The following is a 72,089-nucleotide window of genomic DNA, read 5'->3' as shown; positions in this document are numbered from 1 at the left end:
ATTATGCTGGGGATATGATTTGATCTAATAGAAGGGAGAGGCACATAGCAAGTAGTTTGGCAAGTATTTTATTATTGAAGTTGAGCAGGGGTCGATAAGCATTGCATTGGATCTTTGCCAGGTTTAGGTAGAAGTGCTATAACTGCCTCTCGAAGCATTGAGGGGAGTAATCCGGTCTTGGTAGCCTCCGTGTACATAGACAAATGTGCAGTGCCAGTAGCTGCTTGTATTTCTTGTAAAATACCGCCATGAACCCATCCATTCTGGGGGCCCGTGACCCCTGTAGGTTGTCTATGGCCCACACTTTTTCCTCCGTGGTGAAGGGCTCACTGAGGAATTGCTGTTGGGCAGTGGTCAACCAGACCATTGCCACTTCTGCAAGGTATTGTTGTAAAGCCAAAAAGGACCAGGTAGATTGCGCCATGTAGAGATGGGAGTAGTAGTTGAAAAATTCAGATTGTATTGCTGAGGAGACTGTAACTCGTGTACCGTCTTCCCTCTGCAGCTATAATATGTACGCAACCGAGTATGGTGGGTATAATATTCTGGCCAGTGTGTGCCCTGGTCACTCCCCCTCTCCATGTTTGCAGACATTAGTGTATTTCCCCAGATAGTTTGCCTCACATTCTGCAAGCATGTGAAAGTTGTCTAAGAGTGTTTTGCGCTTGTATGATTGAGTGTCAGGGCCATGGGCTCAGTGTACTATCTAGCGCTGTCCATTGTTCCTCAACCCACACCAAACTATGGGGGTCATTCTGACCTCGGCGGTAAAAGGCCCTTACCGCCGGTCAGAAGTCTGCCATTCTACCGCCGCGGCCGCGGTAAACCGCCACGGTCATTCTGACCACCAACTGTGAAACCGCCAAAAACCCGACATCCAAGGAAGGCCGCCTCATCAGCGGGCCGCGGAAAACTGGAGATGACCAAACCTCCACCGTCACACCAACACAAACACGCCCATGCCATTCTGACCCACGAATCCACGCGGCGGTCTTTCAACCGCGTTATTCCATTGGCGGTACACACCGCCGCGGTCAAAATACACACACAGCTCCAAAACACTGCCACATTGGACAATTCGAATTACACACACCTGATACACATACACACAACACTCCCACACATCCAATCAACTATAAAACACACACCCACATCACCCACAAACCCCCACTAGTTGGAAATTGGAGAGAAGGCGATAGAGAGAGAGATAGAGAGAGCGAGCACAGCAATCGAATACCCCAACACACACAGGAACCCAACTTCATCACCCACACCACATTTACGCACACATCACCACATATCACCACGCACATCACCACAAACACCACCCCACACCTCATCCACACCACCCCATGGCACCCCAAAGACACCCCAGGTTCTCGGACCAAGAACTCAGGGTCATGGTGGAGGAAATTATAAGGGTTGAGCCCCAGCTCTTCGGCACACAGGTGCAGCACACCACTATAGCAAGGAAGGCTGAGCTATGGCAAAGGATCGTAGACAGGGTCAACGCTGTGGGACAGCATCCCAGAAACCGGGAAGACATCAGAAAGCGATGGAACGACCTACGGGGGAAGGTGCGCTCGATGGTGTCGCGACACAAAATCGCTGTGCAGAAGACTGGCGGTGGACCCCCACCCACTCCACCCCAATTCACATCCTGGGAGCAAGAGGTAGTAAACATCATGTATCCTGATGGCCTCGCTGGAGTACACGGAGGAATGGACTCTGGTAAGTCGAATCTCAACTACTTCACCCCCCCAACCACCAGCATGCCAACCCACACCCCCCCCTCACCCCCAATCTCAACCCCCCAGCACACAACTTCCCTGCCAATGTCTCACCAGCACAACCCACCCTAAACCACACCAACCCCTGAATGCCAACACAAACCATAGACAGCCACCACCAAAGCATGACCATTGCACATACCCATACACCCCCCCACCACCCTCACAACACCTCCCACAAGGGAATGCCAGCACTGGGGGACAAGGGCACTCAAAATGCACGCCATGGCACACACAGAAGCAATAACCATACTCCTTTACCCCTGCAGGGCCCGAACGCCAACACACCGCCACGGAGGGTCCAGATTTGTCCATCCCACCCTCAGAACAGGCCCCCAGCGAGGACAGCAGCTCTGTCGACCTAGAACCTGATGACCAGCCCGGACCATCGGGGACCTCTGGACAGTCGGTTCCACACACACAGACACAGGCCACAGCAGACCCAACCCCCTCTGGGAACACCAGCACAGCTCCCACCCAGCGGGCCCATGCCTCTGTCTCCAGGACGCTTCAATCAGCGGTGTGTCCGCCACTACAGTGCACCCAGGCTGACCCAACACCCCAACAACAACAGGGACCTGGGGGCAGTGGTAGTGGGCACACCGTCCAGGGGACAGAGGCCCGGGGAAACAGGGCAACTGGGAGGGCTGCTGTGCGACAGGGGGGGGAGGACAGGCCCAGGGAACCGACTCTCCAAGAGGCCCTCACCACCATCATGGGAGCATATCACCACTCCCAGGAGACGATGGCGACGGTACTGGCCAGGTTCACCGAGATCCAGGCACAGCAGGAGGAACGCTACATGGGGTTCAGCAATGAACTCAGGAACATCGCTACCGCCATGGGGACCATAGTCCAGGCCCTCAACCGGATAGAAAACACATTGCGGGACACTGTGGCACCACAAAGGGCCCCTGTCACTAGCCAGGAACAGCCTACCACCTCCGCCGGCGCTAGTGGTCAGGAGGCCCCCACAGAACGACAGGCCACCAGAACCCCACCTCCTGCCGAAGAACAACCACCCCGCAAGAGGAACCTGAGATCTCACAGGAAGACAGAGTAGGATGCCAACACCCCTGCCAGCATAAGATACCCCCTGATGTCATCCCACGGTCCCACAGTGTCACCCTGTCCAACCTTGAACTGCCCCTGCTCCATCCTTCCACAGGCATATTGAAAATGCCCCTGTGAAACTGAGAACTGGGCTCTGCCATGGACATAACTCCACCCTCACCCATCACCGTTTTAATATCATGTACCAATATCTAGCACTAAAAATAAAACCCTCATTGCACTGAAATCATTCAGGAGTCAGCCTGTATTATTTACAAATGTATAACACATTACTGATCAATAATGTTCTGTTATTTTTGTGATGACAACATACCAATGTCAATAAGCATTAGTCCATGGGCTAACCAAGCAGAAGTCACGCAGTGGGTCATACAGCACTGAAAAGGGAAGGGAAAATCAAACATTAGTATAAAAGAACTGGGGGGAAATACACAAAGTAAAGATGCAGGGGGCTTTCAGGAAATGTTAAATGGCGTGGGTGATTCTTACCTGTGTGCTACTGAAAATACTGTTGGATAACTCTGTCCCGGTTGTCTGTGTCGTCCTCTTCGTCTTCCTCCTCTTCACTCTCCGCAGGCTCCACAGCTGCTTCAACACCACCATCTGGACCATCGTCCTGCAGGAAAGGCACCTGACGTCGCAATGCCAGATTGTGAAGCATACAGCAGGCCACGATGATCTGGCACACCTTCTTTGGTGAGTACATCAGGGATCCCCCTGTCATATGCAGGCACCTAAACCTGGCCTTCAGGAGCCCAAAGGTTCTTTCTATGACCCTCCTAGTTCGCCCATGGGCCTCATTGTACCGTTCCTCTGCCCTGGTCCGGGGATTCCTCACTGGGGTCAATAGCCAAGGCAGGTTGGGGTAACCAGAGTCACCAATTAGCCACACACGGTGTCTCTGTAGCTGTTCCATCACATAAGGGATGCTGCTATTACGCATCACATACGCGTCATGCACTGACCCAGGGAACTTGGCATTCACATGGGAGATGTACTGGTCAGCCAAACAGACCACCTGGACGTTCATAGAATGGTAACTTTTCCTGTTTCTGTACACCTGCTCATCGTCTTTTGGGGGGACTAAAGCCACATGGGTCCCATCAATGGCACCAATGATGTTGGGGATATGTCTAAGGGCATAGAAATCACCCTTCACAGTGGCCAAATCAACCTCCTCAGGGAAAATAATGTAGCTCCGCATGTGTTTCGTCAGGGCAGACAACACTCTAGACAAAATTTTTGAAAACATAGGCTGAGACATTCCAGATGACATGGCCACTGTTGTCTGGAATGAGCCACTTGCCAAGAAATGGAGGACTGACAGAACCTGCACTAGAGGGGGAATTCCTGTGGGTTGGCGGATGGGGGACATCAGGGCTGGCTCCAGCTGGGCACACAGATCATGTATAGTGGCTCGGTCAAGTCGGTATCGTAGTATGATATGGCGTTCTTCCATTGTCGACAGGTCCACCAGCGGTCGGTACACGCGAGGATTCATCCTTCTCCTCGCAAGTCCCAGCGGACGGTGCCTAGGAAGGACAACATGGAGCACAGAGCCAAGCAAATCACAGGTACGTAACCACAGCATGCCTAGCACACGATTATCTATGTATTGAAAGGCGTGTATGTGTGGCAATGCAAGGCCTAGGCCTGTGTGACGCAGTACAAATTATGCCATGTGGGCCCTTGAAATGGCGGCTGCCTGACCTTTGAAGTGGGACAATGGGATGTGAGGTCAATGCGCTGGCGTGGCACACCGTGGCGGTAGGCGGTCGAAGACCGCTATACGAAGCCGCATTGGTTAACATTGAAGCCTATGGGTTTCAGGAGCCAATGACGAGGTGCGCCGGCGGTCGCGGTACGCACCGCGGCAGTACGCACCGCCGCGGGCGTGACCGCCATTTTCTATCTGCTTAATCACTCAAGACCTGATCATCCACAGGAGAGGACCTATACTGCAAGTGCTGCTGTGACCTCGGTCTGGAAGTGACAATGGCTGCTGCGACTGGGGAAAGGGCCCCTGCCTTCACGTCTGAGGAGTTGGAGAAACTTGTGGATGGGGTCCTCCCCCAGTATGCGTTACTCTACAGTCCTCCAGACCAACAGGTAAGTACACTGGGTGCACATTGAATGGGCTATGCCTGTGTGGAGTGGGGTGGATGTAAGTTGGTGGGGTGGGGGGCGAATGAGGAGTGCAACGCACGACAGATGAGAGCATGTGCCATATGGCAAGGTTGGGGAGGGGGGGCCAATCACATCTAACATGCAGAAAATTAATGAATTTTTCCTTCCCACCCTGTACATGTCAAATAGGTCAGCGCCCATCAGAAAGTGGACATTTGGCGTGCCATCGCCAAGGAAGACCGGGCCCTGGGGGTCCACGTCAGACGGGGCACCCACTGCCGCAAGAGGTGGGAGGACATCCGCCGCGGAACCAGGAAGACCGCCGAGTCACTGCTGGGGATGGCCTCCCAACCTAGGACGGGTGCCAGTCGTACCCTGACCCCCCTGATGTCCCGGATCCTGGCGGTGGCCTACCCTGATTTGGATGGGCGCTTGAGGACATCACAGCAGACACAAGGGGGTGAGTATCAGCACATTCTGCTATCTTTATGCGCAGTGGAGGCGTCTGGGTGGGGGAGGAGGGTTGTGGGTGACATTAGGCCAGGGCGCTTTCTGTAGTGTAGTCCCCTCCTTTAGGCATGGCCCTGTGCTCCCGGCCCCCACCTCTTTTGGGATGACAAGTCCAGCTATCAATGGTCCAGCATCACACATGTGCGCTTTTGTCGTCTCTAGACCTGTTGTCCTAGTCAGAAGTAGTGAGTACTGTACCCCGAATGCGCGGCTTAGTGCATGAGGCTCCTGTGTCTGTCCTCTGCGCCAACGGTGTTGACATTGCATGCACTCAACCTGGTCTTCGTTTTTCTCCCCCCACCCTTCTTCTTCATCTTCTTGTGCATGTGTGCATTAGCATCATCAGGCGGAGGAGAATTGGCATCGGAGCACGAGGGAGCTGCAAGTCACAAGGCCCCGGTGGGCCCAGGAACAGACACCGAGGGCACCAGTGATCCGGAGGGCGAGGGGAGCACCACAACGGGGACCGGTGGTGACACCAGCGACACCGACACGTCCTCGGATGGGAGCTCCCTAGCGGTGGCGGCAACATCCGGGCCCCCCGCCTCTACAGGTACAGCTGCCACCCCGCGCACCAGCTCCGCCCTCCCAGCAGCCCCTCAGCCTTCGCTCCGTGCCCGCTCGCCCAGGAAGGCGGGCGTCTCCTTCGCCCCAGGCACCTCAGCCCCTGCCCCTGTTACCCCTGCTGCCCTCAGTGAGGAGGTCATTGACCTCCTGAGGACCATCATTGTTGGGCAGACTACCCTTTTGAATGCCATCCAGGGGGTAGAAAGGGAGGTGCATCGGAGCAATGCCTACCTGGAGGGCATTCATTCGGGTCAGGCTGCCCATCAACGATCGTTCAATGCTCTGGCCTCAGCACTGACGGCAGCCATTGTCCCAGTTTCAAGCCTCCCTCTTCTGACTGCCTCCACCCTGTCTCTGTCTCCTGTTCCTCAGCCTATCCCATCCACACCATCAGACCAGCCTGCACACACCTCAACACCCAAGGGCAGCTCATCCAGACACAAGCACCACAGAACCCACAAGCATTCACGCAAGCAACACCCAAATGCAGACATTCCAACAGTCACTACCACCTCTGTGTCCCCCTCCTCCTCGTCTCCCTCCTCCCTCCCTGTGACGTCTACACTCACACCTGCATGCACACCACCATCAGCCAGTGCTTCCATCACCAGCACACCCTCCAGTACAGTCCGCACACGTGCAGTCACCACCCCCACTACCATTTACACTTCCCCTGGGTCCTCTCCCACTGTGTCTGTCACCCCCTCTTCCAAGACACACATAGCAGGCAGACACCCACCCAACAGCCATCCACCTCAAGACAGCCTCCAGCACAAGCACCTGCATCCAAAGACAGCACACCTGACTCTCCTACAACCACATCCTCTTCCTCCACTCCCATCACCACTTCTCCTACCCTTTACCTTGGTCCTAAAAAACTTTTCCTCGCTAATCTTAACCTCTTTCCCTCCACTGACCCACCCCCTCCATCTGCAAAGAGTCCCAAGAGCACCTCAGCCACCACCAGCCCAGCTTCGAGTGTCACTGTGGTGCATGGGTTCTGGAGTCCACCCTTTGCCAGCAGTGACACTTCAATCAGCAGCAAGGGGACAGCCAGCCCCCCCTCAGGCAAGAGGACCAGGAAACTAAAGGGCCGCCGTGAGAGGACTGACACGGCTGCCCCCAAGGAGCAAGGTTCACCCACTTCACCAGCCACAACATCTAGGGGAGGCAAGGGCCCGAGAGCCCCATCTAAGGAGCGAAAGGGCAGCAGGGCGGAGAAGTTAGCCAGCAGGAGCGCGGAGCAGGAGGGGCCCACAAGCCCCATCCCGGGTGTTAGGGAGGACACCAAAGGGCCCAGGACTGCGTCACCGAAGGGTCCAGCAACAGCACGGTCGGAGGGCGACTGAGCAGGGAGTCAAGGCCAGGTCTGGCTCCCTTGACTTACTGGACGAGCACCGCTGAAGAGGGCCCCGCCGTGCAGAAGAGCACCGCTGAACTGGGCCCCGCCGTGCAGAAGAGCACCGCTGAACTGGGCCCCGCCGTGCAGAACAGCACCGCTGAACTGGGCCCCGCCGTGAAGATAGGCACCGCTGAACTGGGCCCCGCCGTGCAGAAGAGCACCGCTGAACTGGGCCCCGCCGTGCAGAAGAGCACCGCTGAAGAGGGCCCCGCCGTCTCAAGCACCGCTCTGCTGGGCCCTTCCTGTCAAGCACCGCTCCGCTGGGCCCCGCCGTCTCAAGCACTGCTCCGCTGGGCCCTTCCTGTCAAGAACCGCTCTGCTGGGCCCTGCCGTCTCAAGCACCGCTCCGCTGGGCCCCGCCGTCTCAAGCACCGCTCCGCTGGGCCCTTCCTGTCAAGCACCGCTCCGCTGGGCCCCGCCGTCTCAAGCACCGCTCCGCTGGGCCCCGCCGTCTCAAGCACCGCTCCGCTGGGCCCTTCCTGTCAAGCACCGCTCCGCTGGGCCCCGCCGTCTCAAGCACTGCTCCGCTGGGCCCTGCCGTCTCAAGCACCGCTCCGCTGGGCCCTTCCTGTCAATCACCGCTCTGCTGGGCCCTGCCGTCTCAAGCACCGCTCCACTGGGCCCGCCATCTCAAGCACCGCTCCGCTGGACCCAGCCGTCTCAAGCACCGCTCCGCTGGGCCCTTCCTGTCAAGCACCGCTCCGCTGGGCCCTTCCTGCATGCACTGTTAACGGTTCACTGTGCCCACCATGCCTCCTCCTTGACCAGTGGAGACTGTAATCCACCTGATGGACTGTGGCTTTGCACTCCCCAGGATGGGACAGTGGGCAACCCACCCACTGTATAGACTTGAGAGACTGTGGCTTTGCACTCCCCAGGATGGGACAGTGGGCAACCCACCCACTGTATAGACTTGAGAGACTGTGGCTTTGCACTCCCCAGGATGGGACAGTGGGCAACCCACCCACTGTATAGACTTGAGAGACTGTGGCTTTGCACTCCCCAGGATTGAACAGTGGCCATGGAGGCCCCTCATGGATCTGGCGTCGTGGACTCATCTGGCTGAGGTGCCCCCCTTCCCTTCCCCCTGAGGTGCCTGTAGTTTTTTCATCAGATGCCCCTGCAGTGTTCTCTCCAAAGGACTCAGGTCTCCTGTGTGGGCTTTGCCCTTGTGTTGTTACACTTTGGCCCACGGACACTTCGATTTTATTTTGGTGTGCAGGACTAATTGCCTCGGTTATCCATTGCACTGTATATAGAATTATTTTGATATTGATTTTTTTGGCAAGTTGACCAATACTTTTCAGAGGCTATTTTGTACATAAATTTTTATTCACAATTTAATTATGTCTTTGCATTTTTCAGGGGGGTTTGGGTGGTGTCACTGTGACTTGTTGCTCTGCATTGGTGTGTACATATTGTGGGGGTGGGAGTGTATCGCGTATGTGTGTGCCCGTAAGCTTTCCTCCTCCCCCCTCCCGTGTGTCGTAGGTGCAGTGCTCACCGTTGTCGTCTGCGCCGGAGTTCGTACTCGTGGTAGATGAGCAGGTAGACGAGAGCAGGTAGGATGTTTAATTCGGGTTCCATGCTGTCCTCCTTCCTCGTGGAGTGTGTAGAGGTGCGCGTTTTCCCGTTCGTAGTCTGTTTCCGCCGTGTTTTTATCGGCGGTGCTCCCGCCCCGGAAAAGGTGGCGGATTGGTGAGTTATGATACTGTGGGCGGTACATTGTCTGCCGCCTGCCTGTTGGCGGTGACCCCCGCGCTGTTTGTCTGTACCGCCGTGGCGGGCGGAGTGTTAATGTGGCGGTCTGTTTTGGCGGTTCCCGCCAGGGTCAGAATTCCATTTTGTGGACCGCCAGCCTGTTGGCGGGTTGGCCGCCGCTTTATCACCGACCGCCAGGGTTAGAATCACCCCCTATGTCTGATGTCACGCAGCACCCCAGAATGTTTTACTATAAAAATGCCCCTGATACATACTTTAAAGGCCTCCTACAAGGTCGCCTGGGTAATCACGGAGCCCTCATTTAATGTGAAGTATTTAAAAATTGCTTCAACAAGCTCAGTCTGGAATAATTCATCTTGCAGTGCCATGCCCGGAAATTCCATGGTCTCATAGTGTCATCTCGTGTGGGAATACTGAGTGTAAACTGCCCTGGCCAATGATCAGACAATGTACAAGGGATGTATCTATTAGAGGTGAGCCATTGGGTGACTGTGCTGGCTATCAGCCAGTAGTCAACGCACGTCCAAGTACCATGGGGCATGGAATGGAAGGTGTAGGGCAGTGCACCAGTGTTATGAAGTCGCCATGGGTCAAGTAACAAGTATGCTTCACAGATGACCAGTAGGACCCAGAGAGACTGGAGTTTAATGGTTGGTATGGCAGTTATGGTGTCTAGTGAGGGATCTAACATATTAACGTTGCACACAAGCAGAACATGACCTGCCTCAAAAAGATCCATATGAGCTTGCTTGGTTTGGTTTGGGCACTACCTTTTGGCCCGCAAGCAGCCCTGCAACCGTATATTTCTGCTCTCTCCATCTGCCTAGGAAGAGTCAAATTGGAATGGAAAGCTCTTGTGTAGGAGGATGCAGATACCTGAGACTATGTGCTGAAGCTTGCAGAACATTGATGTGACCCCCATGCGGATGTGAAGGTGTGTGCGATACCGGAAGGGAGGTGGGTTTTCTGTGGGAAGAGTACTTGTATATGGTGCCTGGTCAAGTACTGGAGTACCTGTTTGCTTTTGCGTGGGTTGTTCAGACCGCGTGTGTTCCACAACATGATGGTTATGTCTCCTGTCTGTTTCCTATAGTGAGCAGTGCTTGTCACATGTGGGAAGTTCTGCACCATTGCATATGGGTAGGCACGTGGGTTAACCAGAATTGTGTCGAGGTGAATATTTTAAAGAATGCAACCCGATCAAAAATATTCACCCTACCCACACCTGGTGGGGAACTGCCAGGTGAATCCTGAAAACCCCAATACAAGAACACCTGAGAGTCAAGAATATATAACTTGGCATCAACCATGCAGGTGTGACAATGCAGTGGTGAAGTACTCCCATGAAGTTAGAAGTTGGCGTATAGTGTATGGGAATGATAATGGGCAAAATCAGCAGCTTAAAACAGCAACCAGTTCAGGCAGAACAGCAGTTTCAGCTGGTGCTGCCGTATCATGATATAGCAGTGCTGGTGTTCATTAGAGTGCTCAGTCATAAGCAGTAGAAGTGCTTTTAGTCTGGAAGAAAAAGGCCCATACTGGTGAAGGCATCCGTGTCAGGGGTATTGCGTTCTGGGATTACTCTCCCAAGGGCAGATCCATTTTTGATGTACTGTCTACAAAAGAACACTGCATCAGTGAGGTTGTCAAAATAGTGAGCATTGCAATTCAAATCGACGCACAGCCTAGCCAGATATAACATACCATAGCGAAGGCCAAGCTTTCTAAGACTGTTTTTTGCATCTGTGGATTTCCTTCTGGCTTCCTGAACTGCGGATGTAAAACCCGGGAATAGGGAAACAACTGTGCCTTGATAATGCAGTGTTTTTTTTCTCTTTCAAGGTGGAGCATGGTGCCACGGTGCCTGTATTTGAGTAATCGTGTAATGATGAGGAATGCCGGGGCCCCTGGGGAGGTGCGGTCCCATTGTACCATGTGCCCTCTCCACCAGAAAGGTAGAAGTAAAGTTCTGATGTCTCAGTAGATCCATTAGCAGCGCCTTCACAAACAGGTCAACGTGGCCAGTTTTCCAGCACTCTACAATCCCAGAGATGCCCGGCGACCTCCCGCTTCTAGGTCTTCCTTCTTAATAACCACTGTACTGAGTCCGGCTTCCAGTTTCTCTAGTGTTTTCACCATTTCAGCAGTTACCTCTTCTAACCCTGCGATGCGCTCCTCCATGCCCTACAGATGAGTCTGCTGTCTGTCGAGGCATTTCCCCCATACTGTCCATTCTGGTGGTCAAGATGTCAAAGTGGGCATCAATGGCATGGAAGCCTGCCTGCAGTCCTGTCGTGAAATCCTCCGTACCCATGTGAGCAAGTGCCAGGCCCCAGCTTCACCCACCTCCAAAACAGGTGTCAACACAATTGTATCCATTGGTACTCTCTTTTCTAAGGGGAGGTTATGTTGCTTTGGGTCCCAGTATACAATTTTTGTAGCGGTGTATTGAGAACTGCCCCATCCCAGGTCTATCTGTGAGAGCAACTCTATAGGAGCTCTGTTTTTGGTTCAGCAGATCCACCCCACTGGAGGTGGAGATGTGCAGCGCTGCAATGGTGCTGTGTGTTCCATGAGGTGGCAACAACATCTTCCAAGGTGGTGTGGGGCCAAGTGTGTAGCTCAAGGGGGGCCTGCGGTTCCAAAGACTAAGGAAATAAAAGGTAAGGCAGAGTGCACACTTTTTATGCAGGCAGGATCTCCCCTCTGGTGGGATCGTGTCATGCTGCACCAAGGGAGATAAGGCTGTGGGTCTTCGTGTGTCACAGATTGATGTGGCAGTCCATTCCAAGGTAATGACATTATAGGGGGGAAGCATGCTAATAGTGAGTTTATCCGAGGAGTAGTAGTGCTTAGTTATTTAACCATTATAGGGGTCAACAGGGGTGCAAAGGAACGAAGCAGGGTTCCATACCTCAATGGCTCTCATTTAGTAGCTTGGTTCATCGCAGCAGGCAGCGGCAGCAGGTGGGTGGTTTTGGGCCGATTACAGTCCTCCAGCGTTGCAGCGCAGCCCGATAGACTTAGTCGGGCTGCGCTGTTGTGACGTGTAAATGCCACCTGCCATAGGGTCCCTGTGGCTGACAATTATTGGGCAGGTGTGCTGGGGGAGGCAAAAGAGCTGTGGCAAAGTCCCATGGGCAGCACCACACTGCCCAACCAGCCGTGAGCCTCAGGCTCACCTGAGGCCCCTGTTGCCTCGGGGTCTTCAAGACAAGTTGGCTGAGTGCTGGCAGACCACTGAGAGGTTGCGGTGCCCACACAAAGGTTGAGAGATCTCTTGTGGCCCCCAAGCTCCCTACCCAAAGGCACTTCAGGCCCATATGCTCCACTGGTGTTATTCACGGGAGCGGCCCATTGAGGCAGTTATTACGGGAGTTGCTGTTGGAACTTCAGTGCCGAGCGGCCATCATGGTCTTCGGCGTGGCCACGTCACACATTCGTGATATTTAAAAGCAACAAATCCCTCTCTTTCCTTTAGGTTTGTAGCTGCATTAACATCATTTATTGGTGAGCACTCAATAAATATACATCCTCAAAGGTGTTTGTTGTACTAAACTCTATTTGTGTGACCACATATATTAATGCCGTCTTCTTTCTTTTAACTTCCAGACCACAGCTATAATTCACATTGTAAGCATCGGTCAAGCCCAATCACTTAATTTATGGGTGTGTAGAAACGTCATGCAAATTTTGAAAGAAAGCATCAAGCTATGGTTTCTCAAGCTCGAAAAATAAATTTGATTTTCATAAGGTCTTAATTCACTGTCCCTCCATCTTAGTGACCAGAAAATACAATGACATTTCAACCTGATGATGACCTCCTTTAAAAATATTGGCCCATATTTGTGAGCTTAGTGGCGCAGGGCAAGGCAGAAATTCACCTTGCTGCGCTGCCCTGTGTCATAGGGAAAGAGTGGTAATGTAGTGTATTTATCCAAAACAGCTCTTTCCCGTCCTTTCCCCCTGTGCTGGCACCCTTTTGGCAGGCTAGTGCCAATGCAGGCACCCATTCACGCAAGGGCCCCTGCATTACTTACAGGATTGTTTTTGTTCAGGACGGGACACCTTCCTGCACAAAAACAATCCTAAGAGGTTTGAGAATATTTCTTCTCCTTACACCTATCCTGGGGAGGTGTATCTTTTTGGTGCATTCCCAAATTTACAAGTTCTTGTAAATCTGGGAATGTGTCATGACCCAATGATGTTGCATGGAAAGACCGATGGAACATCTATGGAAATGCATCTCTGGCGTCATTGGTGGACGAGCAGGGCTTTTCTTTTGAATTGTTTTTTGTAAACAGGCTCCTCATTGGCATCATCAAAATGCTATTTATTGACGTACGGATTTTATGAATTTACTTAATAATTGTAATATGTTAATCTCGTAATTGACTCTTTTTTTATGTACTTTTATGGTTGCTAAATACAACTGAATAAAGTGATTCTACTACTACTTACTTGAAGGGGTGTTAGGCTACCTCTTTTCATCTGTTTTTCTGCTGATGTGTCATTCACATTGTGCTTCCATCCACAACAGTGTACATCATGGAGCAAAGGATCAGCCTACTTCAGTCACTGGTTAACTTGAGTTAATCTTTGAGGGCCTGCATTCCTCCCTTTCACAAGGAGCACATCCACACACAAGGAAGCTTCCTTCAGTGTGAGTATTTATTTATTTATTTTATTATGACTTTAGTATTGCCTTTGTTTGTGGAGATTGGTGTTATAGTAGGGTGCTTTCTACCAGAAATGAGCACAGGGACCTATCCAGTTTTATCAGTTCCTGTCTCTTGCCAATGCTGTTGTACATTACTCTTGAAGTGGTCATCATTTTATGACTGCTGCTTTTTCACCATACCAGCAGCAAGCTCACATAAACCTTTAAATATAACCTGAAGACAGTGACATATCTTTGCAATCCTATCTGTTGACCATCACTTTTTCTTTCTTTCTTTCTCAAAAAAAGTTACTGGCAGCCTATTCTAGACCGATTGGCTTTCTTAAGTATATGTAAGCCAAAACCTAATGATTTTACTAATATTTTGTGTATAATGTAGTTATTTAGAGGGGTGTTCAGCCAGACTTAATCCACTAGTCTGTGGTTGTGTCATTCTCATATTTTGCATGTACTCCTTCATGCATCAAGGGGGACTGTGCCAGTCCAATTCTGCCTTTGGCTAACTTCACTATGAGTTGCGGGTTGCTGCCATTTCACAAGGAGCACATCCACACACAAAGAAGTTCCTGGAGAGCACTATGGCAATGTGTGCCTTTTTGAGACCAAAACAGCATTTTTGCCTTTAGCCATTGTCTTTAGACTAATGAGGGCCCTACAGCTTCCCAAACAATGATTATGTGAAAATACCATGACAAAACAAAATAAGAACTTATTTTTCATTGAAATTGGGTACAGAATCTCATTTTTGTCTTTTGATGTTCATTCTCGGAAACGTTTTAAATATTGCTTTTAATCATCAAGCCTTGGCTTACACATTCTCAGATAAATTCATAACAGAGGATCATGTTTGCAGAATGGCAAAATTTATTTTAGCAGATTATTTTCAGTTTGTGTGCCATCATGGACTTGTAGTATTGTGTGTGAGCAATGCATTTCCAGATATAAAGTGCATATTTGAATTACACAAAAAAGGGACAATAACTTTTAAGTGTTAAGACTCCTTTGTTGCCACCATTGTTTCTGATTTGATAGCTGCAGTTTGAGCTTTGGATTCAAGGACCATCAATAAATCCTATGTTCATTGTTCTAGAGCTTGACAAGTCTGAAACAACTAAAGCATCTGTATTTGCAGTGGCTAACATATTAATTGGCATACTGTCACTTCGGTGGAGGATGATAGTGCGTGGTACATTGAAAACATGCTCATACACTATACCGGTGACAGAATGTGATATATATTTGGCTCTCAGCCTACTGAGTATGAGTGACTACTCTATAGCACGGGACAACATAACAATGGTGCTCAGCCGCAGTAAATCATACCTTATCATTATTGTTTTTCTGTACCGTTTGTGAGTTTGACATTGTTACTTAGTTAGAAAAGCATTCCCAATTATAATTCTCGTCTCTCCAGGAAGCATAGAATAAAGGTTGAGAATTTTTCATCTCTGAAATGAAGAAAGGATCCGCTTGACTTTGTGCTGGTGTCTTTGATGTTGACTGTTTGGCCACATAATGATTGCTGTTGATGCCAATAGTGTGCTGGTGGTGACTTTAATGGAAAGACTGTCTTGTGAGACAATTGAAAAAGAAGACCCTACTCCAATTACTTACCATTTAACTTGCATTTGTATCATGATTATGTCCAGGATCCACCTTTCTTGCTTTCCAACACCTCCCTCTGAGTAGTACACAACAGAAAGTAGAATGTGGATTTAAGTGACATAAATACAAGTTAGTGGCACTGACATGCTCCCTGGAGGTCATATGGCTTATGTGATGCTGGGATTTGAGTCAGACAGTGCAGATGTTTCTATGCCAGAGGCTTTCAAATTTGACTTTCTCTGAGTTCTCTCCCCATTGTCAGCAAATGGTACAAGAATCAGAGAGTGACAATGCTCATGGTAATAGTTAGAATCTGCCTGCACATTATTCTAGAAAAGGAATCATCCTTGCTGAGGAGCCAGAGACATAGATGACGTTTGTCCTACATCTCATAGTCATTAATAGGTTTGTACAGAAATTAATAGGTTTGTACAGAGAGGCACAGAAGCATTAACAGCACTAAGGGCCAGGTGTACGACTATTTCATTTTGAAAGTCTCTAATCATTGCAACTCACGATTGGAGACTCACAAAAAGAAATATACTAACATGTCTCAGACACATTTAGCGATTCTCAAAGGGGTCGCAAATGACCTACCTCATCAATATTCATGAGGTAAGCCGCCATTTGTGGCCTCATTGGGAATGGCTGCTCTCACAGGAAGGGTGGCCTGCTGGGGGCCACAGGCCACCATGTAATATTTTCGCATGCATTCACAAAGGGGAAGAGATCCCATGGGGACCCCTTCCCTTTTGTGAATGGGTTAACACCTATTTGAAATTGGTGTTAACTGCAATTGTTTTGCAACCGCATTAATGGTAACAAAATAATCATAAATTCCACTGGGACTTGCAATTATGAAGGGACGCCCTCTTGCACCTCTTCCTAATTGCGAGTTGCAATCCCTATTTTGCGAGTTGGTAACTGCATACTGACTCACAAAATAGGGATGGTACATCATACCTGGCCTATTAGGGGTCACACACAGCATTATTTTGTTATGTCCTACATATGCCAATGCTGAGGAAAGCCACTAATGGCCACATGTATGTACCTTTTTTCTCATCGCAAATGGCCAAATTCTCAGAATCGGACTGTTTGCGATGAGAAAAAGGCATTTTGGTATGTGCAGACCCATTTTTGGGAACCGGTAATCTATTTACCGAATCGCAAAAAGGGATAGCGAGTCACATTTAGGAAGGGACAGTCCCTTCCTAATTGCGAGTCACAGTCCGATGTATGATTGTTTTGTGACTGTGAATACGGTCACAGAACAATCGCAGTTAGCACCAGTTTCAAATTGGTGCTAACCCATTCGCAAAAGGGAAGGGGTCCCCATGGGACTCCTTCCCCTTTGTGAATGCATGCGGAAACATTTTTTCAGAGCAAGAAGTGATCAGAAAAACTGAAGAAAACTTTTCATTTTTGTTTTTGAAATGCATTCTGTTTTCCTTTAAGGAAAATGGGTGAAATTTTTAAAAAAATACTGCTTTGCAAATGAGTTGCCAATTGCGAGTCACAAAACTCGGAGTCGCACATCTGGCCTATAGCCTATAAAGCTGTACTAACTAGCTCCAGATTTTGAAAGAATATATTAAATGCCTATCAAGCTTGTGCCAAACAACTATTATGTGGCAGATTATGCATTGCATGGTACCAGCAGGTTGGTAAGTCTGCATGTGAAAATAATGTTACCATCCAACAATACCACATCAGTACTGCACCATTATGAGTTACGGCCCATGGAATGACAAATTGCCTTTAGGGTCCACATGAGGGGCCTCATTTACAAGAACCTTATGCATTGGCATCAATGTTTGAGATTTCTTGTGCTTCTCTAAGATCCCCTAACAATGCCATAGATGCACTGTATTTACAATACAGAGCACCATGATGCACATTTTCACAGATACCTCAGAAATTTTGATGCGTCAGTTGGTGCTAAATATATGCATTGCTGGAGTAGATTTGTTAAAATGATGCTACTCCAGCAATGAGAGGAGGCTCCTATTGGGAAAAGACCTGCATCAATTTACGCCTGCTCTGAGCAGGGGGTAAAATTCTGACCTAGTGAAGTTGCAGAAAGACACACTGTGAAATGTTCTAAATTCCACTGCATCAGATCTGCACTGCTTTTTGCTGAGGAATGCCAACTCTGGATACATTATACCTGGTGCAGGTATAATCTGAGGCAGACTTTACAAACTGACGCATCAGGACCAATGTCTCACTTTATAAATATGGAGCAGTGCAGTGCACTACTAGTGCCACTGCTGCATTAAAAAATGACACAGCAGTGGTGTAAAGGGATTTTAAATCGTGCCAGAAATTCCTAATTCCATGGGATCTAATGCATACATTTTCTTCCTGTTCTAAGCAGGTGATAATTCTATGCCACAACTTCTGTATGGGATGGGGTAAGTAGGGAAGGAAAGGGGAAACTATATTAACACAGGAAGAGAATTGGATTCCCACAGCATCATAACTTAAAAACTGTGATAATTATCGCCATTTACAAGCTGTGTCTTTAAAATTAGAGTTAACATGTGGAATCTGTATTTAACACACCAATTTCTGCATGGCAGGTTGGGCCTGCTGCAGTTCATCAGGAGAAAATTCAGAGGGTGTGATAATTATCACTCAACTCATAATTACAATCTGTGTGCAAATGTGTTTACATGCGAAAAGGACAGGTTCTCATGTTCCCTTTCACATCTCTTCTTGGCCTGGATGGAACTTGCAAAGTTATTAAAAAAACTCAGAGAGATTCCTTGGAATTCTGCCAATGAGTGGAAAATGCTTGTCCTTCCATTTGCGCTGCTTTTTCAACACCAGTAGCGTGGATGGCACAACACAGTGTGTAAGGGTGTGGCCAATTTGTTTTACCTGCTCCTATTTCTCGCTCCCTACTGGCTGACTGCTTCACTGAATCTAACCCAATCCACCTTCATCTGATCTCACAGTACCCAATCACAACTTTTGTACACTTGTCTGAGTTGCAGTGTGAGAGTAAACTGGGCTGATTGTAGAAGCCCCTTCACTTTATGCCCCCATTTGTCACTCATACTGGTGTATTTCTGACTCTGATGGTACCCTGGGCACCTCTAAACAGTCCCAGAGACTCTGTTGTGATTGAAATAGAATATTTGCAAATGAGGCTAATTATAATTGCCTATGCCAACCTAACTAGAAGTGCCCAGTTCATGGCAGGGCATGTAGGATTAGGGGCCCCAGCAAAGGTAGTACAGCCATATGTGCACTACTGCAGTGCCCAGTGTCATTTTAAAGCAGGCCTGCTTTGCTGCCTGCTTTAAAAGTAAAGTTCTCTCCAAATTCGACTTTTGAATTAAAAGTACTTTCAAAGTCCTGAATTACCTTACTTTTACATATGTCACCCCTAAAGTATGCCCTAAGTGTCCCCAGGGGTTGGTGCAGTGTCACTATAAGCAGGGACTTTGCACCCATCTAAACAGCCAAAGACTGTGCGTGGCGGGTGTTGGCCACAAGGCCTGGCATGTGGCCAGGCACTGCAGCCAACCCCCCTAATAACCCAACATCAAGCTGCACATGACCTTTGGCCATGCACAGCAGGAGTTGGGTGTGGCCTGTCTCTCTGGGTGTGAGAATAGGTGTGAGAGGATATCTCTAGGTGCAAGAGTGACTGTGAGAGTGTCTCTTGTGTTGTGAGAGTGGGTGCATCAGTGTCTCAGTGGGTCTGTCAGTGGGTGTATTGTGGTTCTAAAAATTCTGAACCCATGTAATTTACTTTGCCACAACAGTACGATTTTAGTATCAAAAGACCGATAATGACTAGTACACTAAGCATGAGCATTTTCGCTCAATTCCAGCAGCGTTTTCACCTCGAAATCGCCATTTTTGTCCTGCACTCGTGGCTCCCATTTTATACACGACAGCCATTTTAAAAGTTGCCCTCACATAGGCTTATAATACAGTCGGATTTGATTCCAAGGACACGTACACCTTGATTGACTTTTCTCTGACCTGGGCAAGCTGGAACCATTGCCTCAGGCCGAACCTGTTTGGTCAGTCTCTCTCCCAGTGGCCGAATCAGATAGCATCAAGGCACACCATGCCATAAAACCCTTATTATCGCTCACACACCCTGCCTAATCTTGCTCACACCTGCACCTGCTCTTTTCTTCTTCTTACTTTACGAGGGGGAGGTGCCAGTTTTTATTGGGGGTCCACACTTATCTGATGTGAAATACTAGGCCTTGCCGGGTAATTTATTATGGGTTGGATGACATGAAATACGAGGTTTCATCATGACACTGTTTTTTCCTTTGTAGTGAAAACATGTGAATGACCAACCAAAATGTCAAGAATGTTTGCCTGAAGCTTAAAAAACTGTATATAAGGAAACCTGATTTTGCATTGACACACAGTCTCCTGAGAACATACAAGTCGTGCTGTTGTACTTCCAGGACGCTTGTCAATTGGTTGCAGCCAATAAATTCGATCTTTTACTTCACCTAGAAGACTCTGAGTTTCTGTAGTCTGAATCAGGAAAGTACCCGAGGTCTTTGGGTGTACCCTGGCACCGCTGGGTTACCGGATCAGTACCGGTTCTGAAAAACCCAGTACCTCAGTTGGCGCCCAACGTGGGGCGATACCAGCGGTACCGGTCCAAGCCTGAGGTTCGTGAGGAGCTTCGTGTGAAAATTCTGGAGGAAGGCCGCCACTTTATCGACCCCTGCATGTCGACGTGGTCCGAAAGTCTTTGCTGCGAGGTTCCCCGCTTCCCGACGGCTACGAAGGACTGCTGCCCTGGCTATCGCCCTGATTTGGACCCTTGATTTTTGGTAGAGCGAAACAATAAGACGAGTCTTCTGGTGACGTCATTGATATTTTCAGTTAAGTATAAGTGGAGCGTCTCCCAGTCCTTAGTTGGACACTTGGTTTGGTCCTTAGTTGGACACTTGGTTTGGTCCTTAAGTTGGACATTTGGTTTGGTATCCCTTCGGGATCACTTTGATTTGGAACTTGCAAGTACCAAAGCCGAAGGACTCGTGTATTCACGAGACTATCGTAAACGATAATCCTTTGAAGTTTGAAGCTAGACTAGTGAGCGAAGATGCCTGGTCTTAGCAGACTTGGAAATTTGTTTTGTCTTGGTTGTAAAAGGGACTCCCGGTTGGAGGACTCATGTCCGGTTCCTCCGATTGGAACTCCAACTTATGAACTATATGTGAAGCACGGAGTAGGCCCCATCACATATAATGAAGTATGGATCCGTTACACCAGAAAAGATGGTGTTTTAAAATGGCCCCAAAATGGTAGCTTTGACACAGAAATCTTAGATAACCTCGAAGTTAGACTTTTTAAGAAGAAAGCCCGGCCGGCAATGTTTGATTCTTTCCGCTTATGGCGTAAGGAAGCCAAGCAAAAGGAAATTAAATTAGCTAAGAAAAATAAGAGAGAAAAAGGTATTTCGATTATGCAAGCTGCTATACAGTTTAAAGATAACAAAGCAGAACAGTTGAATGAGCAGTTACATAGGCAACACAAAATGACAGTAGATAAATGCTATCCAGTTTTGTCGCCTCTTCAGCAAGATGCAGCAAAAGACTCTGAAAAAGATCCCCTAATGTCGCATTTGCTAAGTTCGCCACCACCCTATGCGCAGAATGCAACAGCACCTCCGCAACCTCTAGTTGCACAACCAGTGGTTGCATTGCCTCCTGCTCCTCCCCAGCACCCACCAGCTATTCTTCAGTTGGTTCCTATTCCTCCGGTGCAGCCTTCTCAAGGGCCACCGGCTTTGACATCTGCTCTGCCTTTACTTCCTACAACTTTGACTACTATAGCGACTACCACTCCTGGTATTGTTTCTGACACTGCTTCTGTCTCTGCCTTGTCTCATTCTGTTTTTCCTCCTGTTCATTTGTCAACCTCTCCCTCTATCCGTCAGAGAATGACAAACACTGTGACTAGTCTTTTATCCCCTCTCTTTGGGTCATTAGCTACGACCCCAGTTACAGAGCGTAAGCAATTGCGTAGCCAATTGCCTGATGGTATGGAGAAAGAGACACTGAATTATTTGGCGCATAAATGGGTTACTGAACCAGCGAGATATGAACTAGAGTCTGTTATGGATGTCTTCCATCAGTGGGAAGAACCGAAACAGAGATACGTTTTTTGAGAAAATGTGTACTTTTCTTTCTGAGGATTTAGAGGAAAATGGTTTGGAGCCCAATCCGCCTAAGTTGTGTCGTGTACGGTTTGATTTTTCGACAGGTTTGATTGTGGGTTCAGATGTCGAGAAAGCAGTTGCGACGTTATTGTCGTTTAGGACTGAAGGTGTTTCCAGGTTATTGTTTAAATATGATTCTTCTGCTAAAAAGAAAGGGAAACAGTACCCCATGAGAGAAGTTCCCCCACAGTGGAGGGAAGGGGACCCAAATGCTAATCCACCTGTCCTGCCTCACTTCCAGCGTGTATGGGTACACGTTCCATGGAAGCGAGCTGAAGTTTTAGCCCTTAAGCAGACATTGCCTGATCCCCGTAAGAATCCTACAGGGTATTACAAGGAATTGTCACAGACTGCGGGGTCTTGCATTATGAATTTAGCGGACATAGACATGTTGTTTGGGAATGTTGTTCCACAGCCTTTATGGGGAAAGATTCGCCATGCAGACCATGCTCAAGAATTAGGTGACACATGGGCTAATGTTGCTGCTGCAGATGCCCGACAAATTGGTGGTGCTAAACCTGAGCCTTTAGTGACAGAACTTCCTGGTAGAATTATTGATTACATGAAAACTATAATGCCTGCGTGTAAACTGGGATAAATTGTCTGCATGTAAGCAAAAGAAAGAAGAAACGGTATCAGATTTCTTCACCAGGTTTGAAGAAACGTTTGTGGACCACAGTGGTCAAGATATGAGCACGGAAGGTGGTCAACGTTTGTTCGTCGATAAATTTGTGCATAATCTGCTTCCTGAGTTGTGTAAAAAGTTAAAAGATTCAGAAAGTTCTTGGGCAGTTTCCTCTTCGGCACAGATATTGGCTACTGCACAACACTACGAAAATAGAGATAAAGATGAGAGAGATAGAGTAGAGAAGAAAACAAAAGATTTGAAAACGAAGGTTCTGTTACAACAAGCGTACCCGCCACATGGTGGTCAGAATAGTGGTGCACAGAACAACTATCAGCCCCAACCGTTTCAGAGAAACTCGCAATGAGCCGAGTATGCTCAACCACGTATCCCAGTAGGTCCCAATCAGTGTTCATATTGCAAGGAAGAGGGTCATTTCAAGTATAGTTGCCCTGCTTTGCCACAGCGCGCAAATGGTACTTCTGGTTTAAGAGATCGAGGTGTTCCACAAGCACCTAGAGGAAGAGGACGTGGATATGTTCCCCAGAACGCGCGCCCATTCCTCCCTCAAAACTCAATGAACAGATTTGATCAACAGGTTAATGCATCCGGTAGGACGGCTCAGTACTATACTGATGATTACTATACAGAGGGTGAGCATTTGGACAGTAATGATTGCTAGGACAGCAATAGACAAAGAGAGGGAGTTGTTTCAGTTCCAGTAAATCAGAGTGGGCCTTATGTTGAGGTGATTGCATCAGGTGTGTCAGAACCTTTTCTGTTGGATACTGGTGCTACCAAGAGTTCTATTATGCACTCAAAACTCCCTGGCGCACCTTTGTCTGGCGAAACAAATGTATCAGTAGGTTTTTCCGCCGCCCCAGTTAGAAATCCGATTTCTAACCCTATATCTCTTTCTGTTGGACCTTGTAAATTTGAAACACCCCTTATTTTGACGACAGGTTGTGGCGAGAACTTGTTAGGATTAGATTTGTTAAAAAGATTGTATGCAACATTGTATTGCTCTCCTTCTGGAGTGCAACTCACATTGGGTAAGAAAGTGGTTTCACCAATGTATTTGTCAAAGGACAGATTTCCACCAGAATTTTCGTCTCTTCCTAATACTCCTTGGGCTACTGGACCTAATGATGTAGGTCTTTTGGAAATTCAGCCATATGTGATAACATTAAAAGCCAATGTTAAAATGCCACGTATTCCCCAATACAAGATCTCTAGTGAGGGGGAAAAAGCGTTGATGGCAATTATTTGTGATCTGATTGAGAAGGATGTAATTGAAGAGACAAGAGGCAACGTTTGCAATAGTCCTGTTTTGCCTGACTTTAAGCATACTGACTCTACTCAGCCACCTGTTTATAGGTTTGTAATTGATCTTAGACAGGTGAACAAAATAGTTGTGCCACAGTTTCCAGTCGTCCCCGATATCACTGCATTGTTGACAATGATTCCGGCTTCAGCCACTTGGTTCTCAGTAATAGACCTGAAGAATGCTTTCTTCAGCATCCCTATTGCAGAAGAGAGCAGGGACATTTTGGCTTCAATTTGGGAGGACGAAGCTTCAGATTTAAGAGAGCTCCTCAAGGCTATTGTGAAAGTCCATCCATCTATAGTCAGGCTTTGAAAGCACAACTTGACACTCTTATGTTACCTGATGGCGCCACTCTCATTCAATATGTCGATGATTTGCTAGTTGCCGCAGATACTAAGGAGATCTGCAAAGAAGCAACATTGTCATTATTGCGTCATTTGTCTGACTTACACCACAAAGTGTCCCTTTCAAAGTTACAGTATTGTCAAAAAGAAGTGACCTATTTAGGTCATCTCTTTTCGAAGGAGGGAAGGCAACTGACCCCAGAGAGAATCAGAGCTATTGCAGCAATGAGTGTGCCAAGAACACAAAGAGAAGTGCGTGCTTTCTTGGGTATTACATCATATTGCAGACAATGGATACCTAATTTTTCGTTAATAGCCAAACCCTTGGTGGCATTAACTTGTAAAGATATACCGAATCCCGTCCCAAGGTCTGAAGATTGTCAGAAAAGTTTTGTCGAATTACGTGATGCATTATGTTCAGCTCCTGTGTTGGGTACCCCCAACTACAGCAAGCCTTTTACATTGTATGTCCATGAGAAAGAAGGTTGTGCGTTAGCAGTTTTGACACAACAGTTTGGAGACAGGGAGCATCCATGCGCCTATTTCTCTTCAACCTTAGACCCAGTAGCTAAGGCACTACCAAGCTGCTTAAGAGCGGCAGCGGCAGCTGCTGTTTCTATCCGCCAGTCTGCTGGTTTAGTGATGAATAACACATTAATCGTAATGGTTCCACATGCAGTGGACACGTTGTTAAACAGAACCAAGACACAGCATTTAACTAGTGCTCGATTGTCAGGTTACGAGTTGACATTGTTAGCAAGCCATGTACATATAAAAAGATGCACTACACTTAACCCAGCTACGTTATTGTCAATTGTGACGGAGTTAGATACTTCTGAACAACATGATTGTCTCCGTAGAACCGAAGAAGAAACGAAAGGGAGAATAGACCTTCTGGACACTCCCATTGCAAAGAGTGATGGTACTTTCTGGGTGGATGGTTCGTGCTTTAAGCTCCCGAATGGTGACACGACTGCGGCGTATGCTGTGACAACTTTGGGTACGATTGTTGAAGCTGCACGTATCCCACATAATTCAGCCCAAGCAGCTGAGTTAATAGCCCTAACAAGAGCATGTACAGTATCAAAAGGAATGAAAGTGACTATCTATACCGATAGCCAATATGCGTTTGGTGTGGCCCATAATTTTGGGCGTTTGTGGAAGGAACGTGGGTTCCTGACCTCGCATGGAACTAAAATACAGCATGGTCAGTTGGTAAATGAGCTCCTTGATTCACTTACTTTACCGTTGCAAGTTGCGATTGTGAAGTGTAGCACACATAAAAAGGTGACTGATGATGTTGGTAGTGGGAATGCATTTGCTGATGAGGTCGCAAAAGAAACGGCAAGGAATGTGATGAGCCGAATGTATGTCGCGGGCCCTGCAAGATGGATTGGTGATGTTGGAATGTGTGAAGACACGATAGAAAGCGTGAAGTCGATTCAAGCTGAAGCCACAGAGAGAGAATTGAGTGTGTGGAGAGAAAGTACGGGTAAATTGGATGCGAATGGTTGTTGGGTCGAGTTGTCAGAACATCAAAGATGGTTGCTACCCGATGCGTATGTGCTTGCAGTAGTTACAATGGCTCATGCAATGGCTCACATCAGTGTGAAAGGGATTTGTAAGTTGTTGGCCCCAGTATTGCAAAATACAGGAATTCCCAAGTGCGCAGAAAATGTGGTTAGAAATTGCATGGTATGCCTGAAACACAACCCTGGTAGAGGAACCCCAACTCCAGCTGGTCATTTTGCACCTCCTACGTATCCATTTGAGGTTTTGCAGCTAGATTTCATCCACATGGAGAGGTGCAACAACTTAAAATATGTACTCGTTGTTGTTTGTGCCTTTTCAAGATGGGTGGAAGCCTATCCCCTAAAAGACAATACTGCGCTATCCACAGCCAAAGCCCTTGTGAAAGAGTTCTTCCCTAGATTCGGAATGCCGAGAATGATCTGGAGTGACAATGGAAGTGAATTTGTGGGTCAAGTGATGAAGAAAGTATGCGAAGGGCTAGGCATCAACCAAAAGTTTCACGCTGCAAATCACCCCCAATCAGCTGGATTAGTGGAGTGCTATAACGGCACTCTAAAGCTAAAATTGGCCAAGATACAAGCGAGCTCTGGTCTCAAATGGCCTGACGCTCTACCCTTAGCACTCCTATCAACCAGAAAGACTGTGCATTCACGAGTGAAACTTAGTCCTTACGAAATAGTCTTTGGCCGCCCGGCCAATATATGGGGAGTGCCTAGGCCCAAGAAGTTCAGCGAGATAGAGCATCCTGTCTTGCTTGACTATTTGTATGAATTGACGGCTAAATTGCGTGTCTTACATCAACAGGTCCACGACACCTTGCCTCCGGTCTCTGAATCTCCAGGTCATCCTATTGAGCCTGGATCCTGGGTTTTAATAAAGAACTTTCAGCGAACCAAAAACGAGCTGCCCAGGTGGACCGGACCGCACCTCGTTCTTCTCTCCACAAGATCAGCTGTTCGAGTAGAAGGGAAGAAACACTGGATCCATGGGACCCATTGCAAAAGGGTACCCCTACCTCTGCCATGTGACCGGTGGGTCCAGGAAGGTGTCGCCGACTCAGAGACTGAAACCGTGCCACGTTTTCTGCCTTTCAGCGATGCACGAATAAAAGGAACACTCACTGAGAAAGAAAGTGATGACATTTTACCATCAGCAGTATCACCGTCAGTTCGATTGGACACTACAGAACCTGAACTCCTTTTTCAGGACCACACGATACCTGGGACTAACCGTTATAATCTACGACCAAGAATAAAGGACAAATAAAACAGTTTACTTTTCTTCTCTTTAGCAAAGTTCTCCAATATGGAAAATTATTTTTGAATGACTTTTTGCTTTTTGTATTTTTTTGAACCTTCATCCGGGTTCAGCTGTAGGATCGTGGCTGAAAAGACTTAGGGGGGTAGCCTGTGGACACAAGGTCTACAGGTCTGGTTTGTTCTAGGGCGGCCTGGAACATTCAGAACACTCCTAAGTGAAGTAAACCAACCGCCACGAGCGGCAACGGTTAGAGGATGGAATCTTTCCAAAATGGAGAACATGTTGAAAGACTGAGTTTCAAGAAGAGAATATGTGAAACGATAACCAGGAAACGGTTTTTGCTGCTGTGCATTTTTATGTTATTTAGTATACTTATGTTTTTTATAGGATATATTTTATTCTGTTTTAATGTGATATTGGCACCCACTACCTCGTCTGCACCTCCTCCTTCCACTGTTTCCCCACATTCTTTTCAACTCCTCCCTAAACATGAATCTGCTAGGAGACTAGAGTTCATTAATAACTCCTTCATCCAGCTTTTGCACCAACACCAACTAGTGATAAATACAACTAACTGTTGGGTGTGTGGCCTTATGCCTCACACAGCAGATAAAGGTATCCCTTATCTGATCCTGCCTTTCAGCCACAATGGTTCCGTGTGGGCATTCAGAACAATATTCATCTATGCACACTACCCCCTACGTTTTGCGGAAGACAACCCTAAGAAAAATGCTGTAGTTAAAGGTATCATAGACATGATGAAGGACAATATCTCCTACGAGACTATCCCCAGAGATGAGACAATGGCATATATAGGATGGAACATGACCGGATATGAAGCCACAATGAATGAGAAACAGCAAGCTAAGATATCTTCCCTGATTTGGGTTGTACCCCATCAGGGTCACTGGGTCTGCAAGGTACTGGCAAGAATCCCAGAGCTCAGCTAGGGGAAAGCGTCTGCACTGGGACATATGTCTTCGCATCTCAGACCTCCCCTCCGCTCTTGGCAGCTAAGGGCACCTATTTCATCTGCCATGATAGAGCCTTTACATGGTTGCCCCCTGACTTTTCGGGCACATGCTTCGTTTCGTTCCTGTTGCCCCCTACCTACACAGCAGCGGCAGATTACCACAAGACAAGGATAGTTAGAGGCATCTTCAGTGAAGAAGACACTGCAGGACAAGAATTTGGGGACTTCGTAAAGGGTTTTCTGCCGTTCTGGGGACAAATAAGCAACAGCAGGAGTGTAAGGCAATTGATAAGAGTGGTTGAATCCACCGTGGCTGAAACCGCTGGTGCCCTTTGTAACTTGACTCCTGAGCTGCAGTCGGATCGTCTTATGACCCTTCAGAACAGGGTCGCATTAGATGTCATCCTTGCAGACCGGGGTGGAGTATGTACATTGATCCAGTCGAGTTGCTGTGTTTTTGTCCCAGATAACGCTCCAACAGTATACCAGGCCATCTCCAAACTGCATAGAATTTCCGAATCTATTCATTTAGATAAAGGAGATTGGTCATTAATGGGATGGCTCTGGGAACTGATATCAGCATAGGGATGGAAGATTCTAATGGTCATTGGAATGATATTGGCCATTCTTTTTCTGTTCTGTCTATGCGTGCAGTGTGTTCCTGCGATATGTGGTTTCTGTGTTACATCATGCATAAGGACACCTGCACCAAGAGACGAGCTAAATACTAGGATGATGTTACAGCAACATCTCAACGACTTTAGAAACATAGACCTGGACTCAGATTAGCATGAGAATAGGTTTTATTGCCTATGTAAGGGCAAAAGGAGGGTTTGTGTTTTTAAAAATTCTGGACCCATGTAATTTACTTTGCCACAACAGTACGATTTTAGTATCAAAAGACCGATAATGACTAGTACACTAAGCATGAGCATTTTCGCTCAATTCCAGCAGCGTTTTCACCTCGAAATCGCCATTTTTGTCCTGCACTCGTGGCTCCCATTTTATACACGACAGCCATTTTAAAAGTTGCCCTCACATAGGCTTATAATACAGTCGGATTTGATTCCAAGGACACGTACACCTTGATTGACTTTTCTCTGACCTGGGCAAGCTGGAACCATTGCCTCAGGCCGAACCTGTTTGGTCAGTCTCTCTCCCAGTGGCCGAATCAGATAGAATCAAGGCACACCATGCCATAAAACCCTTATTATCGCTCACACACCCTGCCTAATCTTGCTCACACCTGCACCTGCTCTTTTCTTCTTCTTACTTTACGAGGGGGAGGTGCCCGTTTTTATTGGGGGTCCACACTTATCTGATGTGAAATACTAGGCCTTGCTGGGTAATTTATTATGGGTTGGATGACATGAAATACGAGGTTTCATCATGACACTGTTTTTTCCTTTGTAGTGAAAACATGTGAATGACCAACCAAAATGTCAATAATGTTTGCCTGAAGCTTAAAAAACTGTATATAAGGAAACCTGATTTTGCATTGACACACAGTCTCCTGAGAACAGACAAGTCGTGCTGTTGTACTTCCAGGACGCTTGTCAATTGGTTGCAGCCAATAAATTCGATCTTTTACTTCACCTAGAAGACTCTGAGTTTCTGTAGTCTGAATCAGGAAAGTACCCGAGGTCTTTGGGTGTACCCTGGCACCGCTGGGTTACCGGATCAGTACCGGTTCTGAAAAACCCAGTACCTCAGTATTATTGTCTGTGTGGTGCTGTGAGTGGGTGCTTAACAGTTCCAGTGGGTCTGTAAGTGAGTGTAGGAGAGTCTGAGTGGATCTGTGAGTGGGTGTGTGAAAGTCTGACTGGGTCTGTTACTGGATGTGTGAGGGTATGAATGGAGCTCTGAGTGGGTGCACAAGGGACTTAGTGGTTCTGTGAGTGGGTGCGTAAGGGTCTGAGTGGTGTGTGAATGGGAGAAAGTGATTGAAAAAAAATTGAGAGAGAGAGAAAGAGAGTGAGAGGAAGAGAGATACGGAGATTTTTAGGCTTTGATGAATGATATTCTTAGAATGAGATATTTCAAAACAGTAATAAATAAATAAACTCACTGCCAAGCGATATTAGGATTTGAACCTTCAGCCTACTGAGTGACCGCAGAAGACCTTGACCATATCCCGGAAGTAACTCTATCCTGCTCCGCATCTACATGTAAATATAACATTTGTACCAACTATCTTGCTAGTCTTACTCTTTGAAGTAAATGCATGGAGAGACCATTGCAATTACAATCTCTCTCTCTCCCTTCCATTCCATCCCATTATGGGATGGAAGAGGATGGAAGAGAGAGAGTGTGACAGGACCAGGGACAGAGCCTGAAGGTCCCTGTTGTCCTAGATTGCTCCATACTTCCTGCGAGTGCCGACATTGCTCACAGAACCAGGGAACCACTTTAAATAGCAGCTCTCTGCTTGTGGGATCAATGTTTTCATCTATTTCCCTGCACCGAATTTGAATGCATGGAAACAAATACAAACTCTGCTTTCTCCCAGCAGGAGCTGTTTGACAGCTCGCACTGTCAGAAAGTTACTTTGTTTGTTTTTGCTTGGTGGGAGTTGTCAGCTCCTACCAACCAAAAGCGAACAGCTATGTCCCGGGTTGGGCACCTGGTGGGTGGTTGTTCCCAGGGTCATCTTTGTCTCCTTGAGGGGGGACTCCAACAAGCATTGCCCCATGGAGGTGGTGAACCCTGGGCTCAGGGGTCCAAAATGGACCCCCTTCACTCTTTCATTGTAGTCTCAGGGAGGTGGCAATCCCTGGGGTTGAGGGAGGCCGCTTAACCCACCGGGGCATTGTGTTTATTTAAGTCCCTTGGTAGAAGGAGGTGACGGACCTTGGGGCTGTGGGTGCCGGGTGGCCCTGCTACACTGAATTTATTTAAAGCGTCAAGGAGGTGATGGTCCCTGGGGCTGAGGAGGAGACTGCGCTGTCCCCGAGCATCATCTTTGTTTAAAGGACCGGGGAGATGGTGTTCCTCGGGGCTGCGGGGAAGCCTCATGTCCCCGCCTTATATTTGTTGAAAGTCCATCGGAGATGGCAGTCCTTGGAGTGGCAGGGGGGGCCAGATGGCCTCCCTTGCTTTCAATTTCTTTAATACTCCACCCCAGTGAGGTAGCAGTCCCCCGGGCTGCGGGAGGGCCAGTTGGCCCGCCCATTAAAAATGTCAATGCTCCCAGGACCTGGAACACTTTCGGGCTTCTTAAAAATAAGTACAGAAGTTCACGCTTGTTTTTAAAAACAATTCCTGCAAATTTGTGATGTTGCTGTGAGATAACTGCAGCATTTTTTTTCAGAAAAGGTGTTTTTTTAGCCCGGCAGGGCAATCACCAGACTTAAGGGGTCAGGGTGATTTGACCCTTTTCTCATGTCTTATTTTTTTTATCACTTTTTTGTGGGACTTAGCTGAAGTTGAGTCCAAAGATGGCTGCCAACACTTCCTAGTTGAAGTGTTGGCAGCCAATGAGAGCTCTGCATTTCCCTGCATGATCCCATCATTATTTGCAAAATCATTGCAGCCAGAGATATACAAATTTGGATTTCTTTTAATATCTCAAAAACTACTGAACGGATTCACACCAAATAACTGAAAGCACAATCTGCGTACTGACACATATCTTTTTGCCAAACTTGCTGTAATTCTGCCATTGGTTCAGGCTGTAGATATGTTCAACAGCGAACAAACACAAATGATGGACGGATATTCACCCCCCAGTCACTGATCTGGGTTTAATCCATCAATTCTTTTGCTCACCATGACACTCATGTTTCCACCCAGCCATATGCAAATCTGTCTGGACCCTGTTCCCCATGGGAACAGCCAAGCCTGAACTGCCAGGCCAGGTCCACTCTTGACTGGAAACAAGCATCCTGCGACCGGTTTCAGGGTCTCACTCTTCATCAGCAAGGCTAGCTTGAATCCAGTGGTACAGTGAGCCCGGGGCCCAAGTCAGGGCATATCCTGTGCACTTATGGCAAGAAAAGCAAACAAATATAAATGACAGATGGAACGTAGAACCAATCAAATATTCACCCCCAGTCACAGATCTGGGTTCAATCTATCAATTATTTTGCTCACCATACCACCCTAGTTTGGACCCAACCATATGCAAATCTGTCTTGGACCTTTTCTCAATGGGAACAGTCCAGCCCCAACTACCAGACCAAGTCCGCTCTGGACCCGAAACAAGCATTCTGGGACCAGTTTTAGGGTATCACCCTTTATCAGCCAGGGAACCATGAATCCAGTGGCATAGTGAGCCCGGGACCCACGTCTGGGCATTCCTGGTGCACTTGTGTTGTGTTCAAAGCTCCTATGGGAATTAACATAGGAGACTCTCACTTGTGCTCTAAGGTGGCTAAAACGTGAGTACTTATCATGCACTGCAAAGTCCCCCACCCATTACATCACTCGACATCGATGAAAACATCATTGATAATATCAATGTAGCATATGCAGTAAAATTATTAAAAAGAAAACTGTGCATGATGAGAGCACGAGTTTTAGTTCCCTTAGAATACAAGCTATAGTTACTTGAGCTAACTATAACTGCTGAATTTATTATGTTTTGTGCAAGTAATTTCAAATCCTAAATATAACATGTTGTGTGACGTGTGTTCTTCTATGTGGGTTTAAGTAGCTTATAGACCCATTCTTCCTGATGTGCAGTACACAAAGGGGGACATACTTCACTCATCAAAAGGGGGCAGAGAAGCAAAAATAATTCTTTGTAATACATGAATAGTTCAAACAATTTTGAGGTTTAAGATACAGAACAAGGAATAGGCTATATGATTAGAAAAGTACAATGCTGTACCATCAAAAAGTTTATTTTTGTACAGGGTGCCACCTTTCATTGCTTTTTTCTTCTGTCTTTCAGAAACTCCCAAGGGCAAGAGGGCATTTGAGCTGACTTGCACCACCACCAGCTCTGTGCCAGGAGTGGACGTGGCAATGAGCAGTGCCAATGCTGCTGCAGATGGTTTCCTTGCTCGTTACTAGATATGATTATTATTTCTTATTACTTTCTATTGTGAGTACTAAAATGATTCCATTGTGTATATTATTTTTCTTCAAATGCAATCAAATGTCTGTTATCCCTGCATTTTCCTATGTTTTCTATAGTTCATGTTTCTGCAGCTGACTTTTACCTGTTTCTGACTTTCTTCCACTTCCTATTTTGTATTCTTCCCCTTTCCCTTCTTTCATATGTCTTGTTGTATAGTATTAAGAGGATAAAAGATCTTTGGTAATGTAAGGAGGATCGCACAGCCAGACCCAAGTGCTCTAGTCACTAAACATGTTGGTGGTTTTCTTGGTCATGGACCCCCTTAGTTATCTTATGCTTGCCGTTTCCATTTCAGTGCAGCATGGCAGGAAATGGATAAAGCTACAAATAGCAGATCTCCTTTGCATTCCCTTCTACCCCTTATCCTTTCATACCTTATGGCCTTCCCTTATTATCACTCCATTAGGGAAAAATGTTTTTTATTGACTCAGTGACTACCTGATTTTTAAAATGTTGTCAATCAACAAGTAACATACACTTCCAAAAGTGAATACTTTCAATAGAAGAAGATACTGATAGATAGCTAATCTAACTGGAGTGAGGTATTGTTGTTGTACCTTGTGCAAAATAAATACTTAGGTAGCTATTCTGGTATCTCAGTTGTGTGCAATATGTCTTTCTCTTTGCACATCAACCACTATGGGGGCCTCCATAAGCATAGGGATATTATAGGAGACCCAGATGGGTGAAGAGGCAGAGAAGTCTGAGTGGTGACAGGGAAAAGTGGTAAGTCACCTTGCTTTCTTTTTGACAATTCTGTATTTGTTCAAGTGAGGCAGAAATCTCGCCCATCACCTGAGTCCACTTGTTCCCCTAGACATTTTAACACCAAAAACTGCAGCACGGTTTAATTTGGTGATGAACTGCAGGCAATAAAATCATGTGCTGTTATTGCAGCACAGCAGCGTCACGGAAGTCTGCAACGCACAAACCAAAGACAAGGGCCCAGATTCTCAAAGATTTAGCATCAGGTTAGTGTTACTTTTGTAGCACTGAACAGATGCTAAACATTTTTGGGGATTCATAAACTAATACAAATTGGTATTTGCATTGGTTTGTGTGGCAAAATAACACTAAGCAGCGTGAAACGCTGCTTTGCATTACTTTGCATCAAGGGGATGTTACATGGATGGTACACGGACGTACCCATGGTACCACCCATGCTTTGTTGGTACTAAACCATATTCTGAAACATCAGAAGAAAGAGTTTAGCAGGTGGGCGAGGGGGTCAGGGGGTGTCCCTGGAGGCCAGGAAGGGCACCTCAGAACACCTTGGAAGTGAGCCCACAGGTCCCTTAAAGCCTGCCCTGACCCAGGCGTTAAAAAACAGTGCACATCAGGCTTTGCACCATTTTTTAAGGCCTGCAAATGACACAGGAGTATAAATAAGGCGCACAGGCCTTAAAGTCATTTTTTGGGTGGGAACGCCTACCTTGCATGTCATTAACGCAAGGCAGTTTCCCGTATCCAAAAAATGACTCACAAGGACGAATTTTGACGTCCGTGGGCTCGGGCGTCAATGTTTAAATATGGTGCACGGTTTGCGCCGAATGTGCATCAAAATGTTTGACGCACATTCGGCGCAAACAGAGTATAAATATGCCACAATGTGTCTAAGTAAGAGACCAAGAGAAGAGCAGTACATGATTAGTGACAACCAGCCATTCATTAGTTAAATCTCTACTTAGCACAATCTCTATAATTTACCTCCGTGTGGACTAGTAATTTCCCAACAGCTGAGTGAAAGTATTTTTTGAGGATGATCTGTGTTTGAGGCCTGAGTCTAATATGGGACTAAAATATATGTATATATACATATATATATATATATATATATATATATATATATATATATATATATATATATATATATATAAATATATGTATATATATATATTGACTTAAAAAAATAAAAAGACAAAGGTTGCAGGGACGTTATAGTTAGGTTCACATTTTAAACATACAAAACAATAGAAATTCACCAGTTATAGTTCCCTCAAGTAACTTTAACTCGTAGTATAAGAAAACTATAGCTCGCACCCCCGCCAAGCACAGATTTGTCATCAAAAATGTTACTGAAAATATTAGATTGAAATTATCAATGATGTTATGAAAGAGAGTACCGAAATTTGTGTGTAATTAGCAGTGCATGGCGAGGACACGAGTTATGTGGGGGGCCCTGGCGACCACTACCTCCCTGGGACATAATTAAAAAAGGAGATCAGGGTCTGTTTCAGACCCCTGTAGCCCTAGGGACCACCAGCCCACTGGGGCATTTATTTCATTGTGTGTAGGGGGCTGTGCACCCTCCCACAGCCCGAGGACTGTTACCTTCCCATAGCATTAAGTAAATTTGGTGTTGGGGTCTGCAAGCACCCCTACAGGCCTGAGGAACAACACCTATCAGGAGCCAATTAAAAAAAAAGGAGATCGGGGTCCATTTTGGACCAAGGGATTTCCTGGGACTACCACCTCCCCAAGGCTTTTTATGTTGGATGGGGCTGTGCAGCCCCCCTCAAGGAGCCAATGATGGCCCTAGTGACCACCCCCCAGGGCTGGCTCCTGCTATGTCCCAGGGTGCCCACCCCATGATATAGCTTTTTGCTGTGGCTTAGCAGCAGCTTTGACAGCTGCCACCAAGTCACTGCAAACACTCTGCTCTGATAAAGGGAGAGCTGTCAACAACTCTCCCTTCATCAGAGCAGGGGTTTCCTCTGCCTGCCAGCTTGTGGAGATGAAGGCAGGCAGACAGTGGAAGCATTGTTGTCACAGAGAGGGAGCTGCTTCAGCAGCTGTGTCTCTGTAACAGCAATGCTGGCTTCCACAGGAGGTGGAGAACCAGCTGGGACCATGGGGGCCTTTAGGCTCCCCCCACGGTCCCCAACATTGAGACTGGGTGCACTGGGGGTCACCCAGGTCACATAGCTGAACCCTAGGTGATGTAGTCCATTAGACTGAGATGAACTCTGGGGAAGGCGGCCATGCGGCTCCCTCCCAAATTTAAAATAAAATAATTCAGCTAGGCCCTGGGGGATGGGTTCCACAGGACCGAGATGGGCCTGGGGAAGGCGGCAGCATGGCCCCCCCTCCCCAAAAATAATGAATAAATTAGTCCATGCCTTGGGTGATGGTGTCCCAGGGCCAAGTTTGGCCTGGGGAGGGGAGTTGAACAGCCCCCCCCCCACAAAAGAAAGTAAATGATTAGGCCATGCCCCATGTGAGGGGAACCTCTGGATTGAGATCAGCCTGAGTTAGCCATGCAGACCCACCTCACCAAAAAACAAATATTTGGTCCCCAAGGAGATGAGGTTCCCAGGGCCGATATCGGCCTTAGGAGGGCGGCTATGTAGGATTGGGTGGTTATAGCCATTGCAGATCTGTAGAAGTATTGGGACATCCTTAAAATGGATGAACACATATCCAGAGCTGTATACAATACAGCCAGATTACTTTTCATAAGAATAGTGCACTACAAGATAGTCTCAGTGTAACCCTAATTACCTTTCAAGTCAGTCATAACAAGAACACAAAAGCAGGCTTTTTTTGTTGCATGAGTTGTAAAGTATGTGCACAAAACACCAGATGCAATAAATTGCAGGTTACAACAATTAACAAATTCAATCACATCAAATAAACATGTACAACACTGATTATTGTGTCTACTGCTTGATTTGTCCTTGTGACAAATTATATGTGGGTGGTCCCATTCATAAAGCTAAGCAAAGAGTCTTGGAACATATGAGAGCCAGCAAAAATAGGAACAAGACAGATCCTGTTGCTAGACATTTTGCTGAATCACATGACAGTAATACTAAACTGTTGAGGTTTGCAGTGATTGATGGTGTGCCTCTCAATATCTGTGGGGGTGATGGAAAAAAATATCTATGTATCTTAGAGTCCAGGTACATTATTAATTTTCATGTGCTTTCTCCTTATGGGCTCAAGTGAAAAATTATCATTATATCTTGGGTAGACCGTGACAACATTTTCATTACATAGTTGCTTTTTGGGAAGGCTGTAAAATGTATTGTTGGTTTGTTTTTTAAAGTTGAGTATTTAATCTAATAATATGTTTGTTCTGTGTGTTCATTCATGTATCAGCTTGTCTTGAGCCACCAGGAAGCGTAGTGTAATTAGACACTCAGATAGCTCAGCATAATCCGTTTTGAGACTAAACTGAGACCTTGGTTTATTGGCTTACCTATTGCCTAGTGCTAACAGTGTCAATATTATTTGGTATCCTTAAACTATGTACATCAGTGGTTCACAACCTGTGGTCCGGGGACCCCTGGGGGTCCGAGAAGCATCCTCAGAGGGTCCGCGACTGCTTAAAAAACTAAATAATATTAACAGATTAGGTCCCCAGCTTCCAGTAATGACTCAGTGGTGAGGGTCCCCAGATTCCAATCAAAACTCAGTGGGGGTCCCCGGGCTCCAGTAATGATAAAGTGGGGGTCCACAGAAGTCAAAAGATTGGGAATCACTGATGTACACAATATGGTAATGCCTTTGAATTGCCCAATGTGAAAGATATAACAGTATAGTATATACTGGCATGCTCATTAGGGTATTATTAAGATTTTGGGCACAGCAGAAAATGCATGAATGATATTATATTTTTTATATTCTTAAAATATTGTTTGGCAGAATTGGCTGTGAAATATTTCTGTGCAATTGATCATATGTTGTTATCTCAGGTTCTCACAATTTTGTAACATTTCGGTGGTTATTGGATTGTACTCTTCCATGTTTATGCTTATGTCAGAAGTACTTTCTCACTTTTTTGTTGTTTACACTATAGCATTGCAGCCAGCTCATAATTGAGCCAGCTGTAATATCGCAGTGCGGCGGGTCCAGCACCATCCGTTGCGAATTCCACTGCCGTAATTCAGGCAGTGGAATACATGACGGGCTGTGTATGGAGGCCCCTGCACTGCCCATGCCAAGTGCATGGGCAGTGCAGGGGGTCCACAGAGGGCCCCCGACACCTCCATCCCGCCAACCTTTCCATGACGGTGGAACCGCCATGAAAAGGCTGGCAGAATAGGGACTTGTAATCCGAAGGACAGTGCTGCAGATTACAGCCGCTGGGACTGCCAGGCTGCTGGCTGGTGGCAACCTGGTGGTGTTGGCTGTCCGACCGTGGCAGAAAGGAGAGGCAGTGGCAGTTTCTCATTGTTTTGTTGTTTTACATTTTAACATTGCAGCCAGCTCATTATCGAGCCACCCGCAATATGGTGGGGCGGCGGGTGCAGCAGCATACGTCGCGCATTCCACTGCCGTAATTCGTGCAGTGGAATGCGTGACGGGGCTGTGTATCGATGCCCCTACACTGCCCAAGCCAAGCGCATGGCAATGCAGGGGCCCCCAGATGGCCCGACAACCCCATCACACCAACCTTTGCATGGCAGTGGAACCGCCATGAAAAGGCTGGCAGAATGGGGACTCATAATCCGAAGGGCAGTGCTGCAGATTACAGCTGCCGGGACCGCCAGGCTGCTGGCTGGTGGCAACCTGGTGGTGTCGGCTGTCCGACCGTGGCAGAAAGGAGAGGCAGTGGCAGTTTCTCACTGTTTTGTTGTTCACACATCAACATTGCAGCCAGCACGTAATCGATCCGGCCGCAATATGGCTGGTGCAGCAGCATCCGTTGCGCATTCTACTGCTGTAATTCGGGCAGTGGAATGCGTGACAGGGCTGTGTATGGGGGTCCCATCACTGCCATTGCCAAGCACATGGGCAGTGCAGGGGCCCCCAGGGGGCCCCAACGCCCCCATCCAAATGCCATGAAAAGGCTAGCAGAATGGGGACTCGTAATCCGAAGGGCAGTACTGCGGATTACAGCCACCGAGACTGCCAGGCTGCTGGCAACCTGGTGGTGTTGGCGGTCCGACCGTGGCAGGTAGGAGGGGCAGTGGCAGTTCAAAAGAACACTCAGAGCAGACAGGGAGGGGAAGTGGCAGGTCCATGGAATATGGTGAGCAAAAAGGAGGGAGCAGGGGCATGCACACAGATATCAGAGGGCAGGGGGAAGGAGGTTACAGGCAGCGAGCTAAGAAAAGAGGTGAAGCAGGATGGCAAGAAGGGGTATTGAATTGGGCAACAGAGGGCAAAAGGAGTGGGCAGGTACATCAAGCTAAATGGAGGGAAGCAAATTGGACCATTCCAGGGCAGGATGGAGGGGGCTGGGTCATGGACTCGGAGAACAGAGTGTAGGGAGATGGTGGATGAAACTGCAAGCTAAATTGTCAGTGCAGGCGGGAAGGGCATTGGCAAAACAATGGCCACATAGGGCTGTAATGAGGGAGCAGAGGTATGGACTCGGACAATGGGTGAGAAGAAGGAGGGGGCAGGAGCAGCAAGTCTTGGGTAGTGGGAGCTCAATGCTAAGCCAGGCTCAGGTTCAAGAGCAGGAGATGGGGCTTTTGTTTTTGTTTCAAATTCACTGTGAATGTGCTGCGAATTAGCAGCAACATGTTTTAAAAAACACTTTTTTGCCTTGGTGGTGACCCAGGGTATTCTTATCCTAACCCCGTCTCTTCTGTTTCATAAGGCTAAGAGTGGCATTGGGGTGACTGCTTAATGGGGTTTTGGCTGCCAGCCCTGGCCTGTGACCAACAACCGGTCACAAAAGGACAAAGGTCATGTGGAGTTGGGTGCTTATAGGCAGTTGGCTGAAGGCCCTGGCTACAGGCCAGGCTTTGTGGCAAACCCCCGCCATGCCATGCCAAAGGCTTTGCGTGGTACGGGGTTGGGTGCTTATAGGGGATTGGCTACAGGCCAACTTGTGCCCTAAGGTAACTGTAACTCAAGCCTTTCCCATGGATTGTTAAACCCTAGATATTACAGCTCTCATCTACGTGAGTGCTTTTATGCATCTATAACTCACTATTACAATAACACCATGGCACAATACATGATTGTTATGACTGGTTATATGAGTAAGCTAGTGCATGCATGTGTATTTTTAAATGTGTGTTTTGTGTGTAGTTTAACAGGAGTGTCAGTAATTGTGCGATACTGTGAGTGGGTGTATCAGGGGTTTGAGTGGACATGTGAGTGGGATGTGAGAGTCTGTAGGTAGATGATGTTTTCAGTGATGTCCTCAGTGATGTCACAAACCATTTCATGAGTGATGCAATATGTGAGATAATAAGCAGTGCATTTTGGGGGCATAAGTTCTAATTGAGCCTGCTAAGTATAACTGCTGAATTTCTCCAGTTTTGTGCGAATGAATTCAGTATGTACTATACCATTCCTGTAACCTTTGTTTTTGTCAGTAAATTTCTAATGTTTTTTTAATTCTGTTTCCTAACTATAACGTCTCTGCAACCTTTGTTTTTTTCACTGAAGTTCTAAGGAATTTCATACGGTGAGGAAGACTGTTCATTGGACCTGGATATGGGCAGGCTTTGTAGCCAGCATTATACATTATTTGTATTTTATATTACAACTGGAAAAAAGGAGGAGATAGCTTAAGGTTGTGGCAAAAAAGAAGGAAAAGTAATAAAAAGTAGGGGAAAGCAATTTGGAGGTACTTAAGAAACCGTAAAAAAGGGGTCAGCAAGGAATAAAAAGAGAAATAGACAATATACTAAGTTCTGTGAAAAAGTAAGAAGTCAGTAGTAAGGATAAGGGTAAGAACTAAAAAAGGAAAACAAAATAAGGTATATAAAGCAGTAAAATGTATTCATAATTTAAACATAGCTATATTCTCTGTATTTTTACAGTTTTTAGGATCTGTGGATCCTCCGGGGTGCCAGAAAATGTGCATGTTAATACTCTATGGGCCAGATGTATGAAAAATTGAACTTGCAAATCGCAATATGCGATTTTAAAGAAATCGCAATTTCAGAGTCGCAATAGGCCATGTAACAAAATTGCGATTCGGAATTAGCGATTTCTTAAAAATCGCTATTTGTGGTTTGCGAGGCCCATTTACCGAATCGCAATTTGCATTCTCGCAATTAGCGATTTTTTTGCGATTCATAAAAAAATCGCAAAATGCGAGAAAGTTCGAGAATGCACACCTGGAGGAGCTTGATGACTCATCAACAGGAAATGAGTCATCCCAGGCAGGTATAAGTGCCACACCCAAACCAGCATCCAGAGTGAGAGCAGCCCAGCCACTGTGAGCAGCACTGTGAAGGAGCAGCATCACCTGAGCCACAATGGAGCCCCAAGGTCCAGGATCTGAGAAGCAGGAGAGGAAGCGCAAGCTCAAGTTCAGTGAGCAAGAGCTGGGGATCTTAACAGAGGAGGTGGTGAGGAGTCATGACCGCCTGTTTGGCAAATCATCCCTCCAGGTGCCAGAGAGTGAGAAGAGGAGACTCTGGCTGGAGATCCAGAGCAAAATTTGCGCAATTGGAGTGGCCCAGCGCTCCATTGATGAAATCAAGAAGCGCTGTTATGACCTGCGGTCCCAGGCAAAGGAGAGGGTGGCAAGGCGACTTGCAGAGGCCAGGAGCACAGGAGGTGGACCACCAACCAAGCCACCTGCCACACCACTGGAGGACCTGGTGGAATCAACTCTCCTACCGGAAGCAGTGACAGGGGTCACAGACATAGACACCTCCGCTCAACCAAGTACCAGCCAAGGTAAGTGCAAATGTTGTTGTGTGAACACAGTATGTGCATGCAGAAAAGCCCCTTAGGAATTAGAATGTAATGTGAAGTAGTGTGTGAAGTAATCCAGTCCACATCTCAGTGGCAGCACATAAATGCATTATGGGAGTCGTGGTCCACAAACTAGTACCAACAGTAGCATGACAATGTAAGCAAGCATAGTGACACCCAAGGTAACACAACACACACTACACCATGTACAGCAGTATCTAAAGTTTTATTGCCATTTCTGGACAGAGAATGTAACATACAGAACTGACATGCTGCATATTGTTGTTGCAGGTGAACCTGGTGTAGGGGACACGGACACACAGCTGCCCTCTGACACCAACACCAGTGGGTCCTTCAAACTCCCAAATGTGCGCCGCAGGCCTAGGCCATTGCCACTACCAGACCTCAGTGGTGACTCTGATGTGCAGCAGGAGAGTTCAGGCACACCATCTGCATCCGGGATGCGCAGCCAGGTACCGGAGGACAGGGGTCCTGCAGCGCATCGTCCAAGTGCCCCAGTGTCACGACAGCAACTGCAGGAGGCAGCTGAGGGTACATCCCTGTTTGGTGGACTTAAGGCTGCTATGTTGCAGCAACAGCACCTGCAGAATAGAAGAATACAAAGTTTGGACAGGAACCTTAGAGTCCTCAATAGAAATATGGTTGGACTGCATCGGAGACTTGACACCCTGAATGAACACTTCAACCAGCTGCGTGAGGGACAGGTGCAGGCCTCCCAGGACACTAGGGAGCTGACCACTGCAGTGCGTGACCTGTGCGAGGAGCTGAGACATGAAAGACTGAGTAGACGCAGACATGAGCACCGTTTTCGCACCATGTTTGCAAACTACTGTAGGTCCTCCAATCGTATGGCCAACTCCACCGCCCTCATCGCCCGTCGTGCTGTGGCGGCCCAGGTAGAGTCTGCACACACCAGCAGGGATGTGGTCCAGGCCCTTGTCCAGATCACCACTGTGATTGAACAAGTAATGGGACAGAGGTCGGCCACTCCCAGTGAGGTTGCCTTGGGGTACACGGAGGACACCTCGAGCCTCAGTAGTGTGCACGTACCAGCTCCAGACCACAGACGGCGCAGTGCCACAGAGCCTGACATTCAGGGTGCCAGTCATTCAACTGGGCACCACAGTGGTGTGCGAGGGAGGAGGAAGTGACTCTTGCCTCATTGACTCTGGTGTCCCCACTATGAAGTAATAGTGTGGGACTCAGTTCATTTGTTTATTTTCGTTTTTATCAATCCCACTTTTACTTTATTTATCACAATTCATAACCTGTCGTAAAGGAATAAATATTTTTCTCACTATAGCTACAGTAGTCAGTGGAGTTTGATTGTACATACTCACGTCTGAAATGGTTGTGTGTGATGTCAGCACGCCTTTGCCGTCCCTCTGCTGCACTGGTCCTGTCTGCTGGCTGTAGAGGTGGTATGGGATCGTCATCCTCATCTGATTCAGTGTCACTGATTTCTATAGGTATGCCCCTGGTTGTAGCTATATTGTGCAAGATTGCACAAGTAGCCACTATTCTACACGTGGTTTCTGGACTGCACTGTAGTGCCCCTCCACTCTTGTGGAGGCAACGGATGCGACTCTTCAGGAGGCCAAATGTGCGCTCCACCACGTTACGGGTTGCCCTGTGTGCTGCATTGTATCTCCGTTCTGCCGGTGTTGTGGGATTGAGGTGGGGCGTCATCATGTAGGTGCGCACTGCATAGGCACTGTCTCCTGAAAGGGACAGAAGGTTTGTTGAGTACCTCAGCCATCTGAAAAGGGTTTGTTACCTATGCGCCAGTGTAAAGAGTGACATTACTTAGTAGATATCCTTCACCAAACTCCCCAGCTAGCAGTCTTGTGTGAATGCCGTTGTGGCGAAAGATGTATGAATCATGTGTGCTCCCTGGGTACCTGGCCACGAGATCGGTTATGATGTAGGTGGCACTGCATATCACCTGTATATTCATGGAATGTTGTTGTTTACGGTTTTGGCACACATACTATGTGACAGATGGTGGACATATTGCCACATGTGTGCCATCTATGGCACCTAGGACGTGGGGGAACTGTGCTATCTGATAAAAGTCAATTTTTGTCTGCTGTATTTCCTGTGGGGTGTGGGGAATCGGATGTACTGTTGGAGTTTGCTTAGCATGGTGTTGAGAAATGCATTGAAGAATCTCGAGAGGATGCTCTGTGACACCCCCCAGCCGCTGCTATGACCCCTTGATAGCTCCCTGAGGCGAGTAGGTGTAAGGAGTATAATACCTGCACATGGGTGGGTATGCAATGGGTCCTTAGTGTTCTGCGCTGCAGTATGGGTTGTAGCTCAGCTATCAGATCGAGAATCATGACTGAGTTCAACCTATACCTCTCATATATTTCCTCCTCTGTCAGGTCAAATAGTGTAATGCGCACTCTGAAAATGCGCTCCTGTCTCCTCCTCCCTCTCCTCAAACCTGCCAGGATCCTCATCCTCCTCACCATGACGTAGAGTGCAGCCATTGTGGTAGAGAGTCTGAGGCATTCTGGGCCTCTTTATATAGGTTGCACCTGGTTACCACCTGCTTTCACTTAGTGGTATTTTGCATGTGCAAAATCCCATTCTGTGAAAAATCGCTAATTGCGATTTTTTGATGCATCTCTTTGCGATTCGGATTTTGCGATTCGCATTTTGCTCCTCGCAATTTCGTACTGGAAATACCGAATTGCAAAATGCGACTCGCAAAAACTGGTCGTAACGCAAAAAATCGAAATTTTTGCGATTTCTTGTTTTTTGGCTGCGAATGCATTTCATGCTTCGCAGACCACGTTTTTGCACTCGCAATCGGCCGAATTTTGCAATTTGCACCGTTTTTTGTTCTTATCACATCATTGGGATGGGTCCGCAGATCCCAAGTCACAGATCCCACTATTTTTTTATACGTTTTTTTTGTATATATGGGTGTTTGTTTTTCATATTGGGATCAGGGTGCACCTATATGTAACTAAAGATAGGTTACCCTGTAGTTGTTTTACTTTTAAATATTTTATGTTTTATCTGGAACTGCAGATTCAATAAGGGAACTGCGGATCCACCCCGATGTGAAAAAATAAACCTTCCCATCTCATCAGCTGCATGTGGACCACACCCTATAACTGTTGTATCCACACCCTAGACTACTAATTTCTAGATTGAGCTCTGTGCAGACAACAGTAACATCTAGTGTGTCTGTTGGATTGGTACTTTGGGGCTCTTTATTTTTTTTTTAATGTGAGTGCTTCTTCATAGCAGAAACAGCAACAAGATCATCCCATGGTAGAGGAATAGGAAACATCACAACAGAAGGAGGAGAGCGATGTCTGGAAACACTTCACCATTGCTCCAGAGAAGAAGAAGGTTACAGTGAAGTTTGTCACCTGGAAAACAATTATCTTGTGAAACATCAAAAAAGTATTCACATGGAACCAGCTCTATTTGGAAGCATCTACTAACTGTCCCCAAGAGAGTCTACCTCAGGACTGTAAGAGAGAGGGCAGGTGAGAATGTGCTTCTACTTCTAGTGCTCCTTGAGAGACAGTCAGCAACAACTATTTCTGTGCCATCTGTAAGGCAGGAATTGGGAGTCACAGTAACTTACTGTGCACGTTTTCATATCCCTATTTCAGCAAAGGTGTCCTCTGTTCTGTAGTTTTTTTAAACCACCATTGCCAATTTTTGTTTCTTTTTTTATAGTATTGACATAATATTAATTTTTACAACCAGAAGCATGTTGCATCATTTAAAGCTAATGTTCTTTTAAAATTAAATCAATTCAAAAAACTGATCTTGTTAAAACCATTCCATTCACTAAAATAACTATGCCTGTCTTTTTTTTTCCCTACAATATGTGTGTAGGTGTATGCATCAGTATATTCCTGGATGTGTCAGTGCATGCATCACTGTGTGTCTGGGTGTGTCACTGTATGCATGAATGTCTGCCTAGGTGTGTCAGTGTATGCATCCGTGTCTGCCCGTTTGTGTCGCTTTGTGCATGAATCTGCGTCTGGATATGTTAGTGTATGCATCAGTGTGTGCTTGGGTGTATCAGTGTAGTCATCAGTGTGTGCCTGTGTCTGAGTGTGTGCACCAGAGTGTCCCTGTGTGTGTCAGTGTACACATTAGTGTGTGCCTGGGTGTGTCAGTGTATGCAGTTCTGTCTGCCTGGATCTGTCAGTGTCTGAATTATTATGTGCCTGCTTGTATCAGTGTATAGAACAGTGTGTCCCTGGGTGTGTCAAGGTGTGTGTTAGTATCTGCCTTACTGTGTCAGTGTATGCATAAACCTTTGCCTGGGTGTATTACTGTATGCCTCACTGTTTGCCAGTATGTATTATTATCTGGTTGGGTGTGTTACTCTGTATGTCAGTATGTGCTTGGGTGTATCCTTTTATGGATGAGTGGGTATTTGGAAATGTTAGTGTATGCATCAGTCTTTGTCTAGGTATGTAATTGTATGTATCAGTGTCTGTATGGACATGTGAGCATATATGTGACTGTCTGTCTGGGTGCCTAAGTCTATGGATAGGTTTGTGTCTGGGTGTGTTAGTGTATGCATCACTCTTTACCTGGGTATGTTAGTGTATGCATTAGTATTTGTCTGAGTCTGTTAGTGTATGCATCAGTGTGTGCCTGGGTGTGTAAGTTTGTATGCGAGTGTGGGTATCAGTGTATGGATGAGTGTGTACATCCCTATTAGTATATGCATTAGTGTTTGCCTGGGTGTGTCAGTGTATACATCACTGTGTGTCTTGGTATGTCAGCAGATTTGTGAGATTAAGCATGAGTATGGCAGTTTATGGATCAGTCTGTGCCTGGGTGTGTTAGTGTTTGCCTGGGAGTATTGCTGTCTGCATAAGTGTTTCCCTGGCTGTGTTAGTGTATTCATTGGTGTCTTCCTAGGTGTGTCAGTGTATGGATCAGAGTGTGTCTGGGTTTATCAGCAGATATGTCAGGGTGTCTGTGAGTGGGTTAGTTTATGGATAAGTGTGTGCCTGAGTATGTTAGTGAATGCATTATTGTTTGCTAGGTATGTCAGTGTGTGCATCAGTAGATGTCTGGGTGTGTCAGTGTATGCATCACTGTGGGCATAGGTGTGTAAGTCTGTATATCAGTGTGTGCTTAGGTATATTAGTGTATGGATGAGTATGTAGCTGGGTATGTTAGTGTATGCATCAGTTTGTATCAGGCGTCTCCATATGTGTATTAATATATAGATGATTGAGTTTCTGGGTGTGTCAGGATATACAGTAGTGTGTACCGGGGTGAGCCAGTGCATGTATACGTGTGTCTGGGTTTCTTACTGTACGCGTCAGTGTTTTCCAAGGTGTGATAGTGTATGCATGATTCTATATGTGGCTGTGTTAATGTATATGTCAATGTATGCTTGAGTGTATCAGTGTATGGATGAGTGTGTAGCCGGGTATGATAGGGTATGCATACCTGATAGCCTGGGTGCGTCAGTCTATACATCAGTGTGTAACTGGCTGTGTTAGTTCATGCATCAAGACTTTCCTAGATATGTTAGTGTATGTATCAGTGTATATCTAGATATGTGAGTCTCTGGATTATAATGTGTCTGCATGTATCAGTTTAGCGATCACTGTGTTGTTTGGTGTGTCAGTATGTGGATTAGTACATCTCTGAATGTAATACTGTATCAAGATATATATTAATTTGTGCTTGTGTATGTCCGTGTATGCATAAGTGTGTGTCTGGGTGTCTTACTGTAGGTGTCAATGTGTGCCTAGGTGTGATTGTTTATGCATGAGTCTATGTCTGGGTGTGTTAATGTATACGTCAGTGTATGCTTGAGTGTAGAAAAGTAGGGATGAGTGTGTAGGTGGGAATGCTAGTGTTAGCCTGGGTGTATCAGTGTATGCATCAGTGTGTACCTGGCTGTGTTAATGCATGCATCAATGTTTGCCTGGGTATATTAGTGCATGCATCAGTTTTTATCTGTGTTAGAAATGGGGGACTCCGGTTGGCAGTCAGTTTGCACTCTGTCCAAGCAGGAACCCTCACTCTAGAGTAAGGGAGTTACACTCCTAAGACAACCCCTGATTACCCCCTTGGTGGCTTGGCACAAGCAGTCAGGCTTATTTCAAAGACAATGTGTAAAGTATTTGTAACAACACTCACAGTAATACAATGAAAACACTATACAATGACACCACACCAGTTTACAAAATAAGCAATATTTATCTAAATCAAACAAGAATAAAACAGCAAAAATCTAACATACACAAGTCAAGAAATACATTTTCTAAATAGTAGTCTTACTCCATATAAAACAATCAGAACGTTGCTTTTACAAAGTATCTGGTTTGAGTCAAAAGGGTGAGTGTGCATCAGAAAAGTCAGCGATCCTTACACTCCTTACTTACAAGTGAGGCTGTGCTTTATTTCTTCTCCTGTCAGGTAGGCAATTCGTTGTTTTCCTCTCCTGCAAGAGAACGATGCGTCGAATTCTGGACATGGCACCGGATGGATGCGTCGTTTTCAGCAGCCACCAGCGGGTGTATGCATCCTTTCTCCATCTGCAATGCATCAATTTTCCAGCCGCAATGCAGGTGGTGCGTCGATTTCAGCCATGTGGCAGGTGGCGCATCCATTTTACAGCGGCATTGCAGATGGTGTGTCAAAACTTTCCCCGCACAACTTCCTATGCATGGATTTCAGTCCTTGTTCTACCAGCCTCACCTTTCTAGGGACTCGATGAGGCGCTACTTGGCAGGGCAGGAGTCTCATCAGAAAGTCCAGGTGCGTGCAGAGGTAGTATTTGATGGCACTGAGACTTCAAGACAGGAGGCAAGCTCAATCTAAGCCCTTGGAGAGTCTTCACAAGCAGAAATATAAAGTCCAGCCTTTGTCCTCTTTCGAGCAGAAGCAGCAACTGCAGGCCAGCACAGCAAAGCACAGTCATAGGCAAAGGGGCAGTACTTCTCCTCCAGCTTTTCAGCTCTTCTCCTTGGCAGAGGTTCCTCTTGGTTCCAGAAGTAATCTTGAAATAATCTGAAAAATCTAGGATTTTAGGTCCACTACTTTCTGCCTTTGAAGAAGGCCTACGTCCAAGGAGAGTCTCTTTTGTTCCCAAGATCCTGCCTTGCCCAGGCCAGGCCCCAGACACACACCAGGGGGTTGGAGAATGCATTGTGTGAGGGCAGTCACAGCCCATTCAGGTGTAAGTGATCACTCCTCCCTCCATTCTAGCCCAGATGGCTCATCAGGATATGCAGGCTGCTCCCCAACTCCCTTTGTGTCACTGTCTAGTGGAGATTCACAAACACCCCAACTGTCAGTCTGACCCAGACAGGGAATACACAATCAGGCAGAGTCACAGAATGGATTAAGCATGGAAATGCCCACTTTCTAAAAGTGCCATCTTCAAACAGACAATTTAAAAAACACCTTTACCAAAAGTTGTATTTTTAAATTGTGAGTTCAGAGACCCCAAACTCCAAATCTCTATCTGCTCTCCAAGTGAAACTGCACTTAATAGTTATTTAAAGGCATCCCCCATGTTAACCTGGGATAGGCCTTGCAACAGTGAAAAACTGTTAGGACATGTAAAACACCTCAATACATGCCCCACGTTTAACATACACCGCCCCTACCCCTGGGGCTACATAGGGCCTAATTTAGGGGTACCTTGCATCTATAAAAAGAGAAGGTTTGGGCCTGGCAAGTAGATATACTGGCTAGGTCCAATTGGCAGTGCAATAATGCACACACTGACACTGCAGTGGTAGGTCTGAGATATGTTTACAAGGCTACACATTTGGGTGGCACAATCAGTGCTTCAGTCCCTATAGTACCATTTGATTTACAGGCCCTGGACATCTCTAGTGCACTTTACTAGGGTCTTACCAGTAAATCAAATATGCCGATCATGGAAAATACACCAATACAATTTACACAGAGGGCATATGCACTTAGCACTGGTGAGCAGTGATAAAGTGCCCAGAGTCCTAAAGCCAATACAAACTGGTCAGAAAAAATTTAAGGAATGAGGCAAAAAGTTTGGGGATGGCCATGCAAAAAGAGCCAAGTCCAATAATCTAGATATATCAGTCTCTGGATTAGTATGTGCCTGCAGGTATCAGTGTATAGATCAGTGTTTTTGTGGATGTGTCAGGGTATATATCCGTGTGTGGCTGAGTGTGTCAGGGTGTGCATAAGTGTTTGACTAGGCTTACTACTATATACATCAGTGTTTTCCTGGATGTTTTAGTGTATGCATTAGTGTCTGCCTGGGTGTGTTCGTCTGTATGTTAGTATGTGTTCAGGTCTATGAGTATGTAGATGAGTGTGTACCTGGCTGTGTTTGTATATCCATTAGTGTTTGTCTGGGTATGTCAGTGTATGCATCAGTGTGTGTCCGCATGTGTCAGCAGAGATGCCAGGGTGTGCATGAGTGTGTCAGTTAATGGATAAGTGTGTGCCTGGGTATATTTGTAAGAGGGGCTAGCGTCTCCTTGTGCCACACTAGCATCATTCTTCTTTTATGCTAATATGGCCTAACAAGGCTGAAATTGCTGTGCCATTTTACAAAGTGTTGCAATACAGGCATTGTGCCCCTTTGTAACCCCTTGCACCACATTATATCTGTGCCAGGCATAATATATAGAAGTGGGGGTGGCATTCCCCCGTAAGGGGTTGCTGAAAAAATGGCACAAGGAAATCAAAAATATTTCTTTGTGCAGCATTTTTAAAACCTGCACAGAGCAGGCGTTTAAAGGAGGCACACTATTATTCATAACGGGCCGCATGGGACCAACTAAAATGTTGACTCTAGTTCCCTAACTACCGCCATGGAGCACCATATCTTAAGTATGGCACACCCATGGTGCCATTAGAGGGGTGCTAAGAGGCGCAAGAAAAGAGGTGCTTTATTTTATTACCTACATTACTGCAAAAAAGACACCCTTGAATATGAGTTGAAAGGGAGAAAAAATAAAAGTTAATATTTCATGTTATTCATTTATCTATTAAAATATCTTAATTTGTAATTGTAATTAAAAATATTTTGTTAATCACAAAACACAACAAACTTATTTCACTGTATAGCAATTATACATATTGTTTACGCATGATGTTCCCTTGTCCATTGTTCACTGTTTCTATACTTTTGCACTATAAATGAAGTGTATATAGATAATCATCACTGAACAGTGGGGGGGAAACAATCATATAAACTGTAAAAAGAAACATAAGTACATAGCACATTATTTCAAATTAACATTACTATGCATCACATTCACTACAGATACTTACCAAACTCTTTTATCTCTACTTGTTAAACAATATATTTTATATTATAGTTTTTTAATATAATTAATGTGTAAGAATCATAGGCCCATATTTATACTTTTTGACGCAAACCAACGCCGGCGCTGGTTTGCGTCAAAACTTTTACCGCCGGCTAACGCCATTCCTACGTGCCATGCAGGCGCCTTATTTAAGGAATTAAGTTAGCCGGCGCTGTGGACTGGTCAGAGTAAAAAAAAATTACTCAAACCAGGCAGCGCCGGCGTATAGGAAAATGGGGGTTGTGCGTCAAAAAATGGTGCAAGTCAGGTTTGAGGCAAAAATCATGCCTCAAACTGGACTTGCGCCATTTTTTTTACGCATAACCCCCATTGAAATCCACTGGGCATGGTCATTGGGCACAGTGGCATGAAGGGGGGGCCCAAATTAGGCCCCCCTCTGCCACTGAAACAAAATAAAAATAAAACTTACCTCAACTTACCTGTACTTACCTGGGATGGGTCCCCACATCAATGGGTGTCCTCCAGGGGTGGGTGGGGGTGACAGGGGGTCTCCCTGGGGGCCGGGAAGGGCACCTCTGGACTGCTTCCATGGTCAGAGACCATGGAAGTGAGCCCACAGGTCCCTTAACGCCTGCCCTCACCCAGGCGTTAACAAACGGTGCACATCAGGCTGTGCGCCGTTTTTTAAGGCCCACCCCCTCCTGTGCATCAAAATGATGCAAGAGTATAAATAAGGCGCACAGGCCTTAAAGTCATTTTTTGGATGGGAACGCCTACCTTGCATGTCATTAACGCAAGGCGGTTTCCCGCATCCAAAAAATGACGCACATAGAGGATTTTTGACGTCCACCGGGTCGGGCGTCAAAGTATAAATATGGTGCAAGGTTTGCGACGAATGTGCGTCAAAATTCGGCGCAAACAGAGTATAAACATGCCCCATAGTGGTAGGTGAAAATGCATAAAAATATCACCCCTGGTAGTCTGCATGATGTCATATAATATAGTAATCTAATCAAGAGGAGTAGACTGTATCAGTGGTGTTATCATTGTTATAGTTTTCCAGGTGTTCTTGAAACAGGAGTTTAGCAGTATTCCATTTCTCTTCAGTAGACCCTTCTCCTGGTTTGTTGTTTGTGATCAGTGTTTCCAATCTACTGCTATGTCTGTTGTTTCCTTGCAAAAGTAACTAGATTTGAAGATTTGAAATCCATTATAATGACATCACCCCGGTAGGCCATATTATGTCTTAACTTGTTGTATTAGAAGTTCCGGAAATGTAGTATTCAATTTTTTAAGTAGTAATCCTTATAAAAACTTTGGCTCAAGAAACAGAAAGTACAAATTTGGCAATGTATAGTGTAATCTCTGCTTGACTCTAAGGTTGCTATAATTCTCCTAGACACTCTGTCCATCCAGTTTTACTTTTTAAGTGGAGGGTTGTTAGAAATGGGGTTTCTGGTTGGCTAAGGTATGCACCTAAGCCAGGCAGAACCCACCCACTCTAGTCAGGGCAAGGGAGTTACACATCCAAGATAGCCCCTGCTCACCTCCTTGGTAGCTTGGCACAAACTGTCAGGCCTTTCCCAGAGGCAATGTATAAACATGACGCACTATCCCCACCACAAAGGAAACACAACACCAAGTTATATAAAAATAAACTGTATTGTATGCAACATAATTAGACCAGACACAACATGTCAGTAATACCCTGCTACTCAATAGTTGTCAGAACGTTACACAATAGTTACTTTGCAGAATCCAGCAGTAGTCACACATATGACTTATTATTCTGCAACATAAGCAGTAGTCACAAATCATATTACTAAACAAAATGCACTTGTCATAGAAATATCATAAATGTCCATACCAGAAACATTACAAAACATATGGCAAGTAATTAAAACATAGCAGCATAGAATGCCAATAAAAGGAACATCAGCACATATATATATATATATATAGCTCATCATATAGGAAACAGGCTGGCTACAATTCCCAGCATGTCCATACCAGGAACATCGGAAATATGTATGTTTGAAAGAGTACCTGTTTTTGATGAAAGGGCACATCCAGTGCCACGAAGCACAAAAAGGGGGCCCCCCAAAGCCCCTCTGCCTCAAACAGGGGCCTTGCAGTAATTTTTGGGGAGGGGAGTGGCATGCACCCTCTCCTGCTTTCATATTGGACCCCTCATGGGACTGCGATCTGTAGGGAACCCCTCTGTACAACTAATGACCCTCCCAGGGAGAGGGGCAAGGCCCAAAATGACAACAGGAAACCTCAGGGGGCAGGAGGCCTCCTACAAGGCCTCTGCCCCACCGGTAGTCGCTTTAAGGTCAAAATCAGGGTTCTGATGGGGCAGGGGGAGCCTATGATGATGCTTCCTTACCCCTGTCTGTTCATCAAAACAGCTAGGGGCCCGGTGGAGCAGGGAGCCTCCAATGATGCTTCCTTACCTGCTTCTCTCCTTCCAGACACAGAAAGGCCCGCCCGGGCCTTAGCAGTGAGTAGGCACCAAAGTGGTTGCCTGCTTCTGCCCTGGGGGTGCTCTCCGGAGTGTGCTCCACCCCAGTGGCATGCTAGGAGCGCGCTCACTCCTACTTCACTTTAGGAGTGCCCCGCGGTACCAGGGGCAACGCGTCTCCAGCATGCTGGACATTTACAAGGCCTGGGGCGTGGCAATGAACTTCAAAGGCAGCAAAGTTCACGGAGCACTCTCAAGTGCAAAATGCACACAAAGGAAGTGCTTTCAAGGTGCTTAAGGTAATGACAGCTAAGCGCCCTCCATGTGCTATGAGCTTTAGGAAGCCTCAGCCCAGGGAGAGAGCTCACAAGGTGCTAAGCAGATTGTTGCAGGGGTCTAGGGCCACGACACCCAGATCCTGGGGGACACAACAGATGGAGAAGAGGGTGGCAGGGCCAGGTAGCAGGACAGCACTAGATGGATGCAGGCAATTGCAGTTCTTCCAAGTGACCAGGCAGGTCACAGGTCAGCACAGCAGCAGCAGTCTGTGGTGAGTCCTCCCAGCAGCATTCTGTGTCCAGTTCAAAAATGTCTCCAAATTGTGGGGAAAAATCCCCTGAACTTATACATCGTTTGGGGGTAAACAACTCTTTTGTGTGCGGCCAGGGCATAGCCTTTACAGATGCATGTGTGCCCCACCTCCCCCTTCTCCCAACCCAGGAAGTCTATTCAAAATGCAGATCCACCTCTGTGACACCTCCACCCTCCCTGTGAACAGACTGTCTGAAAAGTATGCACAAAGCCCAACTGTCACTCTGCCAAGACGTGGATTGGAGTCAAGCTGCAAAACGCCAGAGTCACAAGCACAGAGAAATGCTCACTTTCTAGAAGTCTAATTTCAGTAATCGTAATAATAAACCCACCCACACCAGTAAGCAGCATTTCTCATTACCATTACAACCATATCAAACATGCCTATTCCACCACTCATAAATCAGACAATACCCCGACACATAAGGCAGCGCATTTCTAATGCAATCCTATGAGAAGGAAGCATTCACAGCAGAAAGAAACCAAATAGGCTATTTGTTGCTACCAGGTCAGGCCACTCAACCAGGCACATGTCCTGCCTTCTACATACATAGCACCCTGCCCATAGGGCTAGCTAGTGCTTGCCTTACGGGTGACTTACATGTAGGAAAAGAGGAGTTCTTGGCCTGACAAGTAAATTTAGATGCCAGGTCCCTGTGGCAGAAAACTGCGCATGCAGGCCCTGCGCTCGCAGGCCTGAGACAGGTTTGACAGGCTACTTCAATAGGTGGCGCAAACAGCGCTGCAGGTTCACTAGTAGCATTTAATTTACAGGCCCTGGGTACAGGGATAGCACTGTACAAGGGACTTATAGGTACATTAAGTATGCCAATTAGGCATGAGCCAATCATACCAACTTTAGAAGGGAGAGCACCTGCACTTTAGCACTGATCAGCAGTGATAAAGTGCTCAGAGTGCTAGAGCCAACAGCAAGAGGTTAGAAACAATTAGGAGGAAGGAGGCAAAATGTCAGGGGTTGAACCTCCCCGAAGGGCCAAGTCCAACACAACCCCCTCACCAGCCTAAAGCCAGGAGAGACCATTAAATACCTTGATAGGCTTCCCTGGATGGGGTGATAGAATATAGACCCTGGCTAGTAATGGCAGGGGCACGCTCCAATTCTACACCACTCTGATCCCAGTTGAGTCTCTCTGTCAATGCTTCCCAGGCAACCTACACTAACACACGGGTGCACCCTAGATGGCAATGGACAGAACCAGGCCCCAGGCCATCTAGGGACCTCTGGTCTCTGAAACCACAATGAGTGGGGGGCAGTAGCTATGGGTGCATAGCAACCTGTCTCCACTCCACTTCCAATCAGTTCAGGGAGCCCACCCTGCCACTGATCCACCAACCTAGGGTCCACACCCATAGGTTCCACAGCGGCTAAAGGCGAGGATCTCCTCCCTCTATCCCTCCTTCTAGGATCCCGCCCTCCTAACCAGATGGGGTATCACCAGAATCCATAATGGCCAGGGTGCTGGGTACAGCCGTCCTGCACAATCCTCCCACCAACCCAGGATCACTACCCGGCGACTAGCCGCCCAACCCACAGGCACCACCCATGGATTGGACCGGGGTCCGGGGCGAGTTTCCCCCTCCCTGAACCGCCCTTCCAGAGCGCCGCACCTCCCCACCGAGGGAAGTGCCTCCCAAAGTCACACACAGGGGAAAGCACACTAATGCCCCCCACAACCAGGTCAGAGTTTACCCCATGAACCAGACCATCCAACCCAACCTGGGGAGCACACCTACACCCTGCCAGGCCAGAGTTTACCCCCTGAACCAGACCATCCAACCCAGAGTCACCAACCTGCGGCTGAACCACTGCCTGGCGCACCAGGACTTCCTTGGGAGCACACCTACTCCCCATCAGGTCAGAGTTTAAGGTAGGCCCTAGGTAACCCATAGGGCAGGGGGCTATGTAGGTAAAAGGCAGGACATGCACATGTGTCTTTTATATGCCCTGGTAGTGAAAAACTCCTACATTCATATTCCACTAATGTGAGGCCTGCTTCTTTCATATATTAGCATTAAGACTGTCCTCAGATACTTTTTAAGTGGTAGATTCTGATCTGAAAGGGGTAACAAGGTCATATTTAGTATGGCCAGAATGGTAATAGAAAATACTGCTTATTGGTGAGGTTGGATTTAATATTACTATTTTAGAAATGTCACTTTTAGGAAGTGAGCTTTCTCTGCACTTAAAACCATCTGCACCTTATAGCCTGTCTCCAATCAACATCTGGTCTGTGCTGGTTGACAGCTCCCTTGTGCATTTCACCCGGACAACTAGAAACACAGGACACCCTTTCACATCTGCATTCATCTGCATACTGAATGGGACTTTCTGGGCTGGAAGGGTGGAGGACCTGACATTTACATTTCAAAGGCCAGTGGCATGCCCTCACACAAAGGACAGACCCCCCCACCCACTGGGACCCAGGCAGACAGGACCAGGCTGAAAGGGGAGCTTGCGCACTTCAAAACCACTCTTTGAAGTCTCCCCCACTTCAAAGACATGTTTGTATATATAAATTGGGTCTCTGACCCCCACCAACTCAGACACTTGTGGACCTGCACCTGCACCCTGTCAGACAAGCTGTCTGGCTGCCCAAAGGTCTCATCTGGACTGCTTCGCTAAGAAGGACTGCTGCCTTTCTGTTGTCCTGCTGTCATGCATTTGTCCTGCTGCCCTGATGGCCTCTGACTTTGCCGGAGGGACTCCGCCTTCCCCAAAAGTGCTCTCTGAGGGCTTTGATTGAGCTTGCCTCCTGTTTCTGAAGTCTCAGGGCCAGCATAGACTTCACCTCCTCAAGAAATTTAATGTGTGTTGAAAATCAACGCAATGCTTGCAGAAATTGGCATGAAGCCTGCATTGTGGCCAAGAAATCGCCACACACCAACTGGAACGGCGTCGCCCCAACTACCCGTCTGGAAATTCGATGCAGTGTCTACCTTGTGAGGAAATATTTGACCAATCGCCTACCGGATCGTCTCAGTGTCTGTTCCTTCTTCCAGCGTGTCAAGGATTTTCAACGCATCGTCCCTGGATGCCAAAATAATCCCGCATTGCAGTGAGGAACAAAGACTGGGTGCCGAAAAAAGATGCAAACCCCTTGTAGTGTGGTAAGAAATGACACATTGTATATGCTGCATCAGAAAATCTGATGCAACACTCACATGCAGTTGTTTTTGATGAATACCAGGTACTATGTGTAACAAAGGGACAACTGTTAATTTCTAAGGATTGAGGCCCTCATTACAACCCTGGAGGTCAGTGATAAAATGGAATTCTGACCACTGCAGAAACCGCTCACGCAGACAGCCACTAACACACCGACCGCCACAGCAGTATCAACAAGCACCATGGCTGTAAAAGCCAACAGCCAGACAGAAGACAATGTTCTGCGCACTGTATTAAGACAGGCCTATCCATCACCTTTTCTGGGGCGGTACCAACGACATCAAAAACACAGCGGAAAGAGAACACAGAAGGGAAACGACTCACCTCTGGAGACTCAGGGAACAACCACGATGCCATGGAACCCGAGCTGCACATCTTCCCCATGCTTGTATAACTCTTCATGCATTACGAACATCAACACCGGCCAAGACGACCCCAGTGAGTACTGCAGCTTAGCACACAAGGGAGGGGGGAGGAAAGAGAGAATGACACACACACACAACACCCCCATCCCCAACACCATACACACAAACAGATGCAATAACATTACATATCCACCCCGTACCCCTCAGGAATAATGCAAGGACAAAAGGAATTGATTAAAGTGAGTGTAATAAGATAAAATAGTAGAAATACATGCTTCAAATTCAAAATGTATATACATATTCACAAATGGAGGGACACTGCCCATTCCTCAATGTCCATGGGCCACAGGGCCACATCATATAGGCCAAGGACCCACCTTACTCCTGTAACAGCACAGAGAGAACACTGCAGGGGCATCAGGTCGAAAATGCACAGGCACCCTGGGGAAGGGGAATGGGGGACACCTCAGCCGGAAGATGGTACAACACCACTGGTCCTGGAGGGGGCTACTTGCCCTGTGCGATGTCCTGGGGGGTGCAAGGCCACAGTCTCTCAAGTGGGTGGTTTGCCCACTGCTTGTTCCTGGGGAGTGCAAAGACACTGTCTCTCAAGTGGGTGGTTTGCCCACTGCTTGTTCCTGGGGAGTGCAAGGCCACCGTTTCTCAAGTGGGTGGTTTGCCCACTGCTGCTCCTTGGGAGTGCAAAGCCACAGTCTCTCAAGTGGGTGGTTTGTCCACTGGCCCTGGAGGGGACATTGTGGCCAGTGTGCTTCATCCTGGCAAGAAGGGGGTAAGTGGATGGCTTCTTCCACTGGGTCTGTAGGGGACATTGTGCCCTGTGTGCTTCATCCTGGCAAGGAGGGAGTGAGTAGATGGCTTCTTCCACTGGTTCTGAAGGGGGCCTTGTGCCCAGTGTGCTTCATCCTGGCAAGGAGGGGGTGAGTGGATGGCTTCTTCCACTGGTTCTCAAGGGGGCATTGTGCCCTGTGATGCAGATCTTGGGGAATGCAAGGTCACAGTCTCTCACCTGGGTGTCACACCCCCAGGATTTACAGGGGTCAGGACGCACTGCAGCCCATGGAGGCAGGAATACACACTGTCAGCTGGCGGTGTCGGCTTCTCAGTGGTGGCAGTGGCGGGGCTGGTGTTGGTGTTAGTAGTGGTGGGGGTAGGCTCCAACCCTTCCCCTGCAGCCTCAAATGGCTGCCCATTGCGGCTGCTGCTGCTGGCAGTGGTGCTGGTGGCGGTGGGGGGAGGCTCCAACCTTTCCCCTGCAGCTTAGGATGGCTGCCCACTGGGGCTGCTGCTGCTGACAGTGGTGCTGGTGGTGGTGCTGGTGACGGTACTGGCAATGGTGGGGGGAGGCTTCAGCCCTTCCCCTGCAGCCTTGGATGGCTGAACCGCCATGGTTGGTGGTGGGGTACCGAATGAGTCCCAGTACCAGGCCTCTTGTCCTTCCTGCCTGCTGGGGGTGCCATCATGCCCTTCCCTTTGCCAGCTGGTGGTACCTCCTTGCCCTTCCCTTTGCCAGCTGGTGGTGCCTCCTTGCACTTCCCTTTGCCAGCTGGTGGTACCTCCTTGCCCTTTCTTGATGCACCTGGTGCAGGTACACTTCAGTGCTGGTGCCTGGTTCCCTGGAGCCTCTTCCAACTGCAGTAGCTGTCGACACCACTGCGGCCATGGACTGTGTGGCTGAGGTGCTCACCTGGGTTCTGACCACCCTAGCCCAACGTGAATGACAGTAGAGAGTGGTAGTGAAGAGGTCAACGGTGGAGGGACATTGGGGTGGGAAGAGGGAGAAGGTTTGGGAGTGGAGGAAGAGGAAGTGGTTGTAGGAGGTGTCTGTCTGTTGATTTTGGGTGCCCGTGCATGGGCTGCATGCTGTTGTGAGATGAATGGCTGTTGGGTGTCTGAGTGCTTGCGTTTGTGTACTTTGGGAGGAAGGAGCACAGACACAGTGGGAGAGGACACAGGGGATGTGTGCATAGATATGGGGGTGGTGACTGCCAGCGAGGGGCGTGTAGTGATAGGCGTGATTGTGGTGGAGGTAGTGGATGAGGATGTAGTGCATGCAGGTGTGAGTGGCGACGCTACTGGGAGGGAGGTGGATGACGAGGAGGAGAGGGACACAGTGGAGGTTGGTATGTCTAAATCTGGATGGTGTTTGTGTGAGTCCCTGTGGGATGATGTGTGGTGCCTGTGTTTGCCTGAGCCACTCCTGTGTGTTGTCTTGTGTGCATGCTGGTCTGCCTGTGTGCTTGGGATAGGTTGGGGTTGAGGGGAATGAGACTGGGCAGAGGAAGGTGAAGGGGGATGAGTAAACAGGGACAATGGCTGCCATCAGAGAGGAGGCCAGAGCCTGGATTGATCTCTGTTGGCCCATGCTAGAGTGAATTTCCTCCAGAAATGCATTTGTTTGTTGCAAATGGGCTGCCAGCCCCTGGATGCATTCACTATGGTTGACTGCCCTACAGAGATGGATCACAGGAGGTTAATAGCCTCCTCACTCAGGGCAGCAGGGATAACTGGGGCAGGGCCTGAGGTGCCTGGGGCAAAGGAGATGCCCACCCTCATGGGTGAGCTGGCACAGGAAACTCGCTGAGAGGCTGCTGGGAGGGCGGTGCTGGTACGGGGTAGCGGCTGTACCTGTAGCTGGGGTGGGCATAGAGGTGTCCGCCATCACCAGGGAGCTTCCATCGGAGGAGGTATCACTGTCAGAACTGTCCACTCCTGTCTCCACTGTGGTGCTCCCCTCACCTTCCATCCCACTGGTGCCCTCAACGTTGGTGGATTCAGCCTCCTGGGCCCTGTGGGATGCAGCTCCCTCTGTCACCCGTGCCCCTGCTCCTCCGCCAGATGATGCTAATGCACAGAAGGACAGGGTGACAAAACAAAAACGGGGGGACAAAGGATACACATGGTCAATGGCTGCTCCAACACCACCGTTGGTGTACACAACACACACACACAGGGAACAGCCCTACGCACTAGGCAATGCACTAACAGTCACAATGCTAGTCACCAGGCCATGGACAGGAACCCCAATAGCAGCATAACCTACCTAGTAGTGGATGCCTACTAGCTTGGTATAAGGTGGTTACATCAGACCCTGCCCAACATCAAGTCTACCAGCAGTGCCCGGCCTGGCCTAGGGGCACCCACAGGCCCACATCCCCAACCCGGAGACCACGCCACCACGCGCAAGTAGTATATTGGGAAACTATATTCACCCCCTTGCGGCTGCTGTGATGCCCTCAAGCACCCATCCAGCTCCGGATAGGTCACCACCAGTATGCAGGCCATCAGGGGGGGTCTGGGTTCGACGGGCACCACTTTCCCTATGGGAGGCCATCCCCAACTGGGCCTCCGCGGTCTTTCGTGCCCAGCATCTCAGGTCCTCCCACCGTTTGTGACAGTAGGTGCTCCGTAAACCCCCAGGGTCTGCACCTCCTTGGCAATGTCACGCCATATACCCTTTTTCTGATGGACGCTGATCCACAGAGAAATACACATAGTAAAAGGTATTGGTCAGACCGTCCGGCCTGTTACACTCATGTCCCACCATAGCCCCCACATCCCCTTACGCATAGACATTGCCCTCCATACATGCAGCATGCTGCCCAGGACCCTTCTACCAACCCTCCCTGCACGAGGCCCTCACATACAGCACTCCATGAATTCCTTCCCCCGTGCATCGTGCTCACAGTGTACTCACCTGTTGGTCTGGAGGTCCATACAGCATTCGGTACTGGGGTAGGACCCCATCTGCCAGTCTCTCCAACTCTGCAGTGGTGAAGGCAGGGGCCCTTTCCCCAGTGACTCGAGCCATGGTCGGTTCCAGACACAGGTCACAGCAGCACTTGCAGTGTAGATCCTCTCCTGTTGAAGGTCAGGTAGCAAGTGATGAACAGATAGAAAATGTTGGTCACGTCCACGGCGGTGCGTACCATCACTGCCAGCGTACATCACCATTGGCCACTGTACCCCATAAGGGCCAATGTTAACCAATGAGGAGTTGCACGGCGGCTTTCGACTGCCTCCAGCAACGGTGCACAACGTCAGCGGAATTACCTCATTTTCACCTGTCCCTCCACACAGGTGGACGCCATTTGTTGGGGGGCAGGCCATGGAACCTAACTGCATCACAGTACACCTATGCTCCATTTGGGCCCATCCAACATAATTGTGTTACAGTCACAACATGCAATGCAGTGTAGTGTTTGAGCTGCTCACTCCTTTGCTCCCTAGGTCACAACCACTGTGGATGAATAGGAGATGGAGACATCCCCCAGTGTACAGACCCCTGGTGGACTTGGCAACAATTGAGGACAGGCACATTATCCTCACCTATAGACTGGACAGGGCGACAATCAAAGAGCTGTGTGCCCAACAGGATCCCCCCTCTTGTGCAAGTCCTATCTGTGCTCCATTTTTTGGCAACTGGCTCCTTCCAAGTGACAGTGGGCTTGGCAGCAGGAATGTCACAGCCAATGTTCTCAATAATGCTGACCAGAGTGTTGTCTGCCCTGATTAAACATATGCGCAGCTACATTGTCTTTCCCCAGGTGGAGGATTTGGCCACAGTGAAAGCTGACTTCTATGCAATGGGACATATCCCCAACATTATTGGGGCTATTGATGGTACACTTATAGCATTTGTCCCCCCCCGGAGAAATGAACAGGTGTTCAGAAATCTAAAGAGCTTTCACTCGATGAATGTACAGATAGTGTGCCTGGCCGGCCAGTACATCTCCCACGTCAATGCAAAGTGTCCTGGGTCTGTGCATGATGCCTTTATCCTGAGGAATAGCAGCATTCCATATGTGGTGGCTCAACTCCAGAGGCACTGGGTGTGGCTAATAGGTGAGCCTTGGTTCCCACCCAGTAGGTGTTGGTGTATGGGTATGGTGTGGGCCCTAAGGGTTAGTGTGTGGCTAACAAGTATCCCTCAATATTTGCAGGTGACTCTGGTTACCCCAACCTCTCATGGCTACTGACCACTGTGAGGAATCCCAGGACAAGGGCAGAGGAACGTTACAATGACGCACATGGGTGAACGAGAAGAATAAGAGAAAGGACCTTCGGCCTCCTGAAGGCCAGGTTTCGTTGCCTCCATCTAACAGGTGGGTCCCTGTACTACTGATAATCGTAGCATGCTGCATGTTGCACAACCTTGCCTTACGTCGCCAGGTGCCTTTTCTGCAGGAAGATGAGCCTGGAGATAGGCGTGTGGCAGCAGTGGACCCTGTGGACAGTGAAGATGAGGAGGCAGAGGATGAGGATGAGGACAACAGAACAGCAATCATACAACAGTACTTCCAGTGACACACAGGTAAGACACTGTAACTTCACTTTACATTGACATTTTTGTGTTGGACATTGAACATAGCAGGCAGATTCCCCTACAACAATGGCCACCTACTGTACCCTTTGGCATGTCTATTTTCAGGTATCTGTGCCCCACTCTGGCTCCTGGTGTGTTGGCTGCAGCCAACTACAGGTCATACCTATGTATACATTACTGTACAGTTTAATTGCAATGTTTACAGATTGTTAAACAAATACATAGTTCAATCATTTGACAGACTCCATACTTGTAATTTTTTCCAAGGGTGTTTATTTAAGTGCTAATAGGTGGAGGGGTTATTGCAATGGGCTGGGGTGATGGTGGAGGAAAGTGCAGGTTAGAGTCCAGTCTATTTGTATCACAGGTGCATTGTACAAGGGGGCATAGGAAGTGGAGCAATGGCAGTTCAAGATGGACAGGGTGACAGAGTGGGACACAAGGGTGACATTAAGGAGAGTCTTATTTCCTGGGGGGGGGGGGTCTTGGCAATAGTCTCTGGCTTCTGCCTGGATCGCCCATTTGCAGGGTGGTGCTCCTTCTGCAGGGGGAGGGATGCTGGTGGCCTGTTGGTCCTGTGGCGGGGCCTCCTGTCCACTAGCAGCAGCGAAGGTGGCGGGCTGTTCATCAGTGTGGCTAGTGCCAGGGGCCCGTTGGTGTGCCACTGCCTCCTTCATGGTGTTGGTCATGTCTGCCAGCACCCCTGCAATGGTGACCAGGGTGGTGTGGATGTCCTTCAGGTCCACCCTGATCCCCAGGTACTCTCCCTCCTGCAGCCGCTCGGTGTCCTGCAACTTGTCCAGTATCTGGCCCATCGTCTCCTGGGAATGGTGGTATGCTCCCAGGATGTTGGTGAGTGCCTCCTGGACAGTCGGTTCCCTGGGCCTGTCCTCCCCCTGTCGCACAGCAGTCCTCTCAGCTTCCCTGTTGTCCGGTGCCTCTGTCCCCTGACCAGTGTGCCCACTGCCACTGACCCCAGGTTCCTGATCGTCCTGTGTTTGTGGGGTGTCCTGGGGTCTCTGTGGTGGTGGACACACTGCTGATTGACGTGTCCTGGGGACAGAGGTATGGGCCCGCTGGGTGGGTACTGTGCTGGTGCTTCCTGCGGGGGAGGCTCTGTGGTGGTATGGGACAGTGCCTGGGTAACAGACTGTCCAGAGATTCCTGATGGGCCAGGTTGATCATCCAGATCCAGGCGTCCAAAGCTGCTGTCATCACTGTGGGCCTCTTCGGGGGGGACTGGATGTTGCTGGCACCTCCTCCCTGGTGACGTTGGAGGTGAGACATGTGGGGATGTAAATGCAGTGTTATTGTTTTGCATTGTGCATAGGTGTGTTGCCCTGTATGGTTGTTATTGGCCTGGCAGCTTTGCCTTGTGTGAGTAGTTATTTTGTGGGCTAGGTGATTCTCTCCAGTGTGCATGCAGTGGTGATAGGTGTCCATGCAGGTCTGCGATATGTATTGGGATGGGTGGCTTGAGATGGTGGGGTGTGTGGGCGGTGGTGGAGTGATGGAAGTGAGGGTGAAGGTGGGGGTATGAGATGGCATGCAGGATAGTAGTAAAGAGTTGAGTTACCAGAATCCAGTCCTCCTGCTACTCCTGCCAGGCCCTCAGGATGCATGATTGCCAAGACTTGCTCCTCCCAAGTTGCGGGGGAGGAGGTGGGGGTCCACCGCCAGACCTCTGTACTGCTATATGGTGTCTTGCTACCATGGAACGCACCTTCCCCGTAGGTCGTTCCACCTCTTCCTGATGTCATCCCTTGTTCTGGGGTGCTGACCCACGTCATTGAGATTGTCCACGACTCTCCGCCATAGCTCAATCTTCCTTGCAATGGATGCCTGCTGCACCTGTGCTCGGAATAGCTGTGGCTCTACCCTGATGACTTCCTCCACCATGACCCTTAGCTCCTCCTCTGAGAGCCTGTGGTGCCATGTGTGTAGTGTAAGTGGTGTGTGTTGAGGGTGTGTGGGGTGATGTGTTAGGGTGTGTGGTGTAAGGAGCGTGGATGGTGGATGGATGATGGTGTTCTGTGGCTCTGGTTATGTGGGTGCTCTCTCTCTCTGGTGGCAATGTTTTGTAGTCGTAAAGGGTTGTGGGTAGTGTGTGTGTTTTATAGTGGTGTGTGGGTGTGGTGAGTGTATGTGTGTCAGGTGTGTGTAGTTTGAATTGTCCAATGTAGTGTTGTTTTGTTTGTGTATTTTGAGCACGGCGGTATGTGCCGCCAATGGTTTACCGTGGTTGAATGTCCGCTGCAGTGATTCGTGGTTCATAATATTGTGGGCGTAGTTCTGTTGGCGTAACGGTTTGGGTTTGGATACCGCCAGTTTATCACTGACCTTTGGGCTGGCAGACTTGTGTGTGTGGCTGTATAGTGACGGATTGCTATGTGTGTGTCATAATATGGGTAGCGGTAATCCGCGGCGGCGGTGTGTTGGCAATGTCATAATGAGGGCCTAAGTCTCTTTTAAACATTTTTAAAGTGATATTTCAATTTGTGCTTATTGGATCTTTGTTGTTTTGACCTTATTTTATTCAGATAAATATTATCTATTTTTCTAAACCTATATGGTTCTAACCCTATATGATGTATTTTTTGGTGTTTTCTCTGTGTTACTCTATGATTTATGCACAAACACTTTACACATTACCTTCTAAGTTAAGCCTGACTGCTCAGTGCCAAGCTACCCGAGGGTGGGTACAAGGTAATTTGGATTCTGTTTTGACTTACCCTAAGTAGGATTGTGGTTCCTAATTGGACAAGTGTGTATACCTTTGCCAACTAGAGACCCTATTTCTAAAAAAAGGGAGACAGAAAGAGAGAGAAAGTGAGAGGGAGGAAGATAGCAAGTTTTTTAGGCTTTGATGTATGATATGCTTAGAATTAGATATTTCTCCACAATTTAAAACAAAAAGTGTATCTGTCATTTTTAAAAATGTAAAATAATTTGTACTTAAGAAAAAAACAAAAAAAAAAGAGGGAAGCGAGCCCGGCTGGACTTGAACCCAAAATGCTCAGTGAATGCTTCAATTTTTTTTTTGCCATTTATGGGCTATCTGGGACTGCAAGGGAGCCCACAAGGGCCCCCTATGGTCCCTATATATACATATATTCTTTTTTTGTTAACAAGGTTATCTTGCACTATGGGGGAAGCCTTAAGATTTTCTCCCTGGTGCCATTGCTTCAGCAAGCATGGAGCTGCTTTTAACAGCAGCTCTATTCTTCCTGAAGCATTTCATCTCTTTTCCTTGCATGCATGCAGGGGACAGAGTAGAAAACTCCAGTCTTTGACAGTCTTTGACAGCAAACAGCGGAGTGTTTGCTGTGGTTTGGCTGCAGCTACAACACTGAAGCCAAGCCACAGCAAACAGGTTTGTCCTGGGTGTGGGCACCCTGGTACATAGCAGGAACTGGGTGGTGCGGTCCCCAGGGCCGTCTTAAGCTCATCTGGGGGGGGGGGGGCATGTGGCCCTCCTCTAATGTGCACATAATCTTGGGGAGATGGAGGTCCCTGGGGCTAAAGGGAGTCCGAAATGGACCCCCTTTACATTATTTAGTATGTGCCCTAGGGAGGTGGTGATCCCCAGGGCATGGTGGGGCCACATGGCCTCTCCCATATATAAAAAGCATTTTTGCCCCATGGGGTGGTAGTCACCGGGGTGGTTCCCCTGCTCATAATTCATTATAGCCTCTGGGAGGTGGTGGTCCCCATGGCTGATAGGGAGGCCATTGGGCCTTCCCCACATATAAAAAGCATTTTTGCCCCAGGGGATGTTAGTCCCCAGGGCACAGGGGGATGCTGCGTACCCCCACTCATATTTTATTATTCACCCCAGGGAGGTGGTGGTCCCCGGGACTGTCGGGGGCCAGGAGGCCACACTATTAAAAAGTAAACAGTACCCCCAGGACCTGGCACACATTTTTATTTTTTTTAAACAGACTTGCTTGTGTTTTTTGAAAAAATGTTACTGTAGATTCTGTGGTAAAAAATAAATAAATGCTTTTTAGCCCTCAGGGGGTCCCTTTGGGACCCCAGCATCAGAGCTAAGGGGGTCAGTGTGTTTGTACCCTGGCACCTTTTGTCATTTTTATTCTTTTATTCTGGGACTCAGCTCTAGCCAAGTCCCAAGATAGCTGCCGACACTTTCTGGTTTGAACTGTTGGCAGCCAATAAGATCTCAGCACTGGAGGGTGTTTTGCTTCACTACAGACCAAGAGGAAATTACGTCATTCTGCAATGTCCACAGAAGAAGGTTGAAAGTGTGCAACCAAAGTGCATATTCAAAAATAATCACAGAAATGAAATCACAATTATCCTGAAAATATGCACTAAGAATAATCTACTTCAATCTTTAAACAGCAATTTTATATATAAATATATATATATATATTTATACACAATGCAAAGCAGAAAATAAAGTTAAAAGTTCATCACCATAGGGCAAACTTGAATTCGCTTCATCTCTTTGCCAGCAACAGGTCGTGAACCTAGTCGACCATGAAGATAGAAAACTACCCTCCAGGGAAAATAACAGGCACCAGTGTCCCGGTCCTACCAAAGTTCAATCCACTGCCTGGTCAATCTGGTTTCAGTCTCTTATATACCTTACAAAAGCCAGAGAGGAGAATTCTAGAAAACCCCTCCCATCATGTGAATTGTTCAAAATGCTGGCTACATCAAGTCAGTTTCAAAAGATACATGTTGAGACTGGCCAGGATCCCAAGGTGCTCTCCCAAAACTAAACTGTTCCCTGCCGTATGATAAACATCATCCTGGTACACCCTTATCTCTCTGACTCCCCCATATTGTGTCCTGGCCCGTGATGAGAAAGAGCACGCACAGTGAAAACATGAGCGTAAAACACATTGCAGAACAGATGCTTGGAAAAATACCTGCATGTGTTTAAAGCTAAATTACGTACAAAATGGAGTCTGTAATCAAAATGGAGCTGGTGGTCACCAATGTGATGGTGTGCAGCTAGGCTAAGTAAAAATTGGAGTCAGTGGTCAAGATGGAGCAGTGATTAAATACAGATATCATGACAGAGGGGACATGAATTCTTTGCATCCCTATATATATACAAGTTTGGATGTCTTTAAATTTCTCAAACGACTGAATTGGATGTACACCGAATAACAAAAAGAGCTCCTTCTGGACCAAGAACTACCCGTCTGTCAAATGTGGTGTAATTCTGTCCAGTGATTTTTCACTATTGATGTTCACTTTTTCCGATGGGAATTAACATTGGAAACACTCTAAATTTCACCCCCTCTATCTCAGCCCCCGCTTGATGGATCAACCTAAATTTTTCAGTCAGCATCTCACGTGACTGAAGATTCGTCAAGCGCATCAAAGATATAGGCAAGCAAAAAACAGATTTTCTATAGAAACTAGGTCCTAACTATACCCACTGGTGACTGGCAGTAAATTATATATTTACATACATATACATATATTCCAGAAAAGACACCTCCATCATCGGGAGCCCCCAACCCTGTAGGGTGACTTTGAATGGCAGAGACGGAGCATCCTGCCCATTCTATATCCACAGCAAAAGAAACTGAAGCCCAAGTTCAGAATAATTCCAGGCATTTGTTCATGATAACATGTGGCCTGCGCAAATCAAATCCTAAGGCATTTCGGCAAATGTGCCTTGATCACAGGAAAAGGTTTAAGTAAATAAATGCAGGCGCTTTTAAGCTTGAATGTCACTTTATGCCATAATACCAGCACATGACCCATAGTGCACCAAATTTTGAAAAATGAATGCTGATGATGTGCACCTATGTCATGCTGGGGTGCAAGGTAAAATGAAATAATCCTTAATAAATTAATGCTGGTGCTCCTATAGCCTAACATTCCTATGGAAGGCAGTGGGTGCAGTAAAATATAAAGTAATGTAATTGTTGGTGTCTCAATATGTATTATGAGAAATCCTTTGAGGGGCAATAAGGTGCATGGGAAAACGGACAAAATGTATATAATATTATATTAACACTGTACATACATACTACAATGACTCTCAAGCATATTAAACTGATATCAGGGAAAAAAGTTTTTGAAAAATGAATGAAAAGGCACAGCCCCTTTGTGTCAATCTCCTTAGAGAATGGCATGGAAAAAAACATTTAACACACCCTCTGGCTAGACAAAATGGCCGCCAGACATATTTTCAAAGCACAACAGGCAAGACAGAATGGACAAAAAGAACACATGCAGACCTATGGAAAAACAAGCTGAGTGGCTACACAAAATGCCAGCCGGCCACATGTTCAAGCAACAGCAAGCAAAAAGGCATGCAAATCAAAGAACACAAACAGGGTTATGGTAAAAAAGCACTCTGACTGGCTACTCAAAAAGGCCACCAGCTACATGTGCAAAAAATAGCTGACAAGAAGGCATGGACAATAAAAAAGAATACATGTAGGCAAATGGACACTGACTACACAAAATTGTCACCCGTCACATAACATGGAGAACAAAGAACATATGGTGACCTATGGCAAACACACACACAATAACATGATCACTTGGTTAGCAAACATAGGAGTCATGATAAACAAAGAAGAAAACACTACCAATAATTAATCAATGCCAAAAAGGAAACTTAAGTCAGCTGTAAATATTTTTCATCAACACACATCCTCCCATGGCATCAAAATATAAACCCATTAAGTAAATTTTTTGCAAACAAAATGTGAAATACAGAAAACAACAGATTTTACATTTAAATGCCATCCCTAAATCATAGATGTTTTAAAACTACATTTACCACAGAAACTGTTGTTTTCATTACCCAATGCCTACTAGTGCTGCCTAGATGGCCCGTGGGCCCACTCGGTCACGTGTTAAAATAAATGAGCAGTGCAAATTTCAGAAACATGGAGAAAAGGTACTTAACTGTGGAAACTTTTCCCTTACAAAAGCTTACAAAAGAATGCAAAAATAGGCTCCTGCTGTTACTCCAGGACACCCACACAACCACATTCAAATTTAAAATTGTAATAAAAGGTACAAATATATACTGGTGTGGGCCCTCTATCAAACAACTAGGCATGTAAAATGTTCCATTTTGCCAGTGGAATTAGCAGAATTTTGCCGACTCTGTGTTACACATGTACATGAAGTACGGGCAAAATTCTGCTAAACATTTTGCGGAATAATTTTTTCTCGTACATGGCTCCAGAACAGTAAGTTGGCGAGTGAGATTTGGCACCCCCATATTGTAATTTTTGGTTGTTTGGTGGATATTGAGCGAGATGTTTCCAACAGGGGCTGTCGTGGGTGGATGCAACTGTTCGAGGTCAATAGGCTGTTGTTCGAGTAGAAGATCTACTTGAGCGGCAGCAAAATCGACTTGTGAAGGTGCATCTTCTAAGTTGCTGCATGGTGCTATTCAGGTTGATTTGCCAGCACCAAGCGAGCTACTGCCACTAAATCACAGCACAAGCAGTGAGAATCTCACAGAGTTTTAATGTAACTCTGTGGAATTCTGCAGAGTCAAACTCTGTGAGTTGCACCCACCCTACAAACAACACCCTAATCCAAAAGTTTTTTACCTTACTTGTTGTGATGTCACAAAAACAAAGTCCTTAAAATCCAATGGTATATGAGGCAGAAATAACAGACAAAGAGAGTAATCCTTTCACCTTGAAACCCAAATGAAAAGTGATCAGGAGATTGACAAAGCACTGGGAGGAGCCTTCTGAAGATGATGTTGGAGTCTCTGGCACTTATTTCATGTTGAAAAAAAATAAAATAAAAAAAACGTTTTCTGCGCTAAATTATTACCTGAGCAGTCCATTGGAGTAGAATGTTCACTAGAAAAGGCCTTTTTGAATTGATTTAGCTGATTCTTGAGGACAAAATATGCTCTAGAGTTAGCCCCAACTGCTGGTGACCACTTGTGTTACATAATAGCACCGGAAGGCTCCATGGCAACCAGAAATGGCCCCAGGGGCTGACAAATGTTGTTCACACTCGCAAGTGCCGGCAGATCTGTTGATGGACTGCTCACGACTGCTGCCATTATAAAATGGTGCCAGAAGGCTTTATAGTGACCTTAAATTTGACTAGGGACCGACAAATCTCACTCTTGCTCGCAAGCGTGCATTATGAAGCCTTGAGCTGTTCCCATGAATATCACCGGGCTCAAACAGCAGAATAATTACTTTTTCTTCCTTGATATAGAACTACAGAGACCTCTTCCTGAGCCCAGCTCATCGTACCTCCTTAGCACTAGGTTTCATGGTGCTCCAGTGTAGCAAGCCTTATTATTTCCACCAGGCTAAGTTGGCAAGGATACGTGCTGATGAGGTCGATGGACCTTTGGACCCCGTTAAGATGATCACACCCTAAGTCCATACACTACATCAACATCATAAAATAAACAATAGAAATTCATTAGAGTCAGTAAAATTCACACATCATGACCCATTTGGTCACGAACAACCACACCTTTAGAATCAGTTAGAAGTTTATTTCCTTAGATTTACATCGCTAGTATCACGTAAATTAGTCTCAAAACCACATGATAACTACATAAGAAGAACACCGTTTGACCGAACTTTCTAAAGAAACTCAACTTAATTAGTGCATTGATAACTAAGCTTTATAAAGCCAAGGTACAAATCATTAGCAAGAGTAATTTCGCAACGGAAATAACATATATTTGAATTCAACAATTTAATGACATCAGATAGCTAGGCAGTGTAGTAGGGGAAAATCCTCACTATCTCTAGATTAACATGAGCATTTAGGGCTTCATGCAAAAAAGTTTAGTTGACAGAAATGTGGAAAACATCTATCTATGGCTCTATCAAAAGCTGCAGTTGGTACCTAGAAACAAAAGACAAAACAGCAATAGAGACATTTGCAAATATTGATATACCTGTCCTTATGGATCAGAAAGCTGTGCTGGTCTTTGTCAGGCAGACAACAGCATCGAGACATGAAAAGGGAGGGGTACCGGTTCAGAATTCCAGGACCTTCAAGCTCTCCTATCCATTAGAAAGGAATATCTGTGATAGAGAGCAAAGAGATACAGGCTCTAAGCCTTGAGAGCAAAAGTAAGCACCAGCATCACGCATGGAGCTAAAGAAAAGTAAACTATGAAAGCAAAATACGAGAATGGCTGGCAAATGTCGAATGAATCTTCTTGCCAAAGGAATGACAAAGTGTCAAGGACTGACTTGAGAACTCCGAAAAAAGTGTGGTTAAATTAATGTTGTCCCAAGTTGCCATTGGTCAATGGAATTGTGCGATAGCCATTAGTTCAATAAAAATTATTTTCCAAATCTAAGATGTAATTAGACAGTCTTTCACAGGTTGATGATTGGTTCTTCTTCTTTTATGCACATTGTTCGATACATCAAGAATCA

This window comes from Pleurodeles waltl, chromosome 9 (assembly GCF_031143425.1).
Source record: "Pleurodeles waltl isolate 20211129_DDA chromosome 9, aPleWal1.hap1.20221129, whole genome shotgun sequence".
Taxonomy (NCBI): domain Eukaryota; kingdom Metazoa; phylum Chordata; class Amphibia; order Caudata; family Salamandridae; genus Pleurodeles; species Pleurodeles waltl.
Note: the sequence above shows the minus strand (reverse complement) of the source record.